The sequence below is a fragment of the Hipposideros armiger genome, unplaced genomic scaffold, assembly GCF_001890085.2.
Source record: "Hipposideros armiger isolate ML-2016 unplaced genomic scaffold, ASM189008v1 scaffold_506, whole genome shotgun sequence".
In the NCBI taxonomy this organism is placed as follows: Eukaryota; Metazoa; Chordata; class Mammalia; order Chiroptera; family Hipposideridae; genus Hipposideros; species Hipposideros armiger.
This window is the reverse complement of record NW_017731856.1, coordinates 598587-670675: the sequence shown is the minus strand read 5'-3', so window position 1 is coordinate 670675 and position 72089 is coordinate 598587.

The window sequence follows — 72089 nt, the reverse complement described above, 5'->3', positions numbered from 1 at the left end:
AGGAAGCCAGCAGATGGTTTCTGGTGAGGCCTCTCTTCCTGGCTTGCAGACAACCACCTTCTCAGTATGTCCTCACATGGCCTCTTCTCTGTAGTTTGGAGAGAAAGAGAGAGAGAGAGAGAGAGAGAGAGAGAGATTTTTGGTGTCTCCTCTTATAAGGGCATCAGTGTATCAGAATAGACCCCACTCTTGTGATCTCATTTAACCTTAATTACATCCTTAGAGGCCCTGTTTCCAAATACACTCACATTGGGGGTTTAAGGCTTCAATATATAAATTTGGGAGGGACTCAATTCAATCCACAATCCCAGCCTTCTCTTGGTTCCCATGGCTGTAACTTCCCAAAGTGTTCTTCACCCACTAGGGGAGAGTGACAGGGAGTGAGCAGAGAGGACCATCAAGGGTCTACCTGTGAATGGAGCTCTGTGCTTCCCTGAAAGCTGGTGGGCCTCTTCTCAATCCTCTCAGGCTCCCATGAGAAACAGATGCTGCTTCTGGAATTTCCTCACCTCCTTTAGTCCTCAGACACCCCCCAGGGTCTGAAGTTCACACCTCTCCCCAATGACCAGTATCAGGAATGACCTCACCATGCTGGGTAGGATGCTAAACTCTCCTCAGAGGGTGGTGCTGCTCCTTGGGCTACATATGACTCGCACAGCCACCATAGGTCAACAGAGTTTCCAATACTGTTGTTCGGTCTTGATTTGGGGCAGAGCAGTTAGGCTTCTCTGTGTGTAAATCTCTCTCCAGGCATTGCAGGGAGTGGGTATACAATGCTGCCACCTTAACAAATGTGTGACATGGAGCTGTTTTCTCTATGCTAGCATCCCCAGTACAGTCTAAGCATCTAAGACACAGAAGGATGGAGTATCAGGGCTAAGAGAGGCACCAAGGACAGACGAAATATGTCTCCTGCACTTAAAGAGTTGGTCATGCAGAGGGAGTGTCAGAAACATGATTAACCAACCAGATCACAACAGGTTAAGTGCCCTGATCAAATTATATATCCTTTGCTTTAGGCTCCCAGGAAGGGACCAATTCATTCTGCCTGGGGGTGGGGTGGGGTAGGGTGGGCAAAGGAGACTTGCCACTTTATGGATGAGGAAACCAAGGCCTGGAGAATATTAAGGTGAGAAGTTTTTTGTTTGATTGTTTGTTTGTTTGTTTGTTTTTGTATAACATCAGTGGTAAAACCCAAGAGAGACCCCAGGACTCTAGATGGTCGCACAGTAAGTCTGTGTCTCCAGAGTCCAGTCTGTACAGGGAGCCACCTCCTACCCGTTATAACCCTGAAGCTCCTCATCCCAAGAGAAGATGCTGACAGGGGCTTTCCTGGCCCCCAGGCTAAGTGTCTGGAAGGGAACTGGGCAGCCAATGCCCTCCCTGTACTAAGGCCACCCGGGCAGTGTGGCAGGCATCTGGGGGTCGGCAAAGAGTCCACCTGGTCTGATCTCCCGGCCACAGGAAGTGATGACTCCTGGGCTCATTTTGGCAGCTGTTGCTTGCTAGGTGTGGTTAAGACAAACAGGCAGATGTCCTTGTGGTGACTTCCCTGACTCAGAGAGTTTGGGAACTGAGGTTTGCAGTCCCTGGGGGGCGGGGGGGAGGAGGCAAGGACAGGACTCCGAGCTGCTGACTCACCTTTTCTCACTGTCTCTCTGTTCCCATCCTTGAGGAGTCAGGGAAAAACCAGGAAATGAAGGAGCTACCTGGGAAGGATGAGTTCAGGGCAGAAAAAGGGCATGTTCTCATTTCTCCCAGCCATGCTGCCTGGTGTCTCTTCCAAGATGGCAACACATCTGGGGCAACTTTCTCACATTCATGAGACAGCAATCCTTACAAGGTCTCTGGGTGGTAAAGCAGACAGGAGGAGGAGGGAGATGGTTCTATGGGATGCCAGGTAGACAGGCTGCTGCAAATATCTTCTGGGTGACATATAAACTATAAATAAACATGATGGGGATAATGGCTGAAGACAGAAGAAAACCAACTTTATTGAACAATAGAGCTTGAAGGGGCACTCATCACCATACAGTCCCACCCCATCGCCAGGGCTGGCTTCATGGACAGGTGACCCGTGTAGTCACACAAGGCTCCACACTCAGAAGAGTCCATGCTTGGTTTAATGCTCTGCCTTCACCATCGTGAAATTTGTAATAATATTGTAACAAGAGGCCCACATTTTCATGGTACAACTGGCCCCATAGATGATGTAGTCAATCCTGGCTTTGCAGATGAAAAAAAGGAGCCCAAAGAGGGCAAATGGCTGCTCAGGGTCCCACTGCTCGTGTGTTGTAGAATTAGGATGAAACTCCCAGTCTAATGTTTTCCCACCCCACACTGAGTCTAACTCTGCTGTGAGTCTCAGTTTAGGACAAGCGCTTCTGACTGTGGCCTCCTCAGCCTGGGGCCCTGTGCTGTGTTGCCCCACTTGTTCCAGGTGGGCCTTGCTCAGTGCAGCGTGGACCAGGACAGCCCAAGGTGGGTTCAGTGGTTGTTGACAGGTCCTGCAGCTACTGGTACCAGGTGACGCTCAGCGATGATTTTGGAATCTCAGTTCTACCCGTTCTGCCTCTGATCTTCTCTCTGAGCGTCTCTGATAATAATACCTATTTTTAGCAATATCCTAGGATTAGAGAAAATGTGTGTCAGGAAGCCAACAGTGTCAGCTCAAACTAGGTTGTCAATAGTCAGCATTGGTAGAATGTGGCATTCATTCTCAGATTTTCATTTGCCTTCAGTCCCTCACAGTCCCTTAGCCCTTCCTCGGAGTGGCAAGTAGGCGAAGAGGATCAATTTTGGGGTTCAAACAGTAGTTACCATTTCCTAGCTGGGTAACCTTGGATTGGTTCTTTCATCATGCTGCACCTCAGTTTTCTAATACAGTAAATGGGAATAATAATGAGATTAAGTTTATGAGGTTATTGGGAGGATTAATAGAGACTATGCAAAATAAGCACTTAGCACAGCATTTAGCCTATAAAAAATGCTTGATAAAGTGTTTGCTTGTTGATTTTTTCTATAGCTCCACTTGTCCTGGACTAAGAAATTCCCGCCTCATCCTTGAAGGTGCCCTGTAGTATCTTACTATTCAAACCATGGACTGGGGACCAGCAGGATCAGCCTCACCAGGGAACTCACTAAAAATGCAGAATCTCAGGTCCCATCCCAGACCTACTGAATCCAAATCTGCACATTAACAAGATTCCAAGGTGATTCACAGGGGCATTAACGTTTGAGAAGTGGTATGATTTCTGTTGTCCACAGCTGGCCTCGCTTGCTCTGCCTCTGGGGAGATGAGTCACTTCCTAGTCCCAAACAGAATTGTTCTTAAAAAGGCAGAGCCCAAGCCTGCCATGAGGGATTGGACCAGAGTCCGAGCCCCTTCCTGAAGACTTGCAATGTGGCCAGTAGACTAGGTGAGGAAGGCAGCAGTAGGAAGGGCATACTGAAGTGGGGAAGTGCGAGAGTCAGGAAACCATTAAAGACTACTGCAATAATCCAAGCAAGAGGTGAAGGGCCTGAACTAGGCCAGGGGTTGAGAGCAGGGGGAGAAGAAGCTGCGTTATGGAGTTAAGTCTGATCTAGAATTCAGCCCACCCAGCAATGAAGCAATTGTTATAGCTGACATGGGAGAAGGAAGGATCAAGAAGAATGCTGAGGTCCTAGCTCAGATAATGGGATGGTAGTGCCTGATACAAAAGGTTGACCAGAAGGATGAGGAGAAGGGGGAGGTGATTAAAAGAAAGGATCATGCTTTCCATGTTGCACATGATGATTTTGATTTATCAGCAGGACATTAGTTAAATAAAAGATTTCAATCAGAAGAGGGGGCTTCTCTTGGTACTTAATTCATATATCTTTGCCATTCATTGCTCTATGGAGTGCTGAGGGGCTCTGAAGCTAAAAGGCTGTGTGCCTTAGGCAAGTTCATAAACTTCTCTCTGTGCCTCAGTTTTCACATTTGTAAAATAACCTGTCTCAGACAGTTGCAGTGAGGATTAAATGAATTAATACACATGAAGTGTCTCAAACCATGCCTGGTACATAGTGAATACTCAATAAACATTATCAATCATTATAACTGCCTGTTTATTTGAAATGTGAGGTTCTTGGGGACAGGGACTTCAACTGAAATCATCTTTGTGTTGTATAACACTTTGAACAAAGCAGACATACAATATGGTCTACAGAAACCTTAACACCTGTTCTTCATTAAAGGTGGCTGTGGACCAGTGAGGTCTCTGTGCACAGATGGATACAGATGTCTTATCCCTTTACAAGTGCTCATCCTTTCCCCCTCCCTTTTTCTAATCGAAACTTGATGACTTGTAGGTGATAAGAATCGATGCTCATTCTTTTCTCAGCTTAAGCTCATCTATGGGCAGCTCTGATAACCAGGACTGGCTGTTGGGTAAATCCACTCTCGCCAAAGGGTGGTACTGCCCCTCTGAGCAGCCCTGGGAGACCTGTCCTCTGAAGATTCTTTCTTTCACTTGACAAAGATGACCTGTGCCTATCACTAATAATGACAATCACTTCCATTTATTGAGGCCAGGTACCAAGCTGAGTTCAAGTAAATCCAAGACTCTCCCTTGCTCTAGAGCTCATCCTTGTCAAGCAGAAAGACAAAAAAACAAAAACAAAAACAGGCAATAGTAATTATAGTGTGACTGATATACAATAGAGGTGACATAGGGTGCTGGGGGCTCAGAGGAGAGAGAGCTGCCCCAGTCTTATCTCTTAAGAGCTGTCTTCTTCCATGAGAAGACCAACACAAAATGGCAGCCCTGAATAAATGCCAGCCCTGTCCCCAGCACTGTACACTTTTTTTCTTTCACTATCAAACTGGCACCAACAGTCAGAATAAAACCTGGGAGCAAAATGAAGGCAGAGGCCCAGGCACATGTGCAAGAAAGAATTCAAGGCCAAGCACAAATCTAAGACAGAAGGTGGCTTAAACCCATTTCCCTAGAAGAAGAGCTAGAGATAAGGATCCAGTGCACCTGATTTATCAAGAGAATGCTCCTCAGGGAAAACAGATAAAGGGGGTAAGGAAAGAAAATCAGGGAAGGGGAAAGAGCAGAGCAAGCCTGTGGTCTTAGGTAAAGTCTAGCCTTCGCCTGATCCTCAGGGTCAGGGGATGAAGAAACCTTGCTCAAGCAAGGCACTCTCTCATCAGCTCAGCTAAAGGTGAGCCAGCAGCTGTGAGCTGTCAGCAGACAACAGTCACAGCATCTGGGTGGGCACACTGGCCCAGTATAGGAGATCTGGGTGGGACATCAACAATGCCAGGCATAGGAAGATCTGAGTCAAAGGACCAGCATCAGGTCACCTGTCTCCAAGATCACTTTGGTCTACTTGTGACCTATTAAAGGACATGCTTTGTGAACTGGGGTGAGCTGATGCGCTCCTTGAAGAAACTGAGTGTGTGCTCGGTAGGGGACACTGAGTCTTCCCCACAAATGCTGTTGCCAACAACGTCTCCGTCATAATGTGTGCATCTGGAATGTGCCTACAAAACATGACTTTGGGTGGTAGGGGAAAACTGGTCTGCTGCACACAATTTGGTACAGACACCCTGGGTGTCTGGGGGCATGGCTTATATCATCACCCACAAATTATCAGCCAGAAAATCAAATGTACAGGAGGAGAAGGCCGATTGTTCTCATCCACCAGGGCAGCCCGGCCTGTTCTGGCAATTGTGAGTCATCCACTATTCATTCAATTAAATTCCTTTTCTGCTTACCTCATCCAGAATCAGTTTCTGTTGTTTGCATCTAAGAATCCTGATGGATATCAAGAGTAAAGCTGCTCCAAGTTTTCACATTTTAAGTAGTGGTGTGGCAAAAAAAAAGTTACAATTTTGTGCATGTGCTGGATTCGTTCCTTGAGACTAATTCCTAAAAGCAGAATTGCTGGATCATAAGGTCTGCAAACGTGTAAGGCTTTGGGTTCCTATTGCCAAATTGTCCAGGGGCCTCGTGTTGCCGAGAGAAGGAATTGGACCTAATGTGCTGGGTACTGAGCTTGGAGCTGTATGTATACCAGCTCTAAGAGTAACTGCACCTCTCAAGGTCGGTGGTGTTATAACCATCCCATGGACAAGGAACCCAAGGGAAGAGAGTCGTGTAACGTGTCCCAAGCCACAGTACTGGTAAGCAGCAAAGCTGCTAACGATTTGAACACAGCCATTTGGGGATATTCTATTTTCCCCTCTAGATCCAGTCACTACTCTCTTCCCCTGGGAGGCTCAGTTTATGGCCTCCTGCCTTTAGTTCCTGTTGGGTTCACCCAGGAGGCACAAACAGCAGTTGGGAGAATGGAGAAAGGTGAGGTCACAGTATTGATCCCCAGCTTCTTCCCTGCAGGTCTCCCTGGCTGACTGAGCGTCCCCACCAGAGATCAACGTTCCTCTCTCTGGGTTGGGGAACTTCCCCTTCCACAAACCTCTTTCCAGTCTAGGGACCAGAACCGCTCTTCGCTTGTACTCATGAGAGTTTCTATTGTATAGGATCCCTTATGGATCTCCATTGACCCTATGTACCCCTTTGTAAATAGTCCCCCATGTTAGGGTCTCCCTATCTTTCCTTTTTGGGTACTGACAATAGACCTAGTCTGTCCAGAGCCAAAGTGCACATTTTCCCCATCACGTCATGTTACACACACGTACCTTTCACACACCAGCCCCAGCAATTCTGGCTCCTGCACACATGCCTGCATTTCACCAGTCGGGTCTGCAGAAGTCGCAACGTATTCAAAAGAATACTGGAATGAGAGTTCAGACCCCGCTTGGCCTGCTGTGACCTTGGGCAAGTCCCTTCCGGTTTCTTCACCTGAAAAATGAGGAGCTGGACTAGGAAGTTCAAAGATCTTTGAACTCATACCCCAGGAGAACGAGAACAGTGTACACAGCATATATTAAATTTACATCACCATTTTACACACATCTGCAAAGGAGTGTGCACAGTTCTGTGAGTAGAAAAAGGGAGCCCCTTTGCCAGCCCAAGTGCTGGGACCTTTTATTCCTATGAATTTAGAACTTTTGCTGTTTGTACTTGGCCAGCTTTGGATGGCAAAATAGTCTATTCTCTATGGAAATTCTGACTTATTTTTCCAGCTGGTCTGCCAGTTGCCAAGAAATGTCATCTGAATATCATTATTTAATCGAAGATTAGTCCACGCCTGTGACATAGGCTGTAACTATTATCTTCTTTGATTCTTTACATAAGCACACATTTTCTTCACAGATTAGGCCTTGCATTAGTAGAGGTAGATGCTGGCCTCCTCTGACCAAGTGGCCCAGATGGTAGTGAAGTAACCCCCTGGGATTGTGGCCATGTGGGTCTCTGTGCGTGTGTGCCTGTACATGTGTGAGGGCACATGTGAGTACAAGGATATATGTATGTGAGTGCGAGTGAGGACATTACTTTGAAGTCATTTCTTGCAGGGATCGAGAGAGAAGACCTTCCTTGATCATTGGTCATATCAACATGGCCTCCCACCCCAGCAGCTGATTTCCAGTGTTTGTTTTCAGAATAGAACACATGTGAAACCAAATCCAACCAAGCCTGCTGGGAGGTATGGGGATGGACTAGACGATATCTGCAACCCAATCATATTGCAGATCTCTTGGGTAAAGCAAGAGAAGAGGGCAGGGAGGGCATGAGTTCAAGATGTAAATGTTGGCTTGGGTGTTGGAAAACTCTAGACTGCATGACCTTAGAAGGCCCCCACTTAGCCCTGGAATGTCTCCAGCCTTCTTAAGCTACATGAGACATGCAAGCTAGTCTCTCATTTACTGCTTTCAGGGCTTCCTAGGACACTTCTCTCACTGGCCTTGGTTTAGCCAGCTGAGGTGCTAACATTTTATTTAGGCTTCTTCTTGGGTTGTTCCCAACGAAGCAGGGCCCGACCTCCCATCAGAGTGGAGCTCATTACAGGGTCAAGGCTTGCTCACTTGTTCATGAAGGCTTTTAGATTCTTTGTTATTTTCCAGTCTCTGGGCTTCTGTCTGGTCCAAGCTATGGCCAAACATCTAACACCGCCACTCCAAAATCATTGACTAAATGATCATCTGCCAGAAAAGAGGAGTTCAAGAATGAGAACTTGGGCTCTTGGGCAACTTGACTCTTTTCCATTACACTGTGGTGGGGGCAAGAGGGGTCACTGGCTTCATTTTTAAGAGTTTGGGTGACAGAAAAACTGGACTGAATAACCAGAAATTCTCAGCTAGAACGTACTTATGCCCCTCTCCCCTTCCATTCCCTAAACTTTTTCTTTCCAAAGTCATTCCTTGGGCATGTCAACTGAAAAGCAAAGAGAACCATAACCAACAGGACGATCATGCCCATGCCTCCAGCACTTTGCCTGGTGCCTGGCGTGTCATAGGCACTCAGATATACTTTTTGAAATACTGAATGAGTGAGCAAGTAAGGGGGTGGTGGATGAAAGTGGTTCCCAGAGTAAATACTCAAGAAAATCTCCTCTGGAAAGAGTGGAGTGGGGAGAAGTTGTTTACCTGCATTTGTCACACTATAACAGATATAAATGTTTTCCTATCTGTTGAGTGAGCCAGCCTTCAAATCAAATTGGGAACAGTCTTTCAGGCTCATGGATAAATGAGAGTTGGAGGAGGAGGAGATAAAAATGGGGAAGAACTGACCAAGGGGAAGGTCAGACCTCAGTCCCCATTTGAGCTATATGTACATTTCAGTCCTTTCCCCAGAATGATCAGCACATCCCTCCCCATGGCACTCCCCCCATGTGATGAAGGGGGAAGATGACTAGATGGAGAAGATAACCAGAAGCCCCAACAAAAATTTCTTGGGTCCAGTTGCTAAGTGTAGAGTGACTCATAAGGACTCCAGACAAGGATGACAATGGGGAAGGAGACTAGCAGATCAAGGGAGGGGTTAGGGGAAGGAAGGGGGACCCTGGAGGTTGGGAGAGAATGGGAAACATGTTTTGTAAGATTTCCAAGATTTTTGGGGGCTGTTGTTAAGAACTTTTTCATAAGACCTGTTATCCTGCTGGGGTTTACATCACTATTTGATCTAAGCCCCAACAGGATGACTACATCTGCTACTAAGCTGTGTTGTAAATGTCTTTAATTTTTATATTTCATCTGAAGGGAGTTGTTAAAGTGAGTTTACAGGGTGATGGCTCTTTGAATAAAGGCCATCAATACTGGAGCAGAGCTCTGTATGACACTTAATTTTTGCTCTAATAAGCCCTCCTAAAACATTACAAGATTTAGGAGGGTTTTTTTTCCTTTTTTCTTTTCCCCTTTAACTTCCCTTCCCTCTTTGCATTATTTCTCTCCTCTCCATGTCTCATGCTCTCCTTTCTTGCTTTTCTTAAAGGACATATTTGAAGAGAACATTTTTGCCCAGATGACACCACTTCTCTTTTCACCGCCAGCCAGATGTGTTCTTGACTTCTGAACAGGAGAAATGTTTCTTTGAAGTTTTTCAAAGACTTTGCTTTTATTTAGAATTTTTTCCCCTTTTCTCTTTCTCCCTCATGTTTAACTGGTTGGGAAGCCCCAGGAGGGGTCTTCACACGGGCCTCTTTTCTTTTCCTGGGGCATAAAATGAGTGGGATCAGAGGCACTCTGTTGCCAGAGAGCCTTCTATTTTCTGCCCCAACAATTCCAAGTTTTTTCTGGTGGAGCCACTGTCCCCAGGAGCAAAAAGAAGATGGCTTTGGGTTTGCCCTGGAAGTACGTTTAGTAGACGAACAAGATGGTTCTGTCAGGAGTGCAGGGGTGGAAAGCATCCCCTTCCTGTTCCTGGACATTTCCCTATGCTCCATAAGGTGAGCCGAAAGGAGTCTTCTCTTTCCTCGCCATGGTGTCATCATTTGCTCAGCTGCCTTTGTATTATCCTGAAATTTTGTTAAAACAAAGACTGGTAATGGGAATTCATGGGGCACATTAGATTGGCACCCAAGAAATAGACCAGAAGCCCCTCTGAAAACATGGGGAAAGCCTTGTTTGTCCTTATCGTGCCCCCCACCCCCACCCCCAGCACCACAGTCTGGCATGCTACTCAGTAAACTGGGGCTGACTAGTGTTTGTCAGTGAGGAGTAGAAAGAGCTAGTGCTTCAGGAGGTGGCGGTGATAGAAACCTGGAAGATTCGTTTGAACAACAAGCTAGTTTTTAGCGTGACCTGTTAGTGTGAAGGATTTGGAGTATGAAGTCCTAGTTAGAGCTACCGTTGTGCACTAGCTATTGTCTTTCCCCAGTTGAATGGAAGTTCCAGAAAAGTGACATCCCCAGGATTCTAGAACTATGCCTAGGACTTGGTGTGCACATAGTAAATATTTGTTGCTTACAGAAATGTGTCTGTTTGATAGTAGCCGCGATTCTTTCAGAGAGAAGAGCTTTCTAGACTCAGGAACCTCTGAAGTTGTTGAGGAAGATAAATAGATTTGGGTTTGGGTGTTTTGTTTTTTGTTTTATACAACAATGTAGTCATTAAAACTCAGGTGTGTGTGTGTGTGTGTGTGTGTGTGTGTGTGCATGCGTGTGCACATGCAAACACATCAAATGTTTTTTGTTTGTCTTATGTGAAGTGAGTTCACAGTCAGGGACTCCTTTGACTAACTCCTAAAGACTAAAATCCTAAGGCAGAATCAATCAGGTTCAACCATACCACCCTGCAAGTGACTGGGTGGGTCTAGGAACCCTTTATTCACACCATTCTCAGTCTAATTCACAGAAACTAGCCCAGTACCTACACACAGTAGCTCAGTGAACTGCTGAAAGACTACACAAAGAAAAAGCCAATATCTCAGACACCTAGGAGGAAGGCAGCTTATTATTCTATTGTGTGGACATGCCTATTGAGTATTTAAAACTGTTATTTTGAGCATATTCTGATCTCATAGCTCTAGAGTAGGTCTCCAGAATCTGCATTTTAATAAGCACACAGGGGAATTCTGATGTAAGGGATCTGCAAACCACATTTTGAGAAACACTGAGGCATATGAATATGTGCATATGTGTTTGTGAGTGCTGTTGGTATATGAGTGAAATGCATTGGTAGTTTGGGTCATTGGTGTGCAATCCTTTCCAGGGATGGCAAATACATTTTATCTCACTTGTCAACACCAATACATTCATAGGGGCTGTCCAGAGGACTGTTTTAAGTAGGTCTCTGGGGCCACATCTGGACTGCACAGGAAAAAGTCCTGTGATTGATGGATGATGTCTGCTGTAGGACCAAGAAGGGAACGAGGCGGCCTGTGTGCCAGGTGTCTGCCATCACTGCCAGCCCCTTGTTTTGGAGACACAGAACCGGGAGTTGGAGATGGAGATCAAAGGATCATGTGAGACTTAATCCAGCCTGCAACCAGCACTGACGTCACCCGTTGACTTCCTCAGGTGACTTTGTGGCAACAGAAAATAAAATCAAGATGTCCAGTAAAAGGCATAACTACAAAAGAAGCCACCAGTTGTAGTAGGAAATATTTGTTGTGTGCATCCACAGCTCCTATTGCCCCCCTTCAATGGTATCTTGATTTTCCTCTCAGGAATGTACCCCTCTTTGTTCCCTTGTATCTCCATTCAATGTGGATGGTAATGAGCACATTCCCTATTCCAGGGTGGGCCCTGATTGGCTCAAGCCAAGCAGCATGTCATATCTCCCAGGAACAAGGATAAGAGAAAGATTCCCTGGGGCCGGCCGAGTGGCTCAGTTGGTTAAGAGCTTGCTCAAAAGTGTGAGCTCTGAGCAACAGGGTCGCCGGTTCAATTCCTGGCCCAAGCTGAGCTGCTGCTGAGCTGCCAACAGGTGGCAGGATGACTCAGCTAAAAAAAAAAAAAAGATTCCCAGGACTTGTGGGGACTAGAGGAAGACCTCTCTTTTCTCCTTGAAGAGAGGTATGAGAATGTGAAGTTGAAAATGGCTGGAGTAATTTTGTTAACTTAAGACAAGAAACTGCAGCTGCTGAGAAGGCCACTGTTAAGCAGTATGAGGATGGAGCCAATACAACCACAGGCAAACTAGTGAGAAGGAGAGAAGCCTGAGTGACAACATCTGGGCCACTGGATCAAGTCTGACTTGGCATCAATCTTATCACTAGATTTTTCAGTTACATGAACAATACAGTTTTTTCATTGTCTAACCAGTTTTTCAGTCATTTGCCATCAAATGAGCCCTAACTATCAGTTCTTTGAAGAGAAAATGGAGGTTCAGGGGGATTTGGTCACAATATATGACAGAAACAACTGTGGTGCAGACTCAAGGCCCAGCCTGGAGTCCATATGTGCCCTAATTGTGGGCCCATGACTTAGCTTTGTTCCTTCCATGCTTCTGCTGCCATTATTCTCTAGTGAGCCTTTTCTTTCAAGAGAGGAGGAAGCAGAAAGGAGACAATCCCATGAGGCAGTGTGCTCTGGGCGGCCTTGAACTCTGCTTTCAGCACCTGGGCCTCACCCGGGGGCACTGGGCAGTGAGCAACACCTAAGCTTTCCTTAGTTCCACTGGTGAAGGTCTTAGAAGGTGAAAATCACTGAACATCAGTATTTTGATTCTTTTGAACTTAGGAGCATGTTACTACATATATAAAATAAGAGATCAATAGCCACTGAATTATCTAGAGTAAAAGTTGGCTTACCCATCAGCATATAGATATAACAACAATTACTTTCATGTGATTGAATTTAAATTTATGTATTTTGTCCTATATTGTAGGGCTTTCATAAGTCGAATATTTTATTAGTCGCCCATTTTTCTACAGACTCCACTAAAACAAACAAATTTATTTCTACTTAACCCTGTACTGGTCAGTATGGGGTTTATTCAGAATCACATTTACAGAAAACACTGAATTAAAAACCACTCTGGATTATAAGGACACAGGCTTCTGGGGTGGGTTGTTTTTCTTCTTTTTCTTTCCTCCCACTGGTTATCATTTCTCTTCTAAATTAAAGCTGGAATTGATGAGAATTAGAACGTCTGCAAGTTCGAAAAGCAATCGCTTAAATAATGACATTCAAATAGATCATTTGGTATCATGTAAATGTCAACTGGGGGTCATTTTTCAAAACCCTACCTTTGTTCAATAGGGTCAAATGCACTGTGTCCAGCTTTGGTGCGCAGGGCCCTCCTTACTTCTTCTTCATCTTTGAGCAGCAACACCTCTCATCAGGACATCGTGTGTGTGTGTGTGTGTGTGTGTGTGTGTGTGTGTGTGTGTGTGTATGCTCATGTGTCAAGGGTGGAGGGAGACAGCACAAGAGGAGACTTCCACTTCTTTTTAAAATGATACTGTTAATTTCTTTGGTTTGAGGAAAAAAAGAAGTCAAGATTATAAAAAAACAACAAAAAAAGAGTTCCCAAACAAAACAATTTCTATCCTTCCTCTCAGAATTCAGTCTTTAGGTCTATAAGCCACCCTCTGTGCTTTTCCTCTCTACTAAAATCATGCCGTCTGGTTTCCTACCTTATGAAATATTATCGACCAGCTTGAAATGAAAATGGGTTGTAAATTAATGCATGCAACGTTGTCTCCCATCGGGCAGTTGGGGCTGGAAAGCCACAGCTTTTAGAATGTTAAATATTTATGGTTATCATTTCAACCAAAATATGAACTTGAACAAAGAGGAACATGATGCAGATCACATTGAAAATGTTCGCCTCGCTTACTGTGTCATGGAAAACTTGAGAAAAATAGGGCCCTTGTGGAGGTGCACCTTGGATATGAGCTGAAAAAGACTCCCAGAAGAGAAATGAAGACCTCCACTCCTCACATGCCCAATAAATGACAGGAAAGAGAAGCCAGTCTCTCAGGGGAGTGTGTCCCATGTTTCTAAGTTGAGAAATGTGTGACTCATTTAGATTATCTTCTTTTCCACTCTTACATCTGGCAGAATTCTTCAGGCTCTCAACCCCACCATCTAATCATGGAAATGAAAGTCACTCATCAAGTATTCTCCTAAAAGTCATTGCTAGGGATCAATTATTGTAGGCGATAATTGTTTTATCTTTGTTATAATTATTGTTGGAATTGTAAATGCCTAAGGCTAAATATTTGAGATTTGTTGTTAACTACAAATCTCTCAGCAATTACAAGTTTGTGAAAGCTTGAAGATATTGTTGACATGAAATAATATTATAGAGGATGAAACTCAATTCTCTTTTGGACTTCATTACCATAAGGGAGTGAATTTACCTCCCTAGTCTTGGAAAGGAACACAAAATAACCTCATATATTCTGTTTTCCTAGCCAAAAATGTTAGGAAGAAAGATCAATAAATTCACAATGTAGTTTGTAAACAAAAGGTGGGCAGGTGAGTTTAGAAACCCCTGCAAAGGGACAGCATGTCAAGGATGTCCCTAGGATATCAGCTGTGTTCCAAAAGGAGTGGCACTTAAATACTCACTGTCACACTCCACCAAGATGGTTTCTGCCAGGAAGACTTCAAAACCGCTGAGTCCAAGGTCAATTTGACCTTCATCTTAAAAGAAAAAGATTTGTGGTGGCTTACAATGATGCAGGTGATGTTCCAAGATTAAATAACTTATGTCAGTTTTAAATTTTGAGACAAAGGGAAAATAATATCAAGGAAGTAGAATGGAGTCAAGAGGTAGATTTGTATACTAAATGCCTGCCATTAAAGATTCAAGGTTGGACTACTGGTGGGTTATAAATTCGGCCGTGAGCTTCCTAGCAGCCACCATGAAATGGGAAACATGAAAGGTCATGTGATGTAGTGTCTGTAAAGTAAAAATAATCCAGTTGTTCAGGGAAGCAACATAGCCATTCCTGGTATTGAGACCAACTGAACAGCTCTGCTGATGGTCCTTCTAAGGTAATAAACTCCATCTTCTGCAGGATCCTTGATTACAGCAGTAAGTTTCATAGCATGTCTCTTATGAGAAGAGGAGGCCATGTCTTTGGTCAAGGGCACACAGGAAACTGGGCTTCTGACAAAGCTTTCAAGGTCTCTCTGTATAGAGAAGGGGAATTAGGCCTAGTCTTTCTGAGCATTATAGTCCATACACACTTACTCTTCTTTTAAGTACAAATGCAGTCAGACAGACAGAACTTGACTAAGTTCTCCAATGGCAATTTTTTGAAGGTCAGGAATTTCTGTAGTGTGGACACTCATTTCCTTTCAGGGTATGTCTTCTGTAGAATGTCCTCACCAAGATGGCAGCTATGTTTTTGTGGAGGACCCAAACCCCATTATTTATTAACAGGTTAAATTTGCCTGACTACTAGGATGATAAGAAGAGTATTTTGTTGTCAGCCAAACCTCTAAGGACTTTTCTTTTTCATAGAATGCAATGAAAAGGCTTTTCCAAGAATAAATGTGTTCATTGAAATGCATCTGTTATACCCATCCTTCTTCTGGAATATCAGTTCACCCCATTTAGGACGTTGTTCCTCCTCCTCTCTTAAATTTGTAGTTAGGATCTCAAATCATATACTTTAGCCACTTGGCCACAGTAGATTTGCCTAGGGGTATCACATGATTCAAACTGGGCCAATGAAAAGTCTTCCCTGGAATGTTTCAAACTGGAACTTCAGAAAAAGTATGGTGGTGAAATGATTAGATGGGGGCCTGGGGAGCTGTCAGCAGCCACGTTGTCAGCCATATGAAGGCAGCCAGTCTGCACAGGAGGCAATGACTCCAACACGGGGAGAGACAAACATAAAGGACAGCATCCTGTCCCTAGGTTTCTGTGCATCTCTCAGACCTTTCATGATTCCCTTGTAGCCAGTTATAGTTGGGTTTCCACCACTTGCAGCCAGAAGTCTTGACTAGTGCATACTTCTACCTCTCCTCAGAAATCTTTTCCCAAGTTTGTGTAAACTCAAGGAACGAGACTGTCCTATAGCTCCCGGGAATGTTTCATATACATTCCCTCAGAGGTGGCCTATTTGATTAGTTTGCGTCCACACAGCTTGTTCTCAAGGATTATACAAATAATAAAATGGAGAAGAGGGGTGAATTCCAGGCTTGTGAGCATCAGCTTGGGCCTCACCTCCTACCACTTCCAGCCCCAGACTGACATCTAACACAGCTTTACTCTGTCACACACAGAATCACAGGACTCTCTGACCTTGAAGTATTTCTAGCAAGTGTTTAATCAAGGCTGTTTGGCAGCTTATATGATTTAGAGCCAGTTAAATCTGTACCAACAGTCAAACTAGTGTTTTCATAGTCATTATAAATTGGGACAGTCTCCCCTTAAGAACCATATCTCTCCAACTTTCAGTTACAAAGTAAGAATGGAAGTCCAGATTTTTGTGTTAGGTAGTGTGAGTTGATTTGAACGTGGAAATTCATGCATCAAGAACCTGATCTGGAGTCCAAGCAAACACATTTTTAGCTTGTTTAAATGGAGGTTAGTAACTGGGAACTGGATATTTTTCATACGGTCCCATATTTCATTGATTCTAAAATGCAATTTTTCCAGCATTTTAACATCCCTGATAACAGAATATAATTGACACCCGATGGGGTACTGTAGTGGACAGCATTATTTTTCTTTCTTAATGATACATAAAATGATAAGGTATCTTATAAACAATGGTATTTTTATTTGATAAAACATGGTATGTAACCAGGAGGGCACATTTGTTTTGTCATGGTATTTTCCAATTGGTTACTTCCTGTTCTCCTTACAAAATCTTTGTGATGTAGGATGACTTCAGAGAGGTCTACATACGGGCCTCAAGCCCCACACTGACTGTTATTGCCAGAATCCTGTTTAGAACTGGGTGCTCTGGAATCCCACACAGGGCTCTGCACATTGGATCAGACTCAGAGGCTCTGGGCTCCAGAAAAGCAGAAACAACCAGAGCTCTCTAGCTACCCCCAAATTTATTTGGTTTCACTATTTCCAGGCATTTCTAATAAAATTGGATAGGGGTAGGGAGAAGCAATAACTGACAACATGAAGGAATCAGTTTCTGTACCTCAGAATGACCAGGTAGTCACTAAGAATTTGAGGCTTGTACCCCACCCCATACGGGGGCCCAACCTCACTGTCTTCTTTCAGAGTCTTTTGTTGAGAGCCAGGACAAGAAATGAGATTGTCAGTCTCGGTCTGTGGTAGACACTGTTACTTGATCTAGCTTTCTTTTCCATTGATTCTGTGTATCCTTCATACAGAACAGCCCAGACAGTTACTACCAATCACAGACAGCCCATAAGATGAAACCCTTCTGCTACCCCAGTCTTCATCATAGAGTCCAATCCTCTTAACCCTTTATGATCTGGACACGACCTCCCTTTCCTATCTTACCTCCTACTACTCCACAATTTTGTGCTATAATAAAATAGAATTGCTCACTTTCTCCAGGTATATGCTGAATTTTTGGTCACCCTGCCCCCAGAAACTTCTTATTTCTCTTTTGCATGTTTACTTGTCCATTCACAGTCCCACCTAAAACAACTTTTCTCCACTAGAAGTAAGCCATGTGAGAGCTCTACACTCCAATAGCAGTCTATCTTTTATTGCTTTTTGTAATTTTATTTTTTAAATTAGTTTCAGGTGTACAAAGAAATGTAATAGTTAGACATTTAAACCCCTCACAAAGTGATAACCAGCCCCCAAGCTACTACCCCTCTGAAATCTCATATAGCTGTTACAATACCATTGATTATCTTCCCTATGTTTTACTCCATATCCTGTGACTATATATACCTATATATTTAGTTACAGTTGACATTCAATATTATTCTACTTCAGCTTCAGTTATATATAGCACATTGGTCGAGCATCTACACAGTCTATGAAGTGATCCCCCTGATAAGACCAGTGCCCATCTGGCAACTTACATGGTCTTTACAACATTGTTGATTATATTCCCTGTACAGTATTAACTACCAATTTGCATTTCTTAATCCTTTCACTTTTTTCACCCTGCCCCCCAACCCCTTTCCCATCTATCACCCCACTAGATCTAGTACCTATCTGGCACCATACGTAGTTATTACAATATTATTGACTATATTCCTTATGCTATACCCTATATCCCCATGACTACTGTGCAACAACCAATTTGTACTTCTTAATCCCTTCCCCTTTTACCCATCTTTAACTCCCTGCCTATCTTAAAGAAGTTCCTCTAAGATTCCTTGTAATACTGATTTGGTGGTAATGAACTCCTTTGGCTTTTTCTTGTCTGGGAAGCTCTGTATCTGTCCTTCAATTCTAAATGATAGCTTTGCTGGGTAGAGAAAAGCAATGACCTACAACCAAGATTACTCTATCTCCTATTAATTTTGCACAAGACATGAATTGGTACCACAGTATTAGGTGCAAATAACATGTTTAATTCTTTTTCTCCAAAAATATAACAATGCAAATGACCATTAAGGGATATGTCCCTGGACTAGCAGGCCCTATAAGAGTAGACAACAGCACAGTAGTTGAGGGCAAGGAGTCCCGGAGCCACCAAGAGACCGAACAAGTCCTGGTATGCAACGTGTCACCCACAAGACTTGCACCAGAGACTTAACTTCCTTCCCCCTCAATATTGTCATCTACAAAAAAGGGGATGATAATGGGACCTATCTCAGAGGGATTTTGTGGGGATTCATTAAAATAATATAAAGAGAGAACATAGAACAATGCCTGGCATAGAGTAAAGCTCAAAGATGCCATTTATTATTATTACTGGACTTTCTTCCTGCTCTGTGTTGGGTCCTACAGGTATTTTAGGACTTGAGCAATAAGAGATGAGCCCAGTCCTTCATCTTTGGTGGCCATACTGTCATCATGTTCCTCCTACTGTCAGGAACCACAGGTGAGCAGCACACCTCTGCCACTAGTTGGGCCCTGCTACAGTGGGTCAGCTCCAGAGGTGCACTCTGCAGGTCTCAACCACAGACCACCCCTCATTCCAGGCTCCCTAAGCATGGAGCTTAATCAATCACATGCCCATGGGCCACCTGTCCAGGAAGCACAGCAGGGAGGGGGCAAAGTTTCCAGCCCCCAGACCATCCATCCTAGTTGTTCCCTTCTTACCTACCACGCCTTTAGTCCAAGCTCCAGGCACGAGTCCCTCACGATCCTGTGAGGATTACTGTGTAGTCCAAGGTTTTGCGAATGGATGGGAGAAATTTTGTTTTCATTCTTTGGTGCTTCCTCTAACAGCAAAAATCAATCTCTCATTCAATTATTTTGGCACATCTGTGTCTTGTTTTTGGTCAACATGTTTCTCTCTGCTATTAGAAGGGAAGCTCCTTGTGAGGCGTATCTGTCAGGTTCACTCTACAGTTTAGTTTTCCCTTTGTTTTGTGTACTCAGAGTCCTTATTCAGTGGGTATTTGCAGCGGAGAATATGGGGGTAGGGGTTATTTTCCTTTTCCCTGCAGCTACCCCTCCCCCCCAGGCCCCTGAGTTAAAATGCTACCAGTGCATGCTGCCAGTAGGCAAGGCCAACTAGCTAGCTTCCTGTCTCTCAAACCAGCCTGAAATCCTAGGAGCATCACCTTCCATCCATCCCCAGCCCCTTCCTCACCTCGACTTAATGAGCAAATGAGGAAAGAAAATTAAAGCAAAAAAAATTAAACAGCTTTAGCTAAGATCAATAGAATTCTATAAAGCTCTGGGCTATGGTATTGAGTGAGACCAAAGTAATCCCCTGCATATTGCATGTTAAGTTAACTTGTAAGAGAAATATGCTCCTTGCTCAGCCTCACACCATCCCCTCTATTGCAAATAAGGAAGCAGGGAACACAAATTAAAATAATGTTGATTTAGTTTTTAAAGGAAGCGCCCAGCAGCATTTTTCTGCACAGCCAGCTGAAAACTCCAACCTGGCTGCACCATGCCTCTCTATGCACAATACAAAGAGAATAATATTTGATCCCCAGAACTCAGCCCACTGGTGGATTCTTATTTTGTTTTCAGTTTTTGTTTCTTTTGTGCTTTCCTTTGGATTTCAAGTTTTTAAATGCCAACTTGAAAATTCTACTTTCAGCAAAAGGTCTCTACTCTGCTCCAGCGGGATTCCCTGGAATCATTAGTCTTAACACATAGCACCACGTGATCCAGACACATGGCGCACCGACCGGAAGCAGGTGGCGGAAGCTGACTGAGTACGTGCAGTGTGGGTCACTGCGCCTTTCATCGGCTTGGGTTCCCCTAAGTGATGGAGAGCTCAGGAAATCAGGTCTTCGGGTTTGCTCCTGGCAATTCAGCCACCTCTTTGAGTCCTGCAGACACCACACTTCAATTCCAACCTGGGCAAGCACGAAAGCCATTCAAGCCCATGGGATCAATGTTGGTGAGACAGAGGCAATCAAAGTCATGGCAGGAGGCAACCACGGCTTCCAGCAACGTGGAGGATTCAGGCAGCCCTGTGTCTAACCCCTAATTCCGCCACTAATTAGCTGCATAACCTTAACCAAGTTATTTAACTTCTCTAAACCTCAGTCTCTCATCTTTAAAACAGAAATCCTAATGTCTCCCTTGCAGAACGGAGTTGAGGATTAAGTGAGACAAAGCTTGTGAAAGAATGCCTGGCACAAAGTAAATGCTCAGTAAAATTTGGCTTCCTTCCAAAGGAAAAGCTCTGCATGCCTGGAAAGGCACAGAAACTGCAGACTGAATTCTGAAAACCTTTCTCAAGCTCCACTTAATGTATTAAACAAAAATAACTGAGTGACTGAATTCATAAATGACCAAAACAATGGAGCTAGTCCTTTGTTTCTATTTTTAAATAACTTTTTTCTATAGTATAAAATTAATTCATGTTGAATGTCAAGTACTTAGAAAACATAGACAATCAAAGGGAAGGTTTACACCATCCATAACCTTGCCAACCAGAAATAGTGACCATTATCCTTTTTTTTTTTTTTGTGGCTAGCTTTCTGGGCATTTGTCAACTTGTCTGGGGAGATACAAATATTTGTTAAAGCAAAATGAGACCACCCTGAAACACTTTTTATGTAAACTGTTTTGTTTATTTAACAATGGACCATGAACATCTTTCTGTGTCATTTGATGTCCTCCTAGGTGAGTTGCTAAGAGCTAAATAATATTTCATTGATTCAACGTATCTTAATTTATTTAACTGGGCTCCTTCTTGGATATTCAAGCTAGTTGCAGTGTGTCCCTTTTATAAATGACACTATGATGAACACCTTAGACATCCATCTTTGTGACCGGATTTGAATACTATCTATTGGGTTGTCAGAAAAGTCATGAGGTGTTTTTTCTATGTTTTTCATTTCAAAAATGCATCATGACTTTTCCGACAACCCAATACAAATAAATCCCTAGAAGTAAAATTGCTGGGTCAGACCACAGAAAAGCCTAAGGTCTACCAGAAAGGGAGATGGAAATAATGACATTGTGGGAACGAACTTCAGACGCAGTGTTCACAGGTACCTGACCTCCCTTCTTGGTCCAGACTGGAGATTGAGAACTAGAAATGACCTTAGGAGTGGACAGGGCTGGTCTGGGGAAGGGAGTGGAGAGGAGAATGGGGCCAGGATTAGGTCAAGTGTTGTCACCTATGGCTGTTTGACCCCAGGCAAGTGTTTTAATCCTAGTGAGCCTCTGGGAACTCTGTAAAATAAGGATAGTGATATTTTCCCATCCCCTTTGAGGGGTTGTTATGAGGATCTAATGAAAGGATATCTGTGAAAATACTTTGCAAACAGCAAATGAAATTAGGGAGGATTTGCTCCACTGGTAGCTTAGGGAAATTGAACATTTTTTCCCAAACCACCAGAGACAATCTTCTCAGTGTGTGGCTTTGAGTTTTGTTTGAAATGATATGAATTCCCAGAACATCAGACACGCCCACGGTCAAATGTAAGCAAGTGCAGAACACACCCAAGGCAGGGGTGCTGGGGATGCTGGCCCCTCCACTCAGGGTTATTCACTCTGGACCTGCTTTCCTTCCACCAGTGAGATCAGCTGTCTGTGCAGCATGTAAATTACAAACACCACATTGCCAGCCCCCAAAGCAACAACCTGGACCCCTTTTCCATCGCTTCCCATGTTCTGATGGAGTGGGGAAAAAAAAGGAAAGAGACACAAGCATACTTGCTAATTTATTCAAGTCTTTTAGGGCACTGGGGACATTTTCTGATACCAAATGATTTTGCTCTTGTGAGACCTTCAGGGAAGATGGCTGAGGCAGGGTGTCCTTCCTGCAGCCTGAGCCCTCATTATGGCTCAGTGTCTGCCACCATCTTTCCTCTAGGGCAGCGGTTCTCAACCTGTGGGTTGCAACCCTTTTGGGGGTCAAACGACTTTCACAGGGGTCGCCTAAGACCATTGGAAAACAAAAGGATACTTACATTACGATTCATAACAGTAGCAAAATCACAGTTATAGAGTAGCAACGAAAATAATTTTATGGTTGGGGGTCACCACAACATGAGGAACTGTATTAAGGGGTCGCGGCATTAGGAAGGTTGAGAACCGCTGCTCTAGGGCATGTTTCTGTGTTTGGGAGGGTAGGAGGTATGTCAGAAGAACCCAAGACCAGCAACAGTGAAATACAGCTTCTCTCTCCTGCTCTGCCGGAGGAGCATTGAGCTCTGCTTGGGACTGGACCCCAAGGTGTTTGGCTCCAAAGGACCCTGTTTTGTCTACCTAGAGGGGGCTTTGGCTGCGGTGAGGGCACAGCTGGGCTTCTGATAGAGAAAACACATTCATTCACAAGTCCGTAGAGAACATCTCCTGGATGTTGGGCCAGAACTAACCAATGGGGATACAAAGGTGTGAGAGGCAGCATTGCTTCAAGGAGTGTTTAAGAGCTTCTACCTCATGTTCAGAGAAGTCAGGCCTAAGCGCCAGCTTTGGTACCTTGGAATATGACACCTTGGGCAAGTTAGTGGGCTTTATTCAGCTCCTGTAAAATGGGAATCCAGCAATTTACCTCTCAGGGCTGTTGTGAGGATAAAATGAGATGACGTCGATGTATAGTAACTGAATATACTGCAGTGGAAGCCTTATTTTTCTCAACCACAACCTTTCTGCCTACTCCCTTTGCACCCCTCCCCACAGGATGGCATCTCAGGCTGAGCCCAGAGCAGTGCCAGTCACTGTCAGGTGTTAGGAAAATCTCATTCCCAGAAACTGATAAAGTTCAGACCACTCTAATGTTAAAACATCCATTTCTCATTCAATTCAAAGCTCCTTTCTTTCTCCAGCTTAGACCTAAGCCAGGCTCAGTAACCTGCAGTTGGGAAATGGGGGTGCATTTCTTCACCCTCAGAGTCCTGCCCCCCCCACTTTCTCTGACCCTTCTACAGCTGTGGCAGGAAGGAAGTGGGGAAGGAAAAGGACAAAAATGGTCCAATGAATGAGCTAGTGCTGCTGAGATCTGCATGGCAGATGTCCAAACCCGGCTCTGCTCCCCTGGCCACTCCAGTGCCGCCTTCCCGACCTCCCCTCCCCATGGACCTCTGGCTCCGTGTGGCCCACAGGCTCCCAGGCTGGCCCTCAGGGCCACCTCCATAAGCACACCTCCTCTCCCTCACCTCTTCCTGTGGGCTGGCATTGTCCTGGAAATGCCATCCCCTTGGGCACACCCTTATTAAGGGGGCTCTACTCATAAGACTGTCCATTTAGCTGGTGGAAAACTCAGTCATCTCACCCTTCAAGCCCTGGGGGTGGGCACCACATTCTCCTCAGCCAGGCCTCTTTAATCTGCCAGCTTTTCTCCTTTGGCTTTTTCCCGTCTTGGTACCTCCAATTGCCAGAAGGTGCAGGTTACATTTTCTAAAGAATTCTCTCACCATGTCCATTCCTACAGACGCTCAGGAAGGGCCTAGATGTTTCTTCAGCTCAACAGTCATTCAACTGGGGCATGGGGTAAGACAATGAGTGATATGTCAGTCCCCTTCTGGCAAATATTCTCAAACGTGGGGTTCCCCCACCAGGAAATGTATGCCTTCCCCCAGGCAGCCAAGCTTCTTCAAAAAGATCTTTACTTACTCTGGTGATACTGTTGATAGCCAACACTTACAGGCCCTTAGTATGAGGGGGCCACTGTTCTCAGGTTTCTGCCTATAGAACTGCCTGATCTCTATACAGAAACTCATTTAATCCTCACAGCACCCCTATGACGTGGATGCTGTCATCACCCCTATTTTACAGATGAGCAGATAGAAGTACAGAGAGGTTAAGTAACTTGGCCAGAGTCTCACAGCTGTTATGTGGCTGAAAGGGGATTTGAACCTAGGCTGTCTGGCTCCAGCTTCTGGCCCCATCGCAGATCTCCAGTGCTGCTCTGTATTTTTCTCATCTAGGCTGGAGGCAAAAATGGACTAAGTTGTCAGAAATAATTTAAGCCTACTCAGCATGTGCTAAAAAGGTGTCTAACACCAGTCTTTGGAATGTAGGGGTATTTATTGTTCATTGTTCTCAGCTTTCAGTTAACCAAAATTCCATAGACAACAAAGTTCCACTTAATAAAGTGTTACATATATAGATCTTGAAATTTCCCAATCATTCATTGACAATAAATGAGAGCTTCAAGGCTTGGGAGCTCATGGTTTAGAAGGGAGAGAAAAGGCCAGGACAAAAGAGCATCACATGGCAGTGTAGATGCTGTGGTGCTTCATTTTGTGTCATGAATGCCACAAATATTTAATGGACACCTGCTATGGGCTGTTAGGGGCTGAGGATATCATCATTAAAATGGATGAGGTCCCTGCCTAGAAGGTCCCTAAAATTGGAAAGGAAACCATCCTATAGAAAGAATTTCTGTTAACCTTTTGCTGTACAGCAAACTACCCCAAACTTAGTGGCTTAAGATGACAGCAAACCTTATATGCTCATGATTCTGCAATTTGAAGTGAGCTTCCAGAGATGGCTTAACTCTGTTCCTTGTGTATCTGCAGGGATCTCAGGTGGCTGCATTCAGCTGGGAGCTCAGCTGGGGAAATATCCCTGGAGGTCTCATCCACATGTCTGGTAACTGGTGCCTGCTATGAAATGGTGTGCATTGATTTCCCCATGTGGCCTCTTTTCCTCTAAGGAAACTTTGGTTTCCTTACCAAATGGCTGGCTTCCAAGAGGGAGGTCCCAAGAGGATAAGCCCCACTTTGTAAGCACTCATTGAGTCTCTGCTTGCATTATCACACTTTCTAAAGCTTCATTGGCCAAGCAAGTCATGTGGCCATGCCCAGAGTCCATTGGGGAGGGGACCACACAAGAGAAGCATAGAGGGGACCACCAAAGGAACAATCTACCACAGAACTCTTCATGGGATCTCTGTCCCACTGACTGCCTCTTCCAGGTGACTGCATCCAGCTGTGTTCCTAGCACCCACCCTAACTCTAGAAGCTCCAACCCTGCAGGTGGCTCTGGAGAGAGGTGCTCAAGTCAGAAGAAAAGGGGCAAGAATTTCCTTCTATCAAATCAGAATTTTACCTTCTGTAGTATCACCTATTTGGCATCAATTTCAACAGGTACCCACCAGGGCCCCCATCTCAAAAATAAGCCCACTCCCTGCCATCTCTCCATGATAGCTTCAGTCTCTGGAGGGGATACATTCATGTCTGACTGAAACAGAGACATTTTTAGCCAATATGAATCAGAGCCCTGCTGTGTATGATTTGGCTTGTAGTACACAATTCTACAGGTTCCGTCCAAACCTGCGCTGACTCAGAGGAGGGCATCTCACAGAAGAACATCCTCCCCATGTGTCGGTCCAGGACATTCTGGCTGCTGTGAAGAGAAGCCCTCAGTAGGTGACAGGAAGAAGAGCTGGAAGAGCCCTGGGCGTGCAGCTGACATAGGGCCTCGCTGAGGCATCGCCCCCTCCATCACAGCCCCTCCTCTTACAGCTCTCCATCGCTTCCGCTTTCTTCTGTTTCCCTAATCCCAGGGATTTTCTTTAGTGGAGAAGAGGCAGGAAAATCTTGCTCTTAGTCTCAAATTTTTCTTCTATCTTTTGTCAACTATATCTTTCTTTCCCCTGATTGACCCCAGCTTTTGGAACTCAATATCCAAAAAGAGGTTCTCCTTTTCTCTGTTTTCTCCTATCACATTTCTCCCCCAAAGACAATGAATACAGAATGACTAGCTTAATTGAAGGGGGCAAAGGGCCAGAGAAATTAATAGTGTGTAGGGAGGTGTGTGTGTGTGTGTGGGGGGGTTCTGTTGACATTTCCAAAACTTCTTACCCCATCACATAAGTACATAAATATGCATAACTTAACCATACAGTGACACTTACATTGGACTCATTCCATTGGGTGGATTCAACCATAATTAACAAACCCTTGTATTGTTTTTGTAAATTCAAGAATCTCTTTAGGTATTTTTATAGAGAGAGTGGGCTGACTAGGAGATACCTGACTCTTGTAGTCAAGGTTCTGGCACCCAGATAGGAAAAATGAGGTAAGTGACTCCCGTTATAAACAGACTTTCCCTATTGGCAACTGCAGCTTTCACAGAAGGATAGGAAGTGACATGATCAAAATTGTACTTTGGGGAAGATTAATCTGGCAGCCACATACAGGCTGGTCTGGAGGTGGGAGATCTAATAATAATATCCATAGATTATAATAGCATCAGGGGATTCCCTGTACTGAGCAGTTGATGTGGTCACTCTCACTTCATCCTCACATACCTTCCAGGTAAAGTATTGTTTTCCCAATTGTACAGATAAGGAAACTCAAGTCAAAGAGATTCAGACATTTGCCCAAGGGTTAGACTGCAAATAAGTAGAAGAGTTTCCATTGAGTTCAGATCTATCTGACTCTAAAGCCCCTGTGTCTGTGTGTTCAGAGGCTATTACAATAACACATACAAGAGATAAGGCCAGAACTAGGGTGCCCAGAGGTAAGTACAGTGAAGAAAACAGTAGGACAGAAGACCTGTGTCAGGAGCAATCCAGGTGGCTTAGTGTCAGATCTAAAGCGAGGCAGATTGAGCCTCGGCATTTCTGAGTCCTTCCTGCCTGGCACAATTGTGCTAGGTTGGCCTGTGAGTCCAGTGACAGTGATGGAATGTGACTTCTCCAAGAAGGCCAATGGGCTAGGAGGAGCACAATTCAATCCAATTTCACTGGTGGTAACTTTATTGTTCCATTGTGTTTCAGAAAACTGGTGAATCCTACACAGTTAACAGTCTAGGAACAAAAAGCAATTATCCACTTATTTACATCCATCTCTTCATTTGTTTATTCTTTTATTCGAGAAATCAGGGTTGGGGAGCATGGCATAATTGGGGAACAGAAAATCCTGGGAAAATCATTAGTGACTATTTCACTGTCATAGTCATGCCCTGCTATAACCTGCTCACCCCTTGAAGCTAGGCCCAACTCATCCACAACTTTGCTTTCTACCTCTTAGCACAGTGCCCCGTGCACAGTAGATATTCAGCATGAGCTTTGAGGTAATGATGCTGATGATGTCACCCCAAGAAACAGACTGCCTGGGTCCCGATCCTAGACCTATGGACGGGTTATAGGTCTTTGAGCAAGTTATTTAATGTCTTGGTGCCTCCATTCCTTCATCTGAAGAACAGCGGTAGCAATGGGATTTAACTCACTGGGGCGTTAGTAAGTTCAGCAAGTTATATAGAAAGGACTTAAAGCAGCACACTTCAAAAATGTCAGCTAATATTGCTGCTGTTGCTGTTGCTGTTGTTGTTGTTTGTTTGTTGTTGTTATTGCTAAGCACCTGGCTCCCATTAGGGTCATCCCTGGATGATCAAACATTGACCTCTCCCTCCTCAGACTGCCCCCAATGCGCCCCAGTAAGACACAAACTCTGCCTTTGGCAGATAATGGATGGTTTCGCGCATTCAGTCTTCATCTCCCCAAGACTGTAAACACTTTGAGGACAGAATCAGCTTCCTGCAGCAATCCCAATGTGGTGCCATGTCCGCAACAGACACACAGCAAACACTGTGGAAATGCCCATGTGCATGAATTGTCACTCACTGGGGCCTGAGGCACGTCTGTGATAGTGGCTGTTTCCAGGGCAGTGCTTATGGCTGGCCTGCTCTGTCCATGCCAAGCACCTCTCTCTGGTAGGAATGGTTCTACCACTTCCTGTCAAGTTCTAGACTCATTCCTCTCACTGCCTGATGTCCTTGGCTTAGTCCTTATGCTCCCAAATTTCTCTTAGCACTATCTTGCTGCTTGCTCTAAACATAGTCTGGTACAGACTGCGGTCCTTTATTTAGATGCAAAAGTTTTCTAAAGGCAAGTCTATATCCATTTTGCTAGCACTGAATGGAGAAGCATGTGTGTTAAGACTGGTGATCATCTCCAGGGCCAGAATAACATTCGTGTTCTGATTGTTTCCCTACTCATTCCAGTGTTCTCAGTGCAAAACAAAAATATCTTACATTTTTTTCTGAATGTTTCTCTCTTTCTTTTCTTGTTTTGTTTTTTTCAATATAAATAAATTACTTTCATAAGAAAAAAATCAAAGTTGAAAATATCTTAGTTTTGCTACCATTAGCTTAAAAAAAAAAAAAAGATCAACTAAAGACAAATGTGCCCATGAGTCCATAGGAGGTGATTAAGCAGTCACGCTCTTTGCCCTCAGGGAGGTCATTACCTTGAAGAATGTGGCAGCTTCTGCAGCTCCTATTAATGGTGTATATTGACTATATCTATTTTTGAAATCCCTTTCCTTAAGGACATAGCATATCCCGCATGGCATGTACCCCAAGGCCACCAAGCTCTGCAAGGTCCATCCAACCTTGGTGGTCAAGATTATGGCCTGGGGGCTACCCAGAAAGCCTGATGCCAGGCTGTATTTGACCCCACAGTGGTGGACAGTGAAATTCAGTCTGTAGGGATCAAGTATTCACAGAGAGTGAAAACACAGGTGTCAATGACTTCAAAGGAGACCACAGGCCCAGGCAAAGGGCCCAGGAGGCACCATTCACTTGAGATGATTCAGAAGACACAGAAGTACCAGCAGAGACAGTGTAGCTGGAAGCTATTCCTGCTCTGACATTTGGGAGCTGAGGGTTGCTGGGTAAATTATGTGTCCCCATGCCTCAGTTTCCTCATCTAAAATACATCTTTCTTGCAGGGCTGCTGTAGGCATGAAATACCGTTTAACAGGATAGGATTTCAGTGCTTGCTTTCTGACAAGCACAAATCCGAGCATCTCCATCCATTAAATCACTTAATCCTCTCAACAGACCTCCGAGGCGAGCAGTATTATTATCTCCATTCTACAGTGGAAGGAAATGAGAAACAAAAGAGCAAGCAATTTGCCCAAAGTCACACAGCTAGTAACTGATAACTGATCCATGAAGCCACTAGCGCAGTGAGCAGCTATTCTAAAAGGTTTGAGTCAAAAGAGGACACCAAGCTTGGAGGGGATGACAGAAGAATGATATCTGTGACACTCATGCATTGTATAGAAAGAAAAGACAATCAGGCAAAGATCGCCTTTTGAAGGGTCAAAATAAAATTTTGCTGTTTTTTTCCCCTTCCTCTTAATGTGACTCGTGTGTGTGTGTGTGTGTGTGTGTGTGTGTGTGTGTGGTGGGACCGAGGAGGCCCAGGGGCGGGGTGACGCCCTCACACATCTTTAGTTTCCATATTTATTGCCCCATCCCCTCACCTTCAGACACGTGCAAGTGACCAGAGCTGTAGGAAGCCCGTTCTGGCTACCATTCCACTTCTTCTCCTCCAAACTAGCTCCAGTTTGATCTATCTTATACTTTGGGGTGTTCCAGTTAGGTCTTTTTGGGAAAGGAAGAACTTCACTGCTTTATAAAAACTTTTAAAACCACCAGTAGGTGCATACTCTCCTTAAATCTCCTGTAAGGATCATTTTGGCTAAGCAGGCTTTTAAGAAGAGTTGGGCAGCAAACAGTTGGTGGTTAGAGTCTCTGGTAAAGACTTAAACTTAGTAATAAAATAGATATCTTCATTCATCCTGCAAACATGTATGAAAACTTATTATATTCTAAGGTTCAAAGTTGCTGTGATGCTACCATGATGCCCCCAGGGGTTTGCAGCTTAGTAGGAAGACAAACACGTGAAGAGCTGCTGTGTGAGACAGGGATGAAGCACGGGCTAAAAAGACCAAAAGGAGCAGGACCTAAGCCCTGTGCCCATTAAGGCAGCACTGAAACCACTAGAACACTGGGTTCAATCACCTGCTTTTGCAGCAGCCCTGATGGAAATAACCCTGCAACCGAATTCACTCACCCAAAAACTCTATCGAGAAGTTCTCCGCTCAAGCTTTCACAGGATTGAGCCAATTCATTCCTCTGCCTCCCTAATACCAACACAAAGAGTGAAAGGTTGATAGCCGCCTTTAATTTATATTTCTCACCATCAATGTACTGGAATTTGTATTGGATTCATTACTACGGACACACACACAGCATGAGTCATACTATTAAATAGTCACTGAGGTTGTCCAGTTCCCTGAGCAACTCTGAGGGATGGGGGAAGAGGATGAGCTGATGAGTTAAAGATTGTCTCTTCACTTTGAAGGAGCAGGGGTGGGTAGGGTGTGAAGACTTCTTTCCTTTTTGTTCTTTTTTTTTTTTTTAAAGGTGGAGCCCCCATGATAGGATTAGTACCTTTATAAGAGGAGGACGAGACTAGAGTTCACTCTCTTTCTGCCACATGGGGGCACAGCAAGAAGGCTGCTTTCTGCAAGCCAGGAAAAGGGCCCTCGCCCAACATTGAACCTGCTGGCACCTTGATCTTGAACTTCTAAACCACTAGAACTGTGAGGTTTCTCTTGTTTAAGCCACCCAATCTATGATATCTGGTTACAGATGCATGTAGGAAGGGAAATTTCCTCCCGACAAGAGTTAGGATCTGACATGGAAGGAGCTTGGAAAGTAGGAAGTGTTCTATAGTCTATTTCCCCTTACCCGTTTTTAATACCTTATCAAATGCCCCATCCTTCCCACACTAGCACACAAGCGTCAGTAGGCCCCAACTTTGCTGGTCCTTGGGGGCTGAGCTCCTCTGAGCGAGGCTTTGATTTGCAGCCTTAGGAGGTTGAAAACCTGGGCCTTTCTGAGAATGGATCAAAACTGAACTCTCTGGAGACAGTGCTGGGTCTGGCTTGGATAAATGGTGTTTAGAGAGAAGTTCAGCCAGTGGGTTAGGTGGAAAAGAGAGGAAATATCTTAGGACTCCTGCCTAAAGGTGTCCCCTAGTCCTCCCTCCCTTACCACCCCCACCCTGTAACCAACAGCACTTCATTTCCAACAAAATATGAATCAAGAAAGAGTGTTGGACACACACAGTAATGAAAATCCATGATTCAACTGTGCGTTCATAATTATTTCATAAATAAATGGCTTCTGGAGAGCCACATCTGTCTCTTGCCACCGAGTGTATGTCTTTCATTAATGTATCCCGGCCCGCACAGCGCTGGCCTGAGAGCTCCACTCACGTCCTCCTCTTCTCTCCATCACTGTCCACCAATAGGTTTTTGTGGTTCAGAAAGAGCTGCAGCCCCACACTTCTCCACAAGACTGATGGCTCATCAATAACATTAGCCAGCATTACAGGCTGCATCAGAGTAGAGCAGAATCAATACGGCCAAGTAAAAAGTCTAATAAGTTGACATGGCCATCCTCAGCAGGGCTCACATTACAAGAAATGAGTTTTCTTAAGGAATCAGCGTCAGGGTTGCTTAGGTGCCCCACACCCAGATGTCCTGACTAAGATTTATAGCTTTGTGTTTTGTTGATAGAGCAAGGTCGGTCAGGAGAAGTGAAGTGGTAACTGGGGTTAACTGCAAAATAAACTGGGGACTTGGGCCGCTCTGCTGACGGCAAGGGGGAGCCTTCTTGTGACAGTATTTCCCATGAGCTGGCGGCTCCTCAGCGCTGGATTCAGCTGTCCTGCTCCCAAGGGTAGGCTCCTGCTGAATGATGAGTGGTGACTTCTCTTTCAAGGGGGCTGCTTAGCACTCAGGCACCCCCACAGTCACCTCAGAGTGGCTTTACCAGTGCCCCCTCCTCCTCTCCTTTCACCCAGCCAGAGCAGAGGGGAAGAGGCAGCAGATATTTCACTTTTATGAAGTCAGGTGCTCATTTTTTCTCATTTATATGGTCGTGGGAGGGAGCCCTGTGCAGTCGTAGGAGGGGAAAGTCTTAGCATGGGCCTTTGCATGGGCCATTTTTGAGACAACATTCCAGAGCCAGGTTCCTCCACAGGTTTGCCATCTTTCTTTTAAAGGGACAGCCCAGTGGTACAGAGCCATAGGGAGAATTCAAGTGGTGATGAGAGATCACCTAGTAATCTTACCTCTCATGAGCTCAGACAAGCCTTTGACCTCAAGTCCACAAGCATAGATCAAGGGCTCAGTGAATAGCATGGTCAATTCAAAGGAATAGGAAATGGTTTCTGACTCCAAATTGCTGGTAAAGGGAAGAACAGTGTAAAAAAAGCTATTATATCAGGCAGGCTGAGATGCAGGCTCATTCATTCATTCATTCATTCATTCATTCATATGTAAATCAAATATATTGAGGACTTACTATGTGCTTGACACTGTTCACAGTGCTGGGGTATAGCAATATCTAAACTAGACAAAACCCCTGCCCTTGGGAACTTGTACTTTTGTGTGGTCAGCAAGTAATGAACAATTAAACAAGTGAACATATAGTTTCAGGAAAATCCTATGAATAAAAATAAAGCAGGTGATGGAAATGGTGCTGGAGATGGAAAGGGGTGCTGATGATTTGAATGGAGATGCTCACTTACGAGACAAATTTGAGCAAAAACAGGAACTAGGGAGAGAAAACAGTGTGCGAAGGTGTTGAGGCAGGCATGTCCTTGGTGCGTTCAAGGAAGAGCCAGGAGGCTACTAGCCCAGCGAGGAGGAGAGACGGTCAGGAGATGGCACACGGGAGGGAGCCAGGAGCCAGGGGTGAGAGTAAACAGGACTTGTAGACAAACAGGCCTGTGGATTTAATTCTGCATATGGTAGGAGTCATTAGAGGGTTGTGAGTTGGGGACTGACATACACGTCTTTTCATTTTATCCAGATTCCCCTGCCTGCTTTATGAGGATAGTCTGAAAGAATGGAAGCAGGGAGATCAGTTGGGTAAGAGGTGATGGACTCAGCAGTAAAGAGAGTGATAAGAAGTAGGATCCTAGATATATCTGGAGGTCAAGCCTCAAAGATTTGTTCCTAGAGTGGATGAAGAAGGCAAAAAAGCTACACCAAGGAAGAGGCCAATGTTTCCAGCCTGAGCAACTGAATGAATGCTGGTTTGTTTTCCTCAGATGGGGAGCAGGTTTGAGCAGGTGAAATCAAGAGATCATTTGAGGGCATGTTGAGTCTGAGATGCCTTATTAGATCTAAGCAAAGATTAGTGGGGGATGGCTGTATATTCAAACCTGGAGTTCAGAGGGAGTTCTAGACTGAAGCGATCAATTTTGAAGTCATCTGAATACTGATGATGATGATGAGATTTAATATCATATGTCTGGACGAGATCACTTAGGGAGAGAGTGTAGGGAGAGCACAGCAGCGAAGGGATCAAGGACTCTGCTTTGAAGTATACCAGCATTTAGAGAACAGAAAGATACGCAGGATCTGACAGAGAAGAGAGTGGAGGTCAGTCAGTGAAGTAGTGGGGATTTGCACAAATTGCTGTGAGGTCACCCAAGAGGGAAGCTAATTTTACTTGGAGGTGGTAGGAGTTGAATATAAACCTTGAAAGATGAGACAACTGCAATGATTAGATAGGGGTGGGAGGAGGAAAGGTTATCGGGAAATGAGGGTGGAGAGTCAGCTCAGAGAGAACAGCAGGAAGAGACAGTGTGAAGAAAAGGGCATGACAAGGGTGAGTAAGAGAAGAGCCTAGAATAGCAGAGTTTGGAACCAGATCCTGAGTGAACATGAATGATTGTATGAGATGGGGACGTGATGGCAAGTTGTGTCCAAACCATGTCGACGGCCATCTTTGAACACAAAAACCATAGTATTCCCCAGTCTACGTAACAGGCCTCCATGAGCTCTTTGAGCTAAAGTACCTTCTACACTATGCTAAATATCACCCTCCACCCCTGTCCTCTCTGCTGAACTAGAACCACCACAGCAGATGCTCATTTGATTCCAGCAAGTCCAAGTTCTTGAAAACATAAGAAAAATTTACGTTGTCAGCTGTATGGAATGATTCAAGTTTCTCTATTCGCACGCATTTTCCTTCAAGAAAATTGAGCTAAAGCCGCTTTAAAAATCCAGTGCATTTGCCAGATTTATCTCATGAAACAAATACTAACATATTGTTTTTACTTTCCCTCAAATATCTACATTGATTTTGTTGTACATTCATCTTATGTTGTATTTTGAAGACCCCAATGATTGTCAGTCCTACAATAGCTTTGTCCAAAAGCAATAATGTTCTGACCTGTGAAAAGACTTTGCTGGGTCCTTTGCGGGAAACGAAGGCTTATATAACAATATCCCCAAGGAACTTAAGATCCATCAGGGAAGAGAGCACATGAAATATGGTGCAGTAAGTGCTCTAGAAAGAAGAGCTTCAAAGCAGGGAGAGATCACAGACCAGGGTGGCTGGGAAAGGCAAGGAAACCCAAAGGACCAGCATTTGGAAAAGAGGAGCGGATGAGGAAAGTAATGACAATGCCATTTCCTGAGTGCGCATTCATGACAGGAATTGTATTAAGTGCTTTACAGGAACAAACCTTTTTTTTTTCTTTTTAAATGCTAGAATTACTCTGTGAAGTAAATACTATTTACCTTCATTTTAGGGAAAAGCAAAACAGGAAAGTTAAGTTCTTGCCCATAGAAGTGAGAAGGTGACACAGGCTCTCACTGCAGATCTGTCTTCCCCCAAAACCTGAGTCATTTACCCTCCAGCTTCCACAGAAGAACTGGCTGGGGTGAGTGGACACGGGAATGCAAAAAAGGAACAAACAACTTGAAAGGACCTTTGGGGCAGGAGGGCCTTGGACATTGGCACCTGTTGAACCATGAGATGGAACCATGACTGCTCTCTACCACAGTGGCACAGAATAGAGGCTACAATTAAACCCCAGGCAAAACTTTAGTGGCTGAAAATATGAAGAAAACAAACCAAAACAAAACAAAAAACCCCACAAACAAACCATTAAAAAAACCACCAAAAAACAAAACAAACAAACAAAAAAACACATGGCTAGCACTGACCCATACAGAGTTTTTGTGCAAAACAGAAACACACACTCGCCCTTCCTCAAGATTATTTCCATCCATCAGAAAATCATCAGACAACTCTAATTTAGTTAGAATGACATATGTTGTTGCCATGTGCCAGAAAAGTGTAGTAATGATGCCCAAGATGTGAATAGTGCCTCTTAGATATAGCACACCCCTGCAGATCACAGCCTTGAAATCTGGTAAAATTTACAAAAAGTTAAGAGATTTTAACTATTATTAGTTAAACTAATCTCTTGGTCCACCCTGACATACCTTTTTTCATGCCTCATTGCCTGTCAAGTAGTATTGGAGCAGATGTGGGCATTTTAGAACTGGATTAATGGGAAGTTGAGTTGGAGATCCATTTAGTTTGGGCTTAGTAACATGACATATGTACGTGGTTTTCAGTCACTCCCATGTATACTTAGGTTACTTCTGATTGTTCTGGGATAGGAATGGTTTGCAGGAATACTCCTACTACCCACTGTGCCCACTCACCTAGTGTCCTGAGTCAAACAGGCCGGGCAAGAAGGCATATTAAGCTATCAGTGTGTCCCAGAATGCCCAGCACCAGAAGGATGTGAGTAGGAGGACAAGCAAGGTTTTCAATACAGAGAGCCAGAAGCCAGTATGTGGGAAATCTTCCAACTCTTACAGTTAATTTATATGAAATAGACGTAATATGAGATTTCCTCAATTTGACAAACAATCCTAAAAATGAATATAATTTTAAGTGAGTTTTGAACCTGAAGGAAACCTCTCTAAACTATCAGTTTTTCCCTAGTTAGGTTCACATGTTTATTGCTTAACACTGTTGTAGAAATTTTGACCAATAAGAAAGGTATGGAACACGATAAGAAATACGAGTATTAGAAACAAAGAGATAGCATGATCATTACTTCTTGTTGCCAAAATAAAACCAGACAACTTCAGAAAATCATTTGAAAAACTAGAATTAACAAAGGAAATTAGTTGAAATGGCCACATTTTTTAAAATATTTTTTTTTTGCATAAAAATAATACATTTGAATACATACAGTATAAGGTAAAAGAAGATTCTGTTGTAACTTAAGCAAAAAACAACTTGGAAAAACTTCAGCAATATTTACGAAGAATCCATATGAAGAATACAACAGAACTTTGCTACAATTTATAATGGAAGATTTTTAAAATAGAGAAGGATATGTTATAAATGAAAGTTGGGTAGACAAAGTACTGTAGAGTAGTTACTTCTTTGAAATTAACTTCTAGGCATACTAGTTTCAATAAAAACACCAGTGGGATTCTAGAATTCATCTGGGAAAATGAATAAATGAAAATAACTAATATTTTTAAAGTAAGGGTGGAGCTTTGATGTCAGATATCAAAACTTATTTGAAGTGAGACACTTGTACAAGAGATAGTGAAGAGATCAATGGAATAGTCAGTCTTTAAACAGACCTACTGCATAGAAGATGTTAATATATGATAAAGGAGCATCACATACGAATCCCACAATAAACAAAGAAATTAAAGTTAAAACATATGTTTACTAATCAGATGTGTAAAGGTTATGTTTATGAAAATAAATTTGATGAAACTATGAAGAAAACATTACTAGTGGGGAGGCAAAACGGTATAAGCTTTACAGAGGATAATTTGTAAAATATGTGTTAAAACTTTAAGTATGGATGCCCTTGGACACAACAATTACTACCTACGAATTGATTCTAAGAAAGTATTTGGGTAGGTGTACTAATATTCATGTGCAAGAGTACACTTTGCTGACTATAAATAGTAACAAAGAAAATTAGAAACATATAAATTTTATAAATAGAGGACTGATTAAATAAGTTAGGGAATATGTAATGAAATACCATATGACTGCTTTTTAAAAATGAGTTAAATCTATATGCATCAATATGAAAGGAAATATTATCAATGCCTGATTAAATAAAAATAAAATCACAGATATAAGAAAATATGTATGATACAGTACCATTTTTATTTTTTAATAGTTTATATATAGAAGAAAATCTCAAAAATATACACCAAACTGTAAACAATGTATTTTGTTGGAAATGTAGAAGTAATTATAGATGGCCATCCCCTCCTACTTTTTCTGCTTATTAATTACTTGAATTTTATATTAAGCACATATTACTTTTATAATAAAAAAAATTAAGATAATTTTACTCTGAAAAAATAAATCAAGTTCATAATGAAAAAGGCTTTCAGGGAGGAAATTGTCAAATTAGTTTATCATTAACCAAAATAAATTCTAGTTGGATTAGAGTTAGGTGTAAAAACAGTCTATAAAAAAACAGAAAAAAAGTAAATATCGAATAACCTCTGGAGGAGAAAGAAAATTCTAAACATAAAAGAAATACAAGAAATTATGAAGAAAAAAAATCTGTATTTAATTAAATAAAACTTTGAAATTATAGTCTGTACATCAGAAATCATCATGAGTAAAACTGGAGAAAGTATTTCGCAAGGCAGATAATAGTTCCTATCATTGATACCTAAAGATTTCACAGAAAATTTACAGTATGAACTCAATTTGTTTAAATGTACAAAGAGCATAAACAAATTATAAAAGAGGTAATACAAGTGGATAATAAATATATATTTTTAATCAACTTCATCAATAATTTACAAAATGAAGACACAACACAAGGAGACACCTTTTCTGTTGTTTTCCTTACTGTTATATAGATTTAAAAATAATAATAATAATAGTAATAATATTATGTGCCTATAATAATAATATAGGCACAGATTTAAATATAATCAATATAATAACACTCAGCACTAGAGAATATGAGCCTGGAATTCTCCACATAAGTGTCAAATGTTTCTGTTCTGGGGGAGGGCAACGTGGAAATACATAACTGTTTTCAGATGTTTATACCTCTTGGTCTTAGTTCAGAAATCTTTCCTAGGCAAATAGATTTAGAAAAAACAGCAACATTTCATGCACAAGGGTCTTCACCATAGTATGTTATATAATAGCAAAAAACAAATATAACTTAAATGTTCAATAGATGAATGACTAGCTTTATTAAAGTAACAAACAAACTGTGGAGCATCATGCAACTGGGACCAAAACCAAGTAAAACAATTTAAAAGTTTCCTTTTAAAGATGTGATCCCTATCTGCAAAGAGCTTGCCATTTTGTCGTGGAGATAAGTTGTACTCACAGAAAGAGAAATAATAATTCAAGCTAATATGTGGTTCATGTCACATGTGCTATCAGGATATCTGAAAGGGAGCCCTGCAGCAATTTGAAAGGTGCGCGCGCACGCGTGCACACACACACACACACACACACACACACACACACACACACACACACAGAGTGCAGCTGTAGGAACTTCATTGCTCTTTCTGCTCCCACCATCCTATGATTTTGCCTTTATTCTGCGAGGGAAGATGGGATGGAGAGAAGAAGAAAACACTTGACTTTTCCACGTAATCCCTATTGAACATGAGCATAGAGGTTCATAGGTCCTAGAACATCCACTGCCCTGCTGGGAAGCTCAGCCCTACAACAGACGCTAGAGGACAAGGACAAAGCTCTCATTATCTAGACAACAAACGATAAAAGGCCACACAGGTACTTAGCAGCACACCTCCTATTAGAATCTGTTTGAAACAAGATTAAAGTAGAGACCAAATTCTGGAAGCCAAGGAGTTGATTTAATGAATATATTCCTTTCTCATTTGGCTTTTTCAAAGTTAAACCCAGTTGGTCTGATTTTGTTTGGATTTTTAAGTTCCACATCTGTGTCCAAGATTCAGTGATCCAAGTGAGAAAAAACAAAAAAGTTCTTTTATAATTTAGTTGATTGCAGCCAACTAAATTAAATTGGATGAGGTCAAATTTGCTTACTTTTCTGTAGTGGGAAGAAAATAATAAATACATGTGAGTCTTGAACAGGTTACCTGGCTGCTTCTTTTTCTATCTACAGGACTCAGCAAAGGTAGCAAAACCACTCAGCGGCCATTTGCAAAGGCACCTCGATACCCGAAGAGCTCACTGATTCTGATTCTATCACCTTTAGCTCACCCCAGAAAGCAATAGCAGGAATACAATCTTGTCCCACAGAAGGCATAACTCCAGCATATCCATGGGCTTTTGAATCTCTTCTACCTGGATGAGAAAGGACACTTAGCCCATCTCCAATCCCATTATAATTTAGGGAGGGAAAAAATGTGGCAGGAGAAGTGCAATGTGTTTAACGCAACCATTTCTGCCTTCTGGGGGTGAAGGAATTCCTTATAAGTGAGGTTTTTGTTGAGAAGCCACGATGAAGGACTATTGGAGTCTGTTATATGTTGTTAGGATGAAGCCAACACAAGGAGAATCCTATCAGTGCTGCATAATAAACAAAAGGTGTCCTGCTTCAGAGGACAAATCATTCTTCAGGGAGGTGGTAAGGGTGAGACCACCAGCATGGACCAAGCCCAGAGTGGGAGGAGAGGATATATGAGTTTCCTATTGCTCCTGCAACAAATTACCATGAACTTGGTGGCTTAGAATAACATACATTTATTATCTGGAGATTATGCAGGTCAGAAGTGTGGTAGGGTCTCATTGGGCTAAAATAAAGACGTCTGCAAGGCTGTATTGTTCACTAGAAGCTCTGGGTGAAAATCTGCTTCGAGGCTCATTCAGGCCGCTGGCAGAATTTAGTACCAGTGCGGTTGTGAGAATGAACCCCTGCTTCCTGGCTAGGTCTCATCCAGGGGCCTTTCTCAGTTTTCAGAGGACACCTGCATTTCTTGGCTCCTGCCCTACTGTCTTCATCTTCAAAGCCAGCAATGGCTGAACTCTACTCATTTGTCAAATCTCTCTGATCTCTTTTCTTCCCAACTTCTCCTCGGCTTTCCCCTTCCACCACATCTGTCTGATTCCAACTGGAGAAATTTCTCTGCTTTTTTGGGGGGCTCAAGTGTTTAGATTGGATAATTTTGGATAATCCAGCTGCTCTCTCTATTTTGTCAGCTGATTAGTAAACTTAATTACATCTGTAAAGCCCTTTCACAGCAGTACCTAGGTTCATGATTGATTAGATAACTGGGAGACAGGCATCTTGGGGGACATCTTTAGAATTCTGCTTATCACAGAGGATTTGGTAGACGAAGAGGGCACTACCAACATGGCAGCCACCAAGAGCTCAAGGACACAGAGACAACCACAGGTTTATCTCTGGATAAACAGCACTGAACCAACATTTCAGGGGCAGTGGTGTCACGTATCCAACGTTACCGTGTTTTCTGCTCTTTGCTGTGATTCCTCTGTTATCCCCTTTTGTTCACAGCCTGGGATAAAGCACTGCCTTGGGGAACTGAGTAGGGTCTATATCCACACTTTGGGGTACCAGTCTTTTTACTATGAAAGTAAGCACTACCCTGTACTACCCCAAGCAGACATTCCTCTAATTGACTGTTATCATCATCATCATCACCATCATCATCATCATCAAGGTAACTCACTTGGATCATTCACTTGCTTCCTTTGTGCCAGACATTAAAATAGGTGCTTTACTTGTATACTTTATTAAGTCTTTACAACACTCAGATGAACTATGCATTATTTTTATTCCCATTGTGCACAGGAAGTCCAGTGAGGTTGACGAAATTGCCCAATGTCACCAGTTAGCACAAGGCAAGTTGCAACCAAGTCACATGGTTCACCACAGCTGCAAGGGAGGCTGGAAAACTCAGTTTCTAGCAAAGAGAAGAAAATCCCCATGAATAACATGGGTGAGTGTGTCTCAAAGTGTCCTGAGGGTCTCCTTTGCAGAGGGTCTCCAAGGTCCCCCTTTCCAACTACATCTCTGTTGTGAGGTTAAATTTTCAACTAAAATAACGTATTGCCCCAGAATGAGCACAGAAGCAGATATGGGAATCCAGCTGTCTTCTAGTAAGCCAGGCATTTAAGCGGTTTGCAAAAATGTAAAATAATATCTCATTTTTTTTGTTTTGGAAAATAGTTATCTTCTACAAAATATATGTTATTTACACTAATGTGATATTATTATAATTACTGCTATTATTTTTCAATGAAATAATAAAAATGTTTTTTAAATCCTCAGTTTTAATTTTTCTGTGTAGAACATTGACAGAAGTAACCTACGTGAACAAAATTTCTTTGGTGCTCTCAGTAATTTTTAAGAGTGTAAAGAGATCCTGAAACCAAAACGTTTGCTTAAAATCAGGTGTCAGCAAAACATGGCTCTCGGGATAAATCAGCCCACTGCGTTTTTTGTAAATAGGGTTTTCTTTAGCATTGTTATGCCCCTTCATGTATGCATTGTCTACGGCTGCTTCTGCACAACCATGACAGAAATTAGTAGCTGTTACAAAGACTGTATGGCCACAAAGCCTAAAATCTTTGGCCCTTTAACAACAAAATAGATATCACCAACCTTGACTTAGACAATCACAATTCATCACCTGAAACCTGGGATATTGCCACTCTGGACAAAATCAGGGTCCTGCTAACTATAAATAATACAGACCCAACCTCTGCCCTCAGGAAGGTTGTTTTCATTTTACACTGTGAGAGTGGAGATACAGGCAAAAACAATAAATAAGTCAATGTTGAAAACAGTGTGGAGATGCCTCAAAAATTAAAAATAGAGCTGCCATGCAACCCAGCAATTACACTTCTGGGTATTTATTGGAAGAAAAAAAATACCACTTCAAAAAGATATGTGTACCCCTATGTTCATTGCAGCATAACTAGTAATAGCCAAGATATGGAAGCAACTTAAGTGTCCTACAATAGATAAATGGATAAAGAAGATATGGTACATATGTACAATGGAATATTACTCAGCAATAAAAAGGGAAATCTTGCTATTTGAGACAACATGGAATAATAGATGTAGTATACTAAATGAAATAAGTCAGAAAGAAAAAGATGGATACCATACGATTTCACTTACATGTGGAATCTAAAAAACCCCAAAACAAATGAATAACAAAACAAAATAGAAACAGACCCATGGATATAGAGAACAAGCTGATGGTTGCCAAAAGGGGGGGGGGTGCTCATAGTGTTGTTTGCTTATAAATGAATATTCTGTGCACATGTATTCATAATAAAGCTTATAAGCCCATGCAATAATCAATTATAGTGGAAGGCTGACAGTAAATAAGTAAATAAGTTGATGTTGTTTTTGTCACATTTTGGACAGTGCCTAACACAGTATCTACTCAGTAAATACTCAGTAAACATGTGTGGAATATATAACCTAATGAATAAAGTTAATGTGCATGTGTCTGTGACAGAGACAGAGGGAATAACAAGAAACTACCACACTGTTTAAATCGTTATAGCTTTATAATATGTTCCTTATTGCTCCTTGTTATCAAAGTTGCCTTGACTATTTTACATCTCCCCCTTCCTGATGAAATTCAAGTTTTTTAACTTCCATTTTAAAATCCCTAAAGTCAGTTAACCAATTTTCTATATTTTGCTTCTTAGATTTTTTTCCAATATAAATAATAAGAGATGTATCCATTACTTATTATTGTATTAAGACAAACCCATAGAATTAGAAATACTGAGCCAAACGGAATGTACGTACATTTTAAGGCTATTGATCCTACTCGTCCACCAGAAAAGCTCCTTCAAACAGGCAGAAGCAACTTTGAGGCACTCCCATACACACTGCTGCCATCCAAGGAGCATAACCTTGCCATCCCAAGCTGGTGTGCTTGGTGGGAGAATCATTCTCCTGCATGGGAGTTCATGCATGAACACGAGGGATTGAATTTCCTATTTTGTCTTATTCCCAAATCTCTATTTTTTTTCTTCTAGAAAAGTCTCATGGCCAATCAGAAATCATCTCCTCTCACTGGAAGTCTTCAACTATAATGGACAAATGTAGTGGACTGAGGACTCTATACAATGTACATGAATCAGTAGAAGTTCCCCAGAAAAGAATCCTACTTAATTGTGTTCCTTGTTCCAGTATTTCCAGACATTTGATGAGAGAGAGATAACCAGTACGTGGAACACATTTTGGGAAATACCTGAGGGCTATTTTCATTCTTGTCTGAAGGAGCTTGTGCAGCCCCCTCCAGCTCTAACATACAGAGTTGCCTATGCCTCTGGTTCCAGTTCTGACTTCTGTAAGCAACAGCCTCTATGTACATCGACAGTCTCTCTATAACTTTGATCAATTGTGAGGAGACTCCCTGCTGCCTGGCATCCTTCTGGAAGGATTTCTATAGAATTAACCCAGCAATAGCATGACCACAACTTTGCCACCCCAGGCTGTGACCATTACCCTACCTCCATGTTGGAAATGACTGAAAGGATTGTGTCTTAGAAACTCTCAAATATCAATGGCCCCTTTTGACTATCTAAGCTGTTAAGTATATTTTAAATGGCTACTCTCCTTAAACCACACTGGCCCAGGGGAGTCTAAACTCTTCCCAGTGTTGATAGACAAAATATTTAACAACCAATATGGCCACACACTGACTGACCATAATGAAAACCAACCCCAAAGAACCATATGGCCAGACTAGGGCATCAGAGCTGAAGGTGAGCCCTGCATCTGTCTACCTTCCAGCCGAGGCCCATGGGGAACGGCTTCCATCATTCTTTTTGGAGGTTGACTATGGTTCATCACATTATGTAACCACAAATTTCCAGATTCTTTGTAGTTCATTACAAGAGAAAAGCCATCCTTCTAGTGGTTATGCTACCTGGAAATTTCCTGTGGCCACTTTCTGGTGAGCCCTTTGGAGAAGGCCTCAAAGCAGTGCTTGCAAGTCTGCTCTGCTCAGACAGTTGGAAGGCACAACAAGGGAGAGAATGCACAGGGCACAGAGATCAGCCTGGGGCAGGAGGCAGACCTGGATGTTCACTGCAGCTCCAGCTCTTATGACCCCAGGTACAGTCAGAGTTATGTCACTTGGCTAGGCCATAGTCCCTGGTTATTCAAACACTAATCTAAATGTCTCCATGAAGGTATTTTGTCGATGTGATTCAAGTCTATAATCAGCTTACTTTAAGTAAGGACAGTTATTCTAATTATCTAGGTAGGCCTGGTTCAATCAGCTGAGAGGACTAAAGAACATAACTGAGGCATCCTTGAAGAAGAAATTCCACTTGTGAACTGCAGCTTCAGTTCATGCCTGAGGGACCCAGCTGCCCTTCATAACAGCCTGTTCTGTGGATTTCAGAGCTGTCTAACCAGCCTGTACAATCATGTAAGCCAATTCCTCCCAATAAGCCTATATCTATACCATCTATATCTATATATCTATATATCTATATATCATCTATATATCTATATATCTGTATCACCATATCTATATCTATATCTCTCTATCTCTATCTCTATCTCTATCTCTATCTCTATATCTATATCTATGTAAATGATGGAGAGGTAAGAAATCTTCCAGGCCAAGATTCCTTGGTGCCTGCCCATTCCAAGGAGACTCCTCTCATCCTGGGACTTTCAGATCTGGCTGGTGATTCACTAGAGAAGGTGCATACATACTTTGTTGTTCTTGAACTTCCTGTATCATCATATCTGTGATGATACCAGGAAACAACAAGCATAGACAAGAAAGGAACACAAGGATGAACAATCCCTTCCTTCCTTCCTTCCGTCATTCATTTTTTTAATTCATATTTCCTGTGTGCCCAATCTGAGCCTGACACAATGTTGGAACAAGGATACAGTGGTGAATGGAGGAAAGGAGATCCCTGCCCTCTTGGAGCTTGTGGCCCTAGTAGGTGGACAGACATGTAACCTGACAATTACACTAGAATCCACAGGGACTTGGTTGAGGTCTGAATAGGTTGCTAGGGAGGTACCCAGGAGGGGCACCAAACTCAAGTGAGAGAGATCAGGGAAGGCCTCATACAGGACATGGCACCTAAGCCAAGACTCGCAGTCAGCCAGATGAGGCTTGCCTAGGGGAATGGGACGGGAGTTCTAAGCACAGGAGAGAGTGTGCACAAACCCTACAGGCCAGCAAAAAACAGCCTAAGATAAGCTGAGAACTTAACAAAGCTCTATACTTGGCACAGTATAGAGATTGAAAAAGATCAGTTATCCTCTTTTGTAACCACTGTTAAAGCATTTTACACTTTATCCTAAATGGGACCCATCAAAACTTTTTTCTCAAGCAGGAGAGTGATGTGGTACGATGTGTATTTTTCAAATGTCAGTCTGACAATATGGTTAAAGAAGCCAAATTAGGACTGAGAGGGGATTTGTGTCACTTTTCGGTCATTTCTGGCCAAGGGCTCCCTCACCTTGAGGATAACAGAGGGACATACACCTGGCTGAAGTCTGTTAGCTGTGCGCTAACCCCTCAGGGCGCTCAGCCTCTCAGCCAGCCCTCCCACTTTGGTATACTCATGTTGAAGAACCTCTTTGGGTTTTGTTAAGGCAATTGAAAGATGCTTGGGAAGGACAGAAGGAAATCAGCATTTACCAAGTGTGGATATTCTGTGCCAGGTGCTTGGATAAAGTCTTTTCTATGCCTTCCTCACCTTCAATCCTCACAGTATCTCAGTGAATATCCATCACCCCTCTCTCCAGGCACAGGCAAGCTGCTCAAGGTGACAAGCAAGTCAACTGGTGGAGGGTCTGCCCTAAACCATCCTCTTCTCACTACTGCAAACATGCCAATCAAGCCTGTAGCTTCTCTCCTGATATATCATTAGAGAGGACCAGGTATGTGCCCTCCACAGTTAAATACATGAGCAAGGATGGGACTTTCTTACACTGCTGTGACAATCACAGGAGCAGTAAATATTCATGGGTGCTTAGTGTGTGCCAGACCCTCATGGCCCAGAAGTAAGTGCTATTATATTCCCAGTTTGGAGTCTGAACCCAAAACACAGAGATGAGTATGCACTTAGTAAGGAACAGAGCTGGCAGTGGGACCCAAGCATCCTGATTTCAGTTCCCACACTCTCAACCACTGCACTGCCCTGATCCAGGGAGCAGTTACGCAGGGTCTGTGACCTCCTGCCATTTGTTGGGTTTCTGTTAGAGATAAGAATCTCTATTGAGTGAAAACTCCAGACTCTGTGCTTTTCTCCTGTAAGATTTCCTAAAATTTAGGACTCATCCTTGGTTTGATATATCTAGAACTCTTGACCTTTTATTGTCCTTCATGATGTTGCCAACTTCCTTGGTTCTAAAATAATTTAAACTTAAGAGTTATTGGTGGAGGCAGTGACGGTAAGAAGCCAGAGGCAGTGGGGTGACAGGGAAGTGGAGAGCCTCAAAAATCTATAGTAAGAGAGTTGGAAAATATTTAAGTCTCAGCAAATGAAGTCTAAACTTGAACTCTATTACATTCCTGTGCCACCTCCCCTTTAGAGAACTGATCTTAAAAGAGAGATTTTCTAGTCAAGATGGCGGAGTAGGTAAACACTGTGCTCACCTTCTCTCATGACCACATCAAAATTATGGCTAAACCACAAAACAACCATCATCAAGTATCTCCTGAAGTCTAGCTGAACCAAAGCCCCACAACTAAGGACATACAGAAAAAAAACACCATGAGACTGGTAGAAACAGCAGAGATGCAGAACAGGCTGGTACACACCCCTATGTGACCATTAAAAATTGGGAGGGATTACTCAGCTGTAGAGGTTGCGCCCCTGAAGAGTGAGGGTTCCCAGCCCCACACCAGGCTCCCAAGCCTAGGGTTCCAGTGCTGGGGAGAGAAGTCCCCATAATTTCTGGCCGTGAAAACCAGCAGAGATTGTGGCTGAGTGGGACTGAGGCAACTACATTCCTAGCTGCTCCTCCTAAAGGGCCCATGCATGGACTTACCAATGGAATCACTGGCTCAAGCTCCAGCACTGGGACAGCCTCTTGAAAGGTGAAAGGGACATATGGTGGAAAACTGAGTTGTCTGGTTGCAGGTGAGGTCTGGAGGGGCAATTTTCTCCCAGACGGAGAAGCTGGCAGAGACCATTATTTCTTTGTTGAGCCCGCCCACTTCCTGGAGTGCAGGTGCAGGCAGCCACCATATTTGAGTCTCCATCATCCTGGACCCGCCCTGAAGATTTTGAGATCCCGCCCAATCCAACTTTTGGACACACCCAAGCTGCTTCCAGTAGCTTTTTATACAAACCGCCTGCCTTCGCTCATGCTGCAGACATTCCTAAAACCTCTCAAAGGTTTTCATTAGCCAAACTAGCAGCATCTGGCTTCAGCATGTCCCATATCTCTGGCTGAGCAGCCCTAATCCCGGCACTAGTGGAAGCCAGCCTTGGTTCATGGCTTAGCCTCTCAAGACACCTCCAAGCACAGCGTGGCCATCTACGGATTGCTTTGTGGCTCATGCCAGGTGGCCCTGGGTAGGGCACAGGCTGCAGCTGAACTTGGCCTGCAGTGGGTCCCCTCCCAGAAGGCCCTGGGGCTAGCATACACAGTGGCCAGCTTCGAACCAAGCTGGAGAATCACCAGGCCACCTCCAAAGATAGCACACTCAAAGGGCACATTGGGCAGGTACCAGGGCCCTGCTAAAAGTGAACCTACTCCATAGGGCCAGCCCCTGCACAAGAACTCCTTCTCTGTAGTCATGACCAGTCCTTACAACCAATGAGCCCAGAAGTCAATCCTTCCAATTGACATGCAAACAGCAACCAAGGCTCAACTATAACAGGAGGACAAGGGACATACCTGGAGCACCCAGCTCTGGCGACCAGGGAGGCTGCGCCACTGAGCCCCACAGCACACTTACTACATAAGACCACTCTACTAAGACCAGGAGACATAGCAGCCCTATCTAATATATAGAAACAAACACAGGGAGGCAGCCAAAATGGGGAGACAAAGATACATATTCCAAATAAAAAATAAAAAAAAACAGAGCAAAACTCCAGAAAAAGAAGTAAACAAAATGGACACAAGCAACTTACCAGATGCAGAGTTCAGAACACTGGTTATAAGGATGCTCAATGATATCGAGTAGAACTTCAACAAAGAGATAGGAAACATAAAAATGGTGATAGATAAAAAAGAATCAATAAAAAATATAGACTATAATAACTGAAATGAATATCACATTAGAGGGGGACAATAGTAGAACAGATGAAGGAGAAGACTGAACCAGCAATTAAGAAGATAAAGCAGCAAAAAACACCCAACAGAACAACAAAAAGAAAAAAGAATCCAAAAAAATGAGGATAGTTTAAGGGGCCTCTGAGACAATATCAAGCAAACCAACATTTGCATCATAGGGGTACCAGAAGGAGAAGTGAGAAAGCAAGGAATTGAAAACCTATTTGAAGACATAATGACAGAAAAATTTCTTAACCTGTCAAAGGAAATAAATATTCAAGCCCAGAATGTGCAGAGAGTCCCAAACAAGATGAACCCAAAGAGGTGCACACCAAGACACATCATAATTAAAATGCCAAAGGTTAGAGACAAAGAGAGCATCTAAAAAGCATTAAGAGAAAAGCAGTTAGTTACCTGCAAGAGAGCTCACATAAGACTGTAAGCTGATTTTTCAACAGAAACTTTTCAGGACAGAAGAGATTGGTAGAAAATATTCAAAGTGATGAAAAACAGGGACCTACAACCAAGATTAACTCTACCTAGCAAAACTATCATTTAGAATTGAAGGACAGATAAAAAGCTTCCCAGACAAGAAAAAGCTAAAGGAGTTCATCACCACTAAACCAGTATAACAAGGAATCTTAGAGGGACTTTTTTAAGATGAAAAAAAAAATCAACATACGAATAATAAAATATCAATAACTACATATGTATCAATAATTAATTTAAATGTAAATGGATTAAATGCTCCAATCAAAAGACATACAGTGGCTAAATGGATAAGAGCACACGACTCATAAATATGCTGCTTACAAGAGACTCACTTCAGATCAAAAGACACAAAGAAACTGAAAGTAAAGGGATGGAAAAAGTTATTTTATGAAAATGGAATCCCCTTCCCCACCAAAAAAAATCTTGGTTAGCAACTTATACCAGACAAAATAGACTTCAAGACAAAGGCTATATCAATAGACAAAGAAAGATCTAGTAATCCCACTTCTAGGTATTTATCTGAAGAAAAGCAAAGCATTACTTCAAGGGGACATGTGCATCCACATGTTGATTGTAGCATTGTTTACAATAGCCAAGGTATGAAGGCAACCTGGGTGTCCCTGAATGGATGAATGGATAAAGAAGAGGTGATACATATATACAATGGAATATTACTCAGCCATCAAAAAGTATGAAATATTGCCATTTGAGTCAACATGAATGGACCTAGAGGGTATTGTGCTAAATGTAGTTAAGTCAGACAGCAAAAGACAAATATCATATGATTTCACTTATAAGTGGAATCTAAAGAACAAAATAAACAAACAAATGAAACAGAAACAAATTCATAGATACAGCATGTTCTATTTTGATGGTAGCCAGATGGGATGGGGTTTGGGAGTAGGTGAAAAGCGGGAAGGGATTAAGAGTACAAATTAGTTGTTACACAGTAGTCATGGGGATGTAGGGTATAGCATAAGGAATATAGTCAATAATATTGTGATAACTATGTATGGTGTCAGATGGGCACTAGATCTATTGGGGTGATAGATGGACGGGATTGGGGGCAGAGTGAAAAAGGTGAAGGGGTTAAGAAATACAAATTGGAAGTTACAAAACAGTCAATGGGATGTAAAGTAAAGCACGGGGAATATAATCAATAATATGGTAATAACTATGTATAGCACCAGGTGGGTACTAGGCTAGTCAGGGGGATCACTTCTTCAATTATACAAATGTCTAACTACTATGCTGTATACCTGATGTAATATACAGCATAGGAATTATAGTTAATAATATTGTGATAGCATGGTATGGTGTCAGATGGTTGCTGGACTTATCATGGTGATCACTTCTTTAGGCATATAAATGTTGAACAACTATGGTGTACCCCTGAAACTAATATAATATTGTATGTTAGCTATATTTTAATACAAATATTTAATATATATATAAATATAAAACAAAAAATAAAGAAAGAAATTTGAGGCTTTTTATAGCAAAGTGTAGACATTCGAATGCACAATATTACTGTTGGTTATTTTTATTACAATTTATGGACTCCAAAGCAATAGGGAAGGAGTAAGCAAATAACTGAATTATCTAGCTAGTTCCTCAACAATCCCTTTTTGGTGTTGGGTCATTCGTTTGGTGCACATCTGTGGGACAAAGCATGCAGGGGAGCCAGAACACTAAACCCAGAAGAAGACTTTACGTCCAAGGTCAGGCCCTGAGCAGTAATGGTCATCTCCAGATCATGTTCTCCCAAGGAAAGAAAGAATGTCACCAAGAGGAGGTTGGGTGAGCATTCAGGAGCAGGAGCCTCATTGGTCCCCTTCTTGCCTCCTGAAGGCCCACAGTTGAACTCCAGGCCAGCCCCTCCAGGGATGGCCTGGTGTTAATTATGATGCAATCCCCCAGCCATGCAGCCTCAGCAACAATTTCGGGAGTCAGGGTCCATGTGCAAGGCCATTAACACTAAACATGTTTTAATCCATAATTGTGCGAGATTTATTTAATTTAGGGGCTTTATTTATAGTTCGATCGGAATTGTAATGTATTTTCGGCCCTTCGCTCTGGGATCTGTCAATTTTTATGGTGTCTTTTAATTGTGTTCTTCCAGGCCAGGTGCAAGCACTTTTCCAAAGCAGGCTGATCTGCGAAGGCCTTCTGTTATGTGATGGGGGAGGGCAGTGGCCTCACACAGACATGACCCGCTGCCACCTTGAGGGCAGGAACACTAGGTCCTCAATCCTCTGACAGCCACAGCCCACCGATTGCAGTTGTAACTCCCATCCAGCCTGGCCTCTCTCCTATTCTATCAGAGCTTGTGTGCTGAGGACACACTCACGCCCTTCCATTCTCCTTTGTTCATTCCTTTGTTCATTTAACAAACATTTACTGAGCACCAACTGTGTACCAGACCCTGTGCTCAGTATAAGAATGCAAAAATGAATAAGACAGTGACCCAGCCTATAAGGAACTCAGAGTATCATGGGCATGGGCATGGGGGTGGGGCAAAGAGCTGATAGTTGTTAGAATTTGCTGAGCAGCTACCTAGTACCAGGCACTGAGTTCCACACTAGAGACGCAGAAGAGCATGGCCTCAACTTACAGATTCAGGAGACTTTGTGGAAACTAACTTATCTCAGAGTCGTTCGAATGACTATAATTTGTTTGGGAGCAAAATGGAGGAAAGGAAGTTTATCAATACAGCAATTTGATTCAACCACCACAGGTCTCTCTCACCACCTGAGCTGTGGAGCTTCTGCTGGTGAGGAATGACCTATTTAGTTAAACATGAGTATTTCTTAGGCTTGGTTTTTCTGGGGTGTTGGTAATTGTCAAACACCATGGGGGTACTTTAGCAGATCTTTATACATCTTGAAGCATTGTGTCTGTTTGTCCAAGTTATTTTCTTCCAAATCATATACAGTCCCAAGCTATGAGTGTTGGAGGAAAGCACCAGGAATTGGGGGTAAAAAAAAGTGGAGAAATGAACCAAGGTCCTGCCAGTGGGGAGCACACCCTGGGGAAAGGCTAATTCAAACATAGCTAGAGGAGAGCGTGGCCTCAGCTCTGTGCTAGGACCAAGGCACATGATGAAGTCATAGGTCTTATCTGTGTGGCTCACTCAGACGTCCCCAGAACCTAAAACAATGCCTGGCACACACAAGTTATTGATAACTATTGAAGGAATAAATAATAAGTGAATATGAAAAAGAAAATATTTAGGGACAATGCTTTACTGTTTAAAAAACAATTATGCTTGGTCAGCAAAAGGAAATAAAAACATACTTCCTGAGCACCTATTATGTGCCAGGCATTGTGCTAAGTGATTTTAATTATCAGTCAGGAAATCCTCACAACAGCGTAAGGTGAGGTATTGTTCTCACCTTGCAGAGGAAGACACTGAGGTTCAGGGATCTTACATAACTTGCTCGGGTCATCAATGATAAGAGCTGGGGAAAACAAAATTTAAGAATACCCCTGGAAAGAAGGTCTACTGTTCTGTAGGTTTGTAAGTAGTGAGGCACAGTACATCCTAATAATGGCAAAACATTACTCCAGAAGGATTAAACAATTATACATGTATAATTATTTTAAATCCTTTGCTTTTTAGGTTTACAGAAGAATAGCTTCAAGGCTAAAGGAGGTGTATCTAGTAGAACTGAAATTTGAAGGAGCTCTGTGATTGGGTAGGTTTGGAGCACTGTGGTGGGGCTTTTGTAACTTTTCATGCATTTTTAAGCATTTTTGCCTGTCGTTCCAAATTAAACACATTTCTGTTCCTCATATTCTTCCTCCCTTTCTCCCTCCTAAGGGCCATAGTTAATTAGAAGGATCCATGACATGGAAGAGGAGACCTGTTGGTGTGGAGAACACACATCAAGGGTCAAAGAGCCATGGACTGATCTGGAGATGGCCAAGGGCTCAAGAAGTAACCAATTCCTCAACATAAGTCCTCACACCTGAAGCCAGAGCAAGGACTCTTATCAAAGAAAGCCAAGGTGGCACAGGGATGCTGAAAGAAAATACCAACCCTTCAAGAGATATGAAGAAATATGGCACCTCGTTGGAAAAAAAAATGGAGAAGAGAGGAAACTGCAATTCGATTCACCGAGTATTTATTGGTGACCTATTGTGTTCCTAGTATTAAGTTCTATGGAGGCTCAGGAAAGATAACAATTAAGACAAGGTCCCTGTAAAGAATCTTACAGAAAAAATGTTGCAAACATTACAAACCCTAGAAGGTTGACTAGAATGAGCATCATCAGGTAGCCAGCCTGGCAGAGTGAGGAAGCACACATTTGCGCATTACACAGACCTAAGTTCAAATCCCAACTCCTCTGTGTAATACCTGACTGACTTTGAGTGAGTTATTGAATGCTGGGAGCCTCAGACTTATTGTAACTGAGATCATAATACCTACTTTTTCTGAGGATCAACTACGTGAAATGTCCCCAGCATGTGGTCGGTGATCTGTGAGTGGGCATCAGTAATGTTAACGGAAGTAGAATCAAAGGGGTTATGACTGCTTGAAGGTTGAGAGAATTCCAGCTAGAGGACTCAGAGAAGGTTAAGGGGTTCCTTTCAAAGAAGAGAACTTGGGCGGGAGGAAGTGATGTTGGGGAAGGCTTGCTGGGAGAAGTGGCCGAGTGAGCAGAGGGCCTGATGTGACTGAGGCAAGTCACTATTTCTTAGCAGGTCCTATCCTTGGAGGCAGGTGAAGCCCAGTCTCCAGAGGTTCTTTGATCTCTTAGATTCTAGAGGTTCTAGAGAAACTCCCAATCTCTCTGGAGATTCTTTAGAGAGGCTTTTACTTTCTTAGACCTGTAGGGATTGGTAAGAAATCTCTAATGGAACACATGAAGGGTTAGTAATAGACAATGCTCAACAGGTAGGGTGGAGCAAATTGTGAAGGGCCTTGACTGCTATTCTAAGGGGTTAAACTTTATCCTTGAGGAGAATGAGTACCTGAGTGTGATACCTTAGGACACTCACACTGGTGGGCAGGAGTTGGGGAGAGCAGGTCAGTGGCTGCAGTGGTGGTCCGAGTGAGGGCCCAGGGGAATGGGAGGGAAGAACGGGTATTTGCTAAGTGAAGAGATGTAGGTGAGCATCGTTACTGATGTGACTTGGGGAAGAAAGAGAAGATGGCTTTGATACTGGGGAGTTAACTGAATTAGCAGCCTAAGAGACAGGGAAGCAGCTGTAGCAGTTTAGATTTACACATGTTAAGCCTAAAATTCCAGCAGGATGTTCACATGTAGGAGACATCCTGCAGGGGTGACTTGAACACAGAGAGAGGCTGATGACCAGAGATGTAAATGTGGGAGCCATCTTCATAAAAGTAAGAACTGAGAGTAGAGGGTGGATAAAAATATCTAAGGGAGAAAGGACAGGAAGAACAGGGCCAAGGAGAAAGGAGACCAGGAAACAGAAACCTTAAAGGAGTGAAGAGAGGAAAGTTTCAAGGATGGTGTGGTCCATACCAGAAACTGCAGTTGTCTAGCTGGAGAGAGAAGAGGCCATTTCATTAGGGACACTGGTGATCTCTATCATGACAAAGTGGTTAAGTCAAGAATTGAGACGATGCAAGTTAAGAAGCAAATGGATAAATGGTGATGAAGAAGAAAGGGGATGGGACTAGACAGCCCAGAAGATTGGCAGGAGGGGAGAGGAGACCCAATGTCTGTGTCTTCCCAAAACTCATGTGGGGAAACCTAAGCCCCGAGGTGATAATATTAAGAGGTGCTTCAAAAACTGTTAGAGATAAATTTCTGTAGTTTATAAGCTACCCAGTCTGTGGTATGTTGTTCCACCAGCCTGAACAGCTAAGACAGGGTGGTAGTTCAAAGAGGAAGTTTTCTTTAAGATTGGGCTTTTTATAGATACAAGGAAAGGAGCCAGGTGAAAGAGAGAGACTGTGTGTGTGTGTGTGTGTGTGTGTGTGTGTGTGTGTGTGTGAAAGAGATGAGAGAGAGAGAGAGAGAGAGAGAGAGAGAGAGAGAGAGAGAGAGAGAGAGAAAGAATTTACAGAAGACAAGAGGATGGGACCAGAAGACACATACCAGACAAGGAAACTTAGAAAAACTTCACCAGAGCTGAACTGCTGTCTATTGAGAATATTACCGACAAGCAGCACGGCCCATGGCCCATGTCTGCTGTCCTCACGCCCAGTAGGAGAGTCAGTTACTGGGTTCATCTTCAATGACCTTTCTGCATGGAGAATTTCACACTGATGGGATCAGTTACCACAGGCTGTTTCAGAGCTCTTTGTTGTCTCAAAAATTGGAATGAAAACAGGTGACCGCTTCCTCAGTAATATACCTGAAAGTGGGTTTAATTGTGGCAGACTTACAATCAGATGTTATCTGTGGCAAATCCCAAAATTTCATATTTCCCAGGTTAAAGGTCACATGTTGTGTGCAGATACAACAAACTAATTTTTCCCACCATCTGGGTTTTTCTGAAGTGAGGAAAGACAATTTTGCTGGGTTACCTTTGAATAGGTTTTTACCTAGATTTTATCTAGATTTAGGTTATCAGCATTGTCTTTTTGTTTGTGGAGTCTAAGGCCTCCAGAAGCTCTAACCTTGCACTGCTCTTTTTACAATTTTATATACTTTAAACTTTTTATTTACCTTAATTATACAAGTACTAAATGAATAATTCTCACGGTTAAAAGTTTAAAAACAAAATAGGGACTTGTCTCTAAGTGCCTACCCAGCCCTTTCCCTACCCAGGGGAAATGTATTTACATATGCAAATATTCAATTATATTTTGTGGAGGTTTTTTTCTGGAAAAATTGTAGATATTGCTCTTCACCTTGCTTTTTAAACTTTAAACTTGCTATAAATCGTTCCATATCGGTACATGCAAATCTACCAAAATGATTTTAAAATGATGCATAGCACATTCTACTCTACAGTATGGTTGAATCGTGTTTCTTTCACCAGCCGCCTAACTGATGAATATGTAGGTTGTTCCTAATTTTGCACTATTATCAGAAGGCCAACTACTGCACATTAGTCCCACTTTCTAGTACCCACTCAGAATGCAGTGGTATTGTTGGACGGAGTCTCCTCCTTCCATTACAGTCAATGATTTAAAGATGTTGTAGGTGCCACAACGCTTTTTTATTACTCTGCTTTTCCACTTTTCCCTTTTCCCGCTGCATTATTCACACAGGGACTCTTGGCAAATCAGATTTAAAGATAAACCCATTCTAACAATATCTTAAGTGTTAATACTGGTTGGTAGTGGGCTTCCCTGCCCACCACTGTCCCTAGGAATTTCTCATTGGCTACCTGTCTCCCAACCAGTTGCTCAATGCCCTCTCCCCTTCCACCTTTTCCTCTCCTTTATTTTTTTAAGGTTTGTTTGTTTATTTGTTGTTGTTGTTTTGTGTGTGTGTCTGTGTGGGGGGGTAACAGTGTGATTTTCCAGAGCCCATCAGCTCCAAGTCAAACAGTTGTCTTTAATCTAGTTGTGGAGGGCACAGCTCCATGGCCCATGTGGGGATTGAACTGGCAACCTTGGTGTTATGAGCACTGTGCTCTAACCACCTGAGCTAACTGGCTACCCATCCTCTCCTTTTAATTTCTTATGCAGAGTAGTTTATCCATCTCCTTCTTTCTATTTACTCTGTAGAGATGATGCTCTTTCCACTATCTTGCCCCAGAAAAGACTTGGAAATTACTTACTAAACAAAGACTTTCCTATTGTTTAGAGGAGCTCTGATGCCAGTGATTAAGGTAAGATTTTTTCATCCCTAAAATAGATGGCTATATTCTTCCATGATGCACAAGGTGGTGCACACCTCAAGGTCACATTGAAGGTACTCAAAAGACATTGTGGATTGACCAGGTAGCTGACAAATAACAGCACCATTGAAAGTCCAGCTTCATTGAGGGATTCTGGAGTAAGGAAAAGGAAGTGTGTAGAATTTTACAGGTATATCCCATCCTGAAAAAAAATAATATCTATCTATCTATCTATCTATCTATCTATATATACACACACATATGTGTGTGTGTGTATATATATATATATACATACATATACACATATATATGAAAAAAATATATATATAAACAAAAACCCACACCATTTTAGACGACTTCTTGGAACATGAATTGCTTCTTTCAGCCTAAGGTGACAAGGGGCTGAATCCCAAAATGATCTCCGTGCCCTGGGTGAGTCAACACCAGGTACCTCCACCAGTGCTGTCCAGCCCCTTCTGAAAAGCCTCTAAGGTAATTTCTCTTTGGAGTATGTTGGTTGACCTGCTTTTTTTCCCTTTTTTTTGCTGAGCCATTCTGCCACCTGTTGGCAGCTCAGTGGCAGCTCAGCTCGGGCTGGGAATCGAACTGGTGACCCTGTTGCTCAGAACTTGCACTCTTGAGCAAGCTCTTAACCAACTGAGCCACTCAGCCGGCCCTGATTTTTAACTTAAGGAATATTTTCAGCCTGTGAACCGAGTCCTAAGGACTGGAACATCATGAGCAGATGTGAATGAAGTAATGGAACCTTAAAACTTTGGGAGAGGCCAGGAAATCGTGCTAAACTTGATTGTCTTAAGAGAGGAAAAATAATTCTAAAGCAAACAACTATTTTGATTATATAACTTAAAAAATGGATCCTTATTTTTATTATATGTGTTAAAATGAAACATGTAACTAATTTTTTAGGAATAAAATCACCTAAAAACAAATTTGATGCAAGTGCACACACACTTGCTTACACACACGTGCGCGCACACACACACACACACACACACACACACACATACACACTTGGTTTACAAGTTCTTACTGTCTAAATCTGCCTGAGTGTTTTTCAAAAACCATTCTCTCCCAGTGGAAGACTTCCCTGATCAATTTTAACATTCAGTGATTTTTTTTAAAGGTAAGATCAATATAAATAATCTCTCTAACATACACACAACAGAGATTGTGAGGAATTTGCTGATTTGGCCTCACAGGTGTTACCCAAGCACACTTTGTACTCTGGCAGTGCTGTGAGGACCTTAGGGCAGCACTTGGAGACCTGTAAGGGAAGCGAGACCTTGAAGGGATGTGATTCTTTAAAAATTATATATTTGATGAATTTTATATATTGAAATGATTTTTTTAAGTCAGTGTCTTTTTTCTTCTTTTTTAGTCAAGCATCTGAACCTCCTTTGTATGTTTGTGAATTCTCCACCATATGAATCTTGAATCTTGATGAGAGGATGTATTAGATGAAGCAAAGTATGCCATGGTAACAAATGAGTCCTCCAAATCTTAGTGGCTTACAAAGATTGAATTCCTACTAATGCTGCATTTTCATCACAGGTTGGCTGTGGCTTTGCTCCATGTCATCTTCACTTCTTGTACTCAGGTTGATGCAGCATTCCAATCTAGAATACTGTTATTCTTGAGGCAGAAAGAAAATACATGGCAAAGTACACACTGGCTCTTGATGCTTCTATAATGCTTGGAAGGGACCCCCATTACTTCTGCTCACATTTCATTGGCCAAAACAAGCAACATGGTCAAGCCTGATGTCAAAGAGACACAGAATGTAATCCTTCCCCCAGGGAAGAGCTGTGACTATTTGGGAACAAAAATATCGTTATTTTTATATAGTAGGCAGGACTTTCCTTCCCACTATAAAAGCTTGAAAAGACTAAACTAGTAGGGGTGACCGAGGAGGGGCCAGATTCCCCCACTTGGACTCACTGAATGGAGAGCTGGCTGTGGAAAGGTGCAGGATCAATGGAGATGTCACCCTGGGTCTGCAGTGCCAGCTGTAGTATCTAATGCCCAGTACAGGTGACATCATCCAGGTCCTCACTGGACTAGTCCTGTGATATGATGTTGGTTGTCTGCCTATTTTTTTAGCCTCTCTATTCATGTCTGCTTCCTGAGCTTAGTGATCCAGTCTTCCAAGCAATTCTATGAGCCACCCAGTAGTATCTGATATAGCTTTACTGTATATACACACAAGTCAGTCATTTTCTATTGCTTTCAGTTAGAACCTGACTGATACAGGAAGGCTATAAACCAACCCAAACGTTTCCTCAATTCAATTTCTGATCACCAGGTGATTCTTGCCCAAGACCCTGTTACCCTTGTGTGAATGAAAGTCTTGGAAAGTATCAGGACAATTTACACTAAAAGATATTGGCTGGGAAAGCCTGGGAGGGGCCCATTTAGTCTTGGGTTCTGTGCACACATTAGACGGAGAGGCGCTGGATACCAAAAAAGAAATGTGGAAGGGTTTTGTTAGCAGGTGGGACCTGGATAATCTTGAGTTAGGAGGTATAAAAAGTGCAATGAGGTTTCATTCAGCTTCCCATATATTCTGGGAGGCTCAGGACAGTCCCAGGTCACTGTTGTTGTGGATCTGTTAATTCTTATCAATTATTCTTAGTGCCCTCCTCTCCCCTAAAATGTGTCCTGGCTTAGACAATAAATGAAATGGCCATTCCAGCTCTAATGGAAATGGTCCTGGACCAGATGTCAGCAGACCTGCATTTTACACAATCTAGCATTCGTTCGCAGAGTGACCAATAAGCTTTCTGGCCCTTAGCTTCCTCATCTATAAAGCGGAAGAGTTCATTTAAATCAGTGGCTGGCAAATTGTGTCTGGTTTTTAAGGCAGTATCTCAAAAACTGAGTTGGGGAAGCTCTGACACACCCTGGGGACCTCTGCTTCTGTTGGTTTCATGCCTTGGAGTTCTACCGAACAATTTGTTTGCAAAAAGTGTTCTTGTGATAAGAAATAAACACACACACACACACACACACACACACACATACCCTTGAAAATCATTGGCCTAGATAATCTCTCAGAGCATAGAAAGCCAAGATTCCTAAAACTTGTTATATAGCTATAACGTCCATATTCTGGACAACGAGCTGGTCATGGAAGGAACGAAGTCATTCGGAGGGTCTTCTTCACCCCTCAGTTCTTTCTCTCATTCTAAAGGAATAGATGCTAAATTCTTCATTCTGCCAGCCAGCAAGGTCCACAGAGTGATGCTGACATTTATTTATTTAATTAAAATAATATCCCTTAATCCATTTTTCCATCTTGGTCTCCTGCTTCTAGCCCATCCCCAAAACATACCGTAAACTTTCTTGTTGCTCTGCCTCAGCTCTTGGGGCCCCTCATGTTATCTAGACCAACGGTTGGAGTCCAACCTAGGTCCCATCTCTTCCCCTGAGGTCCCCCTCAACCATCCCAGCCCTTGGGGTTGACTGCCACCCTCCAGTCTGGGCTTCTCCACCTTGTTTGACAATTAGCATATATTACTTTGTGGGCTATTGTCTTTCAGCCCTGAACACACTCTTTTAGATTCTGCTCTGTGATGCTGAGACCAGAACCCTGCCAACCCCATTTCTCCTTTGCCACTTGGCTCCCTGTTACATGTTGCCAATAGTGGTAATTTCGGAGAGATTAAAAGGCAATACGGAGCGAAAATGGACTTGATTCTTCCTGCATGTTTGCTATTCCTGTCAATGTTGCCTCAGGCAGTAGAGGTTAGTTCAGACCTCCATCTTTCCCCATTCCCAGAAACAGCTTCATCGAAGTACCTCAGAGATACGAGCAGTAGCTGAGCAATGCCCTCTCCTCAGAAATCTGAATCCCTGTTCTTCAGGACTCTTCCTTCAAGTTCCCGAGACAAGAGCGCTTGGCAGGCAGTACCACCTCCTCAGGTCTGGGCCTCAGCTCCACGAGGCACTTGGTCTGTGCTCCTGAGGCACCAGGAGGTAGGCAAGAACATCTCTTTCCCCAAGGTCTAAGCCCCAGTTCAATAGGGCCTCTCCTGTGAGCTTCTAGGTTCTGAGGATCCAAACTATCTTTGCACCCAAGACCCTAGTTGTGGCTGCTACTTCCTGTACTTTTCCATTTCCCCTCATTGTTCTCCATTTCTTTTTTTCAGGCCCCCAGAGCCTGTTTAATTCCCTAGATTAAATTCTCTCTGTTGAATTCCCTAATGAAATTACTATTTTCCGGATTGGACCCTGACTGGCCTATCTTGAACTGTCACTTGCCATGTTACACGTATTTCTGTTCATTTCTCAACTCTATTGAACACTCTTTTATTTTACTCTTAGTCACCTCCATAGGAACTCAACAAAAATGTGCTTGCTGATTGATAAGAGTATAAGATTGATGGATAGGAGAAAGGATGAAGGTGGAAAAAGCAGGACATCCGACAAACAGAGCTGGGTTCAGAGTCCAGTTCCAGTGGTCTCTGTTACTTATTTGAGCCTCAAATTCTCAACCTTAAAGCAAGAGAATGATAATACCTATCCTACAGGCATGCTGTGCAGCTTACAGGAGGAAAGGTAGGTTAAGGGCTTGGCATGCAGCCCCTTAGGTTCAGACTCACAGATGGTGCTCTTCCCGCCACCCACTTTGATCACTTTTCATACTCTGTAGCTCCTGTGCCCACTAGGTAAGCGGTTATCTCTTAGGCACTTCTGGTCCTTGGAATGTTTGTAGTATGATTCCTTTTAACTGTAGGGCTGGATTGAACTTCGGGACTCAGGCAAGTCAGCATGGTAGTGTTCCTCACATTCTCCTTTATAACGGAGTCTTTCTTCTTATGTGTATTACAGCCCCCCTCCCCCCCACACACACACATACACACTTCTAGCTAGATCCTTCTCACCAATCTAACACAACTTTCTCCCCTTTGCCACCGAGCTTCCCAATAAAGCCCACACTCATCCTTATCCATGCACTTCTGCAATCCAGGGCAGCTGCAGGAACTAGCTTCTTGACCCAGCTCTCTCTCAGCCTGTGTCTGTCTGTCTGTCTCTCTTTTTCTTGCTCTCACTATCTCTCTTTCTCTCTTCACTTTGGCTCTATGTTCTTCTCACACCCAACTGTTCAATCCACTTTGTATATCACAGTCCAAACTCTGCACAGTGCTGGTTTCAATGGCTAATTATTATTATCCTTGCTTTGAACGAGACCTCCTTATAGGTCACTTGCCAGCCTATAAAATGAGCTGCCCTTGAGTCAGGAACCCATGCCTGTTCTCTGGCTACTGTTCTGCAAAAGTCAGCCTAGCATGGCTTCCTTGTGTAGGAGCTGAGGGTGAAACAGTTTTCACCAGCAAAGAAAACTGGGCTCTGTAGGCACTGTGATGCATATGCCGAGGACATGCCCTGTTTGCACTAAAGTATTAACAACTTCCCTAATCATTAAAGCCAATGAATGCTTCCCAGTTTCCACTGTACCTGAGTTTTCTGTAGTGTTTCATATGGTTGATCACTTGTTCTTAGACATTTCTGACTTACCTCTATCCACACAAGTCTGGTTCCCTCCTTACCACTCTTGTCAATCTCCCTTGCTGGCTTCTCTTCTGTGCTCCCTGCTTACTTTGAAGCAGCAGCTGGTCCATGGACTTACCAACATAGACATGACATCTTAGGTTTGTTTCATACCTAAGCCCTTGTTCCCCATGGCACTTTGGTTTGCATGTGCATGAGGGGCAATCTGGAGGGAGTAGATATGAATTCAGAGATTCCAGTCAGCAATTGTAGGATATTAAAGAACTCTAGTGCCATGGTCAGCATGCAGGAGCTATGTGCTGTGCTGGCGGAAAGGCTCCAGGTTGTTAACATCACAAAAATTCCTCCCCATCCTTCATCACAAATTTTTGAAGTGTTCTCCAAGACATGTCTATCAACATGAAGGCTCTCAGGGTAACTCCAGACCCATCCTTTCTACAGTCACTGGTGGCACCTCTTGTCAAAATGTCCTGTGTCCCCCTTTTCAGGCCCTCTTCTATCAAAACACACTGCTGTGAGTAAGCCAAAGAATATTAAATCTTAAGGTGAATTTAACTCAATGGGTTACCTTTATAGGGTTTTATTTTAAGCTTCATCATGTTGATATGAAGGACTCTGCCCTCTCTGAAAGACATTCCAGTAAAAACAAACAAGTAAGGGATATGTCACTAAAAGCTGAGAATGAGAGGATGGGGGAGGCAAATTTTACTCCCTCTGAAATCAGATTGTCAGGGGACCTACCTCTATTTCTTATTCTTTTTTTAAAAAAATTAATATTGGGTAAAGTTGATTTTTTCTCTGTGTATATATAAAGCCTTATAAAATTCCGTACATAATTTTTTACCACCTCCATAAGCAGGATACAGTGCAGTTCCATCACCCCTCCCATTCTTTCCTGCTGTCTCTCTGTAGTCATACCCTACCCACCCCCAAGCCCTAGCAACCACTTGTCTGTTCTCTACCACTAGTTTTATCTTCCAGAGAATGCCATATATGCAGAATCATAAGGTGTAACCTTATGTCATTACATTACATACATTGAAAACACTGTCAGACAATGTTATATTTTTTGTTTTCAAATCATGAAAGAATTAACAGGAGAAAAATAATTTGGTATCTTTGCCCATGTATTTACATTTCTGTTGCTCTTTCTTCTTTATTTAGGTTCCAAACTTTCCTTTTGGTATAATTTCTCTTCTTTTAGAAGAATTTCTTTGAGCAGTTCTTTTGGAACATGTAATCTCGTCACAGGACTGCCTGGGTTTGAGGCAAGCACAAGAAAACAAACGAACAGACAAAAGAATAGGAAATTTCTCCCACTCTCCTTGAGCATTTACTGTTTTCTTCCCAACTCCTTGACCAGAGTGTTGCTCCTAGAGGTCTCTGTCCAGCCCTGATGCCCACCCATGGGTTAAAGGTTTCAGTGAGTTCAGGCCAGGGCATACTAAAGGGCAAAAGGCAAAATTAGGCCATTTCTGGGGTACGTCAAATCCTGGTCTTCTTCTTAGTTACTTCGGCTATTATTGGCTTCTCACGTGGTTGAACCATGCATCTATCCAGGTGTGACAGCTGTCTCCTTTGCCTAATCTTAAGACTGCCTCTGACTTTGGCATTTAACAAAGGGCTGCATCCACCCACCTCCATTCCCTAGTCATCCATCCATTTCTTCTCTTAATGTTCATTGATCACCTACTATGTACCACTACTATGTATGAGGGCTAGAGAAAGAGCCCGCCTTTAAGGCACTTAGGACACAGTTCCCATGTGAGGCACCACTTCCTGGATTTCCCCCTGGCTTTTCCTCCTCTCTGTTCATGCTCACAGGAGACCTATGAAAAGTGAGTGGGCTTTGTTGCTTCCTTGGAAACACAGGTCTGCATGTGAGCCTGAAACCATCCTCACACATGCTTCATGGGTGTGGCTCAAGGTTTTGGAAAGAGACATATTTTCAAACACATAGGTTTGTGGTTTTTGAAAGAACAGAAAGCAAAAACCATAACATCTTGCAGGATTACTTTCTACTGAAGGCCAATTGATGCGACATCTGAAAATAATCAAATAAGTGTCTTGTTTTCAGCCTGCAAATGACTTTGTGAAACTTTGGAAGGAAATTCTCCACTTAAGTAAAATAAGAAAAATTGAAATTGAGATCATGAGGAAGAACAAAGATGGGGAATTATGAGAGTGCTTTGAATTGCTAATAGCATTTATATCTGTAAAAATGAATCTCTCTAAAAACCTGGAAGTGGCCTAATAATTTTAAATCACCTCACACAGCACATGCCCAGAACCCTGATAACCTCCAAATTCAATTTCTTATGACCATTTTTTTGAGCATTCCCAAAACTTGAACTTGCCATCTACTATGAACAGAACTCTGGATTTAAAATTATTGAAGCCCTCGATATTTTTTGTTTTTTTCCCTATAATCTCTCACATTTAGAGAGAAGTCAAGGTACAATTGAACCCCAGCGGCTCAAAATATATTGAACTGATTTTTTTTTTAATGCTATCAGCCAAGAAAACAGAAGTTGAACTCCACACTGTGAAGAAGAGAGTAAAGAAGGGCAAAGAAAACGATGAAGGTGGCCTGAAAGTCTCAAAGTCAAAGCAGAGCCTGCCCCTGAAGATGAAAAGGTCTGCTGGCCAAGGTAAGACAAATTAAGGCACGTTGCTGAGGATAATCTGAGGCAAATGAAATTAAATGTCATCAAAAACTCGGGCTCAGGTAAAGAGAGACTGGAGTAAAGAGAAACCTCCTTCTAGCTTCAGTGGTTATGGGGTGACTTAGAGTTCCTACGGCATTTCATTAATAGACAAGTCAAGTGTTACTAATACCCGGTGTGAATGACAGACCTTTGTAGTTTGTGAATTTCTGGTTTCTAATGATGCATTTGAGCTTTATTTTTTACAGCTGTCCTTGTCTTAATCCTTTATTTTTTTCTCCCCTGGGTTGAATGGTTTCTAGTTACGTATCAGCATTTTAAGCAGCATGTGGCCTGTCAGGCAGCACATAGCCTCTGATGGTTATGGCAGTTGGGTCACCACTAGTTTTCTGGCAGGATAAGTGCTCCCAAGAAGAGCTCAGCAAACTCCCTGGTAGGGTTGGAACGCGGCCGCGCAGGATCAGGGCGCACGCTAGAAGTCTAACCAAATGTCTTTTGCAAACAGCAGCTCAATGAGGATTCCTGCCACGAGGCAAAATGCTTGGAAAGTTACTCTGCGCTGGCATCACTGGGTTTGGGGTCAGCATGCTAAAATCGGGACTCATTATGCTCCTACCATGCCAACTTGGTGCAATTAGCCTAACACGATAATTTCCCGAAGCCATATGTTGATCTTTAGGGGAGGGAAGGCTTCCTATGCCTGATGGCTCTGAGCTCTGACTGGCGTGTCCCAGCTTTGAGCAAATTTCTGTAAATCAAGATAACACACACAGCAATCAAAGATGAGGCAGGACAGCCAGCCTGGATAGAAGCAGGAAAGTTAGAGCAGTGCTGTGTACTTGTTGATGGTTGCAGAGAGCTATTTTTTTCTTTTCTTTCTTTCTTTCTTTTTTTTTCCAAGAAGGTTTCAGAGAAAGGTCAAGGGAGCATCACTGTGTGCAAGGCTGTACCTCTGCCCGCCCCCCAAATAAAATCAATGGAAGGACCTAGAACACAATAAGTTATGTTCCAGGGCTGCATGGCCTGTATTCCCATTGGAGACCTATCAATGTGAACTAGCACTGTTGGGAAATCTCTTCAGCTAGCCCTGTTAATCAATACCTCTGTTCATTATACCTCTCTGATGAATATGGGTAATGATTGGGTGTCCGAGAGTCAGGTGACTAAAAATAACTGTGCCTTACTGAGGATCGATACATTTCCCCCCACAGTATGACTGCAGGCGATTCAATATTCTCAGCCGCCCCTCCCGAGCCCCCACCAATGCCATCCTCTCTGGTCTTCATTGATAGATCAGCTTCGTCCTCAGAGCAGCTTTATTAAATTAGTAGCACTTAATCTACTGTCATATTGTCAACTGACGCAGGGCAAACTAGCAGGCGGCAAGTCTCCCAGTGACGCAGGAGAGCCACCGGCCACAACCCTGGCAGCTTTGATGAGCTTTGTGCTAAGAGCTCTCTTCATGGGGGCTGCTTTGCTAAACAGGAAGATTTCCACCATTTAACAATATTTTAAACAATTTTTTTTAAGAAAAAGAAGAAGCTGTTTGAGGGAGCTCTTGCCAATTACAGACGTGTTATGACAGATGAAAAGATCATAATTGTGCTTGGGTTCCCTGCAGGAGTGCGTTAACACTTCCATGACATTTAACCACCACATGCCTCAATGGAGGTAGACTTCCTCAAAGTTGCTTAACCTTTCATTTCTTTGCTCTCACCCCAAAACCTGTCTGTGGGTGCTCAAAGGAAATTGAGGAGGCCCCATCAAGGCATGATGGCTGGCACCTGTGTTGCCTTGGGAGGGACCCTCAGTCAGTGGCACTGCAGCTGGCTGGGCAGCACCTTGCTGTGGGCCAGATGACAGCCAGGCAGGTACAAGCTGTCTGCCTGGCCCCTTGTTGGCCCGAAGCCTGGGGCCAGGGGGTTGCTATAGCGTCTGGGTAGCTCATTTCCCTGGTTATAGGCCAGAAGAAATCGGAGACGTGGGTGGTACAAGCTGGGGAAACGGGCACATCTGGCTCTAGGGATGAACAGAAAATACTAAATTGGAAGTGAGACTCCTTACAGTCTGGGTTAGCCTAATTTTCAGCTAGCATTGGTATAAGAGGTGGGGGTAATAGTAAACATTGCTGAGTCCAAAGCACCTTCTATGTACTTTTCCCCACTGTCCCTCAAGCAGTATGACAGGAGAAGAAAATGTTGCCGATGATGACATCTTCCCATCTGCTAGTTTTATTTCTAGATTATGACAAGCACAATCTGCAGAAAACCACTGCCAAGAGAATATAAACTGAAACACAAGCATTCAGTCTGAATATATATATGTATATATGTGTATATATACACATATATACATATATACAGTATATATATATATATATATATACACACAGTAAAACCTTGGATTGCGAGTAATGTGGTTTGCAAGTGTTCCGCAAGACGAGCAAACATTTCTAATATATTTTAACGTGGTAAACAAAAAATGTCTTGCAATACGAGTAGTTTGTTTGTTTCTGGAATTATGCTCGCAAACCAAGGCATTCCTGTCTATCTATCATCTATCTATCTATCTATTTAGTCTATATATGTGTATATATATATACATATATATACTATATATATGTATATATATATATATACTATATATACAGTCATCATTCTGTTGGTTGCTCTCCACAAATTTCACAGGGTGGGGGAAGGAAGAAAATCTATTTGCAGAAAGCTGAGGTGCCAAGTTACTTAAGTTCTTCCTCTGGTCTTCCTTTCCTTAGAAGAGCTTGGGCAAAGGCTTTGGGGAAAAGGAAGTCTGGAGAGACAGAAAAGGCACCCCCACAGTATGGACAGCTTCGGTGAGGGAAGACTCAGGTCAGTGTATGCTGGGTTCTGTCAGGACTGGCTGGGATCTTGGTAGCTCCGACTCAGCTTCGCCCTCTGAGCAAGAGCTGAGTTTGATCTTCCTAAGATGTGTATTAAATACACCAGGATTCAGTTCAGATAGGAGATCGACTGAGCTCTCCAGCAAGCGTGCTTCAATTATGATGGGGGATGACATGCTTCTAGGTGTATTTTGGAAAGGCCTACTGGAGTTTGCTGAGGTTTCTTCAAATCAAGAAGGGAAGAGGAGATCAGTGACTGATAAATCTTTAATATAAAAATTGTACAAGAATTTTGATACAAATTACAAGAGGTATTTGGACAAAATATGAATAAAATTCCATTTACATCCCCAAACCCTTATGCATTTTATGCAAAAGACATACTGTAGACAGTTATAGTACAGAAAATACAACAAAGGATATAGCAAATAAAAAACTTTTAATTCCCTTAGACTACTAATGAAAACAAACCGAAAAGCAAAATGAAACAAAACAAGAAAAACCAAACCCTTGTTCAAGGTACATACAGTATTCATGAAGCTACCAATGTCACGATTATGAGATCAGGGTAATGCAAGCTGTCCCCCTCGCTTGGTGCACCTCCCTTTCGTAGCACAGACTTTGGTTCTGCGCTGGGCTTAGCAGAAGAGACTGGTTTGATGAGAACAACAGAAACAAAAAAAGCAGAAACCCCCAAACTCTGGGGGAGGGAGAGGACATATCTTGGTGAAAATTCCTTTTCCTCAAGATATTTCAGTTCTCTTTGGGCACTTTTGCTGTCCAATATGCAGGCTAAGTCAAATGCTTTTGTTATTGAGACACACCAGTGGGTTTGGAGTGGAGAAGGAAGTTGTGTGTTCTCCCAGCTATGTGAGGGATCTTGCTAGTTCCTGGAAGGACTGGTCCATTATCAACAGTAGAGAATAGCGCGCTCTCTTCCCCATGGCCCCAGCTCGATGCCACCTTTGAGGAAAGGCCCAGGTGGCCTCAGACCAAAAAGTCTTCTCCTGGCTTCTCGGCCTTCCTTTCCTCTGACCTCCATGGACCCAGATTAGCATCCCTGCCCGTTTCATACTGGCACTGGTAGGAAAATGGGAAGATTGCTCTGCGGGGCTGCTGAACCAAAGTTTGCTAAGGAAAGCAAGTGCACCATATATTATTATTATAAATCTTCGATAGTCATATCAGGTTAATATATAATACTAGAACATCTCATTCACTTAATTCACGTTATGTAAACCCTGGGCAGGGTAGAACACACAAATGTTTCCAAAGAGATCAAAATCGGGATGAAGGCGTGTTCTACCTTCTTGCTTCAGAAAAAGATTATTTTTTTAAGGGGGCAGGTGAGATCACAAGAAGAGCAAAGGGGCAGGAGGGGAAAGATAATGGAACAGTCAGGGGAGATTAAGATAGGCAATGAGAGGAATGGATTACTCTGTACAAAGACATGCAAAAACGCTCCAAATTGAGTACTAGATGAAAAAAAAAATAAACAATCAACCTTGGTTTATACATCTCAAGTGAACCATTAACTCAGCACATTGTCTGGGAGTTCAAGAGCATCATACCTCATGAATCAATGCTTCTCAAGCTATAGCACTATTCACAGGCGGGCGGGACGTGCTTTGTCTTCTCGCGTGGAAAAGGCAGACAACATGGCTCCCGCAGAAATAGTGCCAGGGCAGTTCACCTCGCAGGGGGACTACCAAGAGGGCCAGGGTTTTCTCCCCCTCTTTTGGAAAACATTTCCAGGGCCAGGTGAGTGGGTCTCTCTCACACCTCCAGGGTCTCCCCAGAGTCACCTCTCAATCCTCGCATTCCATAACAGAAGTGGGCAGAGCCAGTTTAATAACAGATTGATTTGCCGTCTTAATTGTGCATTATTTCAACATCATGTTTGGCAACAGGAAGCCTTATATAAAGTCTTGGTATAGCACTTAGATACTCTCTCTTCAAGAAATATATTTTTATACTATCTATTTCTCTCCATTTTTGTTAAAATACCCTTTTCTGCTCTTCCTTCTCTTCAAAGATTCTTTTTTAAAAACATGAACCAAAAAAAAAAAAGCATTGAAAAATTAGACATGTCCTTAAGCATCCCTGTTATTTAAAGGGGAAAATGCTAATCCAAGTTAGCAGAATCTGTGCAATTTTGGCAACGGAGTTTTTAATGAAAGATTCTAATAAGATGTTTAAGAAATGATTGTAATATATACATACTGGAGAAACTTAAAAAAACATCAAGTCGACTGCTTTTGCTCTGACCCCAAGAATCCTTGCTCAAAGTGCTTTTCTTCCCAGTGCTCAGACTGGTTAATGAAATTATTTCACACAGGTTTGTCCAATTAGACCTGTTGTCTATCTCCAAATCTGCGGCTTTTCTCTCTTTCCATAAGTTCACATCAGAGACAACATGTGCCCGTGTCTTATTTACTTGACAAATATATTTGAAATGTAACTGCTGTAGCAAGGGTCAACAGCTTCTGTCAGAGCTGCTGCCAGAGAGCTAGAAGGAAGCAGGGAGTCCCCGAGTTCCATATGGAGAAGCATAAACACATCTTGCACTCCCTTTAGTCACTAACCAGCCATTTTCCAACCATCAGCTAAGTAGTTCAATATACAAAAAATAGCAGCCAATACCTACAGGTTATTTGGGCTCAAGGTAGTTTGAAGTATAACATTTTCACATGTTCTTCCTTGGTAGTTTTTGTCCCCTCATCACTCGATTTTGTAAAGCTTACTGTGCTCATACTTATGAAAAATTCTCCCACAGTGGAGAATTTAACTTTTACATATAGGGTAGTCACCGTTTTAGTGATGAAAGTCAAATGCCTTTTGTTTTTTCCAGATTGTCAGTACAGTTTAATAAAATACAGGTTAACCTGTCATGTTACACTATGGACTTGGGGTTGTCTTGAGAGATACATGTATACATTTAGACCAATAAGGTTGGATGCCAAAGCCAAAAAAAAATATGTTTTACCACCATTCAACAATTTGTTTACAACATGTGAACTTTTTGAAGGGGAAGACAAATATTTTAATGCTTTTTGTACAGAATATGGGGCAATCTAATCCTGCTTCTGCCCCTGCCCTGTGGGAAATTTTGCTCTACTTATAAATCAGCACCCAGGGCTCCCAAATGGATGGATGGGCATGCAATTGCAATATTTAAGTTCCAAAGATGCAAAGAATGCTATCACAGCCATCGTCTCTCGACTGACCCTTTCTTTAAGAAGTCAACTTGTTACTGTCCTCTTAATAGCTGGGGAGGGCACCTAGAGGTAGCCCAGGGCTTACCAAAGATGCAGTTTAGTAGGTGTGTGTGTGAGTTTGTGTGGTGGGTGAGGCAGTGGCTGGGGGGCAGAGAGAGAGAGAGAGAGAGAGGGACTGTGAATGTGTGTACATCAGGGAACTCAGTGCGAAAGCCTAGCCCTTGTACTCAATTTCCCCTTCACCAGGGATAAACAGGCAATTACGCATCCTTTTATATTTGATGGCCAAGTGCTGAACTGGAAAGCACACTATTAGTTTGTGTCCCTTCAGGGCCAGGGCAATAAGTAGCCAAGAGAGCTGGGGCCGATGCAGAAAGGGTGTTGTCTGCTGTTAGTGTGACAGTCTTGTCAGCAGCGTTCACATTACTGGAAGGTAATAAAGTGACAAGTAAGTTATTAGAAAGATATGAGGTGAAATTGAACTGAAGCTTCTCACTGCTCGGCCCAGGCTTTTCCCTTTCCTCTTTTGTAATGGTCCACTATTTGTTACAAACTGAACCTTGTCTTGATACTCTATATAAAAAAGATTTTTTTTTTTGCAATAAAGGTCAAATGAATTTACAACAATGCTTTAGAGAAGAATAAAGATAGTTTTATGACAACTACAGTACAGTTGCTTCAAAAATATATATAGCATTATAATGAACAATAATGCTGATCCAATTCAGTGTACATGTAAAAATGCTTAGTTTTTATTAACCCCCTGTTATTAGGCATTTGGATTTTTCAACAAATGCCAAAGAGTCAGTATTGATGTCCAAGCATTGCTGGATGGCCATAAATATCATTTTGTGCAAGATGTGAGAAGAAAGGATGACAGAAGGACATAGGATGGATGGGTGTCTGGGCAAGAGGGATGATAAATTATTTCACTGGTCGGTTTTACAGCTGGATTTACATAATGCTCATTGAAAATTACCATTTACGATGAGCAACTCTCTGACTCTAAGTTAAACTATGAAAATGAGTCTGGGACACAGAAGATGTGGCCTTCATACTGACATGAGCCAAGATTACCACACATGATTTAGCTTTGAGGGAAAACAAGAAGACAGAGAAATTACTTTGATGCTTTGTCGGCAGGTAAATAAGCTCACATGTTGACCAAGAAAATTTGAGCCAAGCAGTATTACAATCATGGCTACGGGGGCGAGCGAAAGTAATGATAGAGAAAGAACAGATCCAGGCTGGTGACCACTCACCATGGTCAGAGCTCAGTTTGACCACTGGCCTTTGCAATAACCTAGGTGACCCACCACATCTTTCTGCTACCTCTGGGACTCCAGCATCACTTCCCACTCCGAGAAAAAAGAAGAAGAAG